General features: G+C 44.5%; 3 protein-coding genes across 3 annotated transcripts; 1 reads left to right on the top strand and 2 right to left on the bottom strand.

Moving 5' to 3' along the window:
* Nucleotides 1-39324: 39324 nt before the first annotated feature.
* LOC109783998 (pentatricopeptide repeat-containing protein CRR2, chloroplastic) lies at nt 39325-41748 on the top strand. The gene has a single exon (XM_020342604.4). The coding sequence runs from the start codon at nt 39473-39475 to the stop codon at nt 41432-41434; it is 1962 nt and encodes a 653-aa protein (XP_020198193.1). The 5' UTR covers nt 39325-39472; the 3' UTR covers nt 41435-41748.
* Nucleotides 41749-42313: 565 nt separating this feature from the next.
* LOC109784000 (delta-1-pyrroline-5-carboxylate synthase 2) lies at nt 42314-48928 on the bottom strand. Its single transcript, XM_020342605.4, has 21 exons — nt 48680-48928; nt 48048-48119; nt 47852-47955; nt 47657-47759; nt 47399-47560; nt 46417-46694; nt 45584-45734; nt 45251-45415; nt 45079-45156; nt 44874-44963; nt 44707-44793; nt 44521-44607; nt 44346-44442; nt 44102-44205; nt 43831-43906; nt 43428-43578; nt 43274-43342; nt 43076-43142; nt 42858-42928; nt 42647-42727; nt 42314-42562 (listed from the first exon to the last, which is right to left on the bottom strand). The coding sequence occupies exons 1-20, from the start codon at nt 48779-48781 to the stop codon at nt 42649-42651; spliced, it is 2193 nt and encodes a 730-aa protein (XP_020198194.1). The 5' UTR covers nt 48782-48928; the 3' UTR covers nt 42314-42562; nt 42647-42648.
* A 2650-nt stretch (nt 48929-51578) lies between these two features.
* Nucleotides 51579-51980, bottom strand: LOC141043037 (uncharacterized). The gene has a single exon (XM_073511955.1). It carries the CDS (start codon nt 51978-51980, stop codon nt 51579-51581), a length of 402 nt encoding a protein of 133 aa, XP_073368056.1.
* Nucleotides 51981-72089: the final 20109 nt, after the last annotated feature.

The raw sequence follows: 72089 nt of genomic DNA, 5'->3' as shown, positions 1-72089 counted from the left end.
GCCGGAGGGGCGGCGCCCGGAGGGAGGAGAGGAGGCGGCGGCCATGGCGCGGCGTCCTCGGGCGGCGCGCGGGCGAGCGCCGGGCGTCGGCGGCTGCGGCCGGGCGGGGCACGGGCGACTGGCGGCGGGGCGAAGGGCGGCGGGGCCGGCCAGGCGGAGGCGCGAGGCGGGCGCCTCGGGGCGGCGGCGGCTCGGGCCCGCGCGGGCCCCGGATGGGCTCCGCGGGCCGCGGCGGCGGGGAGGAGAGAGAGAGGCGGCGCGGGTGACGTGTCGCCTCCGGATTGGCTGGGAGCGGCGGCGGACGGCGTCCGGCCCGGGACGGACATGTCCGGTGGTGCGAGGAGGGGATTTTTAGGGTTTGGACTGCGGGATTTCGGGGAAGAGGCATATTTATAGGTAGAGGGAGCTAGGACAGTCCAAATGAGGAGCGGTTTTCGCCCACGCGATCGTGATCGAATGACCGAGAGCATGGCGGAGACTTAGAGGGGTTTTGGGGCTGTTTGAAAGGGGGTTTTGCTGCAATGCCAAAACGGACTTCGCGGTTACCCGGTTAACCGTTGGAGTACCAAACGACCTCCAAATGGAACGAAACTTGACCGGTGGTCTACCGGTGGTATACCAAGGCCACTTGACAAGACTCGGTCCATTCCGAGAAAGTTTGACACCCGCACACGAAAGACAACAAGAGGGGTGCACCGGAGGAGATAGGAGCGCCGGATTGCAAAATGGACAACGGGGAAAATGCTCGGATGCAAGAGACGAACATGTATGCAAATGCAAAGCACATGATGACATGATATGAAATGCAGATGATGACATGGAAAAATGCAACACGCAAGCAGATGACATGGCAACGGCAGCGAATAACTGGCAGACACCTGGCGCATCGGATCCGGGGCGTTACATGATGCCGCCTGGGGCTCCCGATGCGTCGTCCTCAGGAGCCCGTGATTCTTGTCCTGGCACGGCAGCTGTGGGGGTGATGCAGCGCGCGACTCCTGAGGCCGAAGCTCCTGAGACCTCGGCAGGTCACTGCGAGACAGCGCTCGACGGCTCTCCTCGGCTTGGCGCCCATGAGGATGTCCCTTCAAGCGCTCCTCCTGCTGCACCTCGTACTGGCTGCCATGTCCAACGCTTTGGTCGGCTCTGCGTGGACTTCGAGGAGCTCCGGAAGAGGAAGAGGTCCCCAAGCGGCAGCGGTGGCATCTTCGGGCCGTTGAAGCGGAGGAAGTACATCGCCATTGACGAGTAAGTACCGTATCTTTGTGGCTTCTTGAGTGCTGCTTTCCTCCCTGACGTTGGCTCTTCAGGGTCCCTTCCGCCACAGCCGCTGAGTCTCCCGAGAAGCAGTCTCCTCTCTCCTCGTCTCCTCCACTGACCTTGAGCGCCCCTAGCCTGCACGCCGCCTTTGGCGCGGGGTCGGTTGCAGGGGCGCGCTCACCTCCATGGTGCCTTGAGCTTACGCCCCCGTCATCCCTCCTCCACGGCCTTGCCTGGAGCTCAGCGAGCGTGCCGAGGGCTCCTCCTCTAATCGTGGACGGCGGCTGGATGGCTTCGGTCTCGGGCGCCTCCTCAAGCAGCGGGCCCCGACTCGTCCAGGCCCCTTGCGAGGCATGGCTGGCCTCATGGCGCACGCCAGCCTCCAGCCCCCTGCTGGGAGGGGGCGTGCCGCTTTGGGCCCTGCCTGCGGCCCCCGCGGTGGAGGACGAGATGGGCCATGCGCTTGAGTTCGAGCACGGACATAACATTGTTCGTCAGGAGCTCTTCCAGGAGGCAATGGGCGCGATGAACCGACTCGGTGAACAACTCGCAGGTGTCGACGCGTGCCTCGAGGCCGAGGGTCTTCGGTTGGTGGAGGAGCGGCATCAGTTGAAGGTGGCCATCAACCTCGGGCGTCTCCAGCGCGGGCTTGATAACGCGAAGGCTGGAGCTTCTCTCGCAACCTCGCGTGAAGCCTGCTCCCGAGCTCTGGAAGAGGCCTGAGAAGCTGACCGCCGCCATGAGGCCGCGGACAAGCGCGTGTGGGAACTCCAAGCCTGGAGCGCCTCCTTGGAGCGGCAAGTGGAGGCACGCAGAGCCGCCCTTGCATCGCTGAGGGGGACGCCCGCCGAGGAAGAAGAGATCCGGAGGCGCGAGGAGGCGTTGGCACTGGAAGCCGTGAAGCATAGCCTCGAGCTTGAGCGACTGGAGACGAGGGAGCGTCAAGTTGCCCAAGCGGAAGATGCCGTTGGTGCTCGCGAGGCCAAGGCCCAGGAGGAGGTTGATCGCCGGGTGGCCAAGGTTCGCACGGGTCTTGAGGGTAGGCATGACCTGAAGTTGAAGCTTGCGGAGACGGAGGCTGCGGGTAGGGCCGCTGCCCTTAGGCCCAGGCTAGCTGAGGTGGAGAGGCACGAGGAGGCCACGGCAGCCGCCTTGGTCAAGACGCAGGCGGAATTGGCCACCGCCCGCGCCGAGCTGCTCTCTCTTCAGAAACGGGTTGCTGACGCCGAGTCTGTTGCGCGGCGGAACAGGGAGGAAGTGCTTCAGTGGCGGATGCTGGAGCGTGTGCACGCTCCCATGCTTCAGGACCTTCGGAACAGGGCCAATACTGCCTTGGGCCACATCTGTGATGAGAACGCCCCTCACCCCCACATGAATGACTACGCCAGCCACCTCCGCTTCTTCGCCGATGTGGTGACGCGCCTGGAGAACCGCTCCGAGCGAGCTCGCTTGCTTGTTGAAGAGAGGAGTCGCAGCCTGCTGGGGCGCGCATTCTCCCGTGTCTTCAGCCATCTTCAGAACACCTACCAGGACTTCGACTTTGACGCCGCCATTGCTCCGGTCCCGGAGGCCATCCAGGGCAACCTGGCGCGGTGGATGGAGGATAACGTGGACGCGCTGGTCAGGGCCTTCTCTTCTGACGATGATGTGGTGGTGGTCGCGGTGGACGAAGGCGACGTGGTCGATAATGATGTTGACGGCGCCGGAGGAGGCGATGGTGATGCTGGCGACGGTGGCAGCGATGCCAGCGGCGCGTCTGAAGGTGATGCGGCGAGCGACATGTCCGACTGATCCCCGCGCTTCCCAGATGTTTGTCCTGCACGCAGAGGCTTGGGCGTGGCCCTAGAGGTTGTAAGAGCATTTTGAGAGGGGGAGTCCCTCGTGTAAACAAACCGCTGCCTTTATTCTTTTATGTCAAGTTGAGTGTGCGCCTTTGTGAATCCATGAGTCTGGTGGCAAGTTTGCTGTTGCGGCTTACCTTAGCCGGGGTAAGCCCCGAACTGGATCATGAGGTCGTGAGCTCCCGAGGAACTCCTGAAGGGTCTGCTAATTCGCCCGAGAGGGCCTCGCGAGAATCAGGTGCCGATCATGGCATCGACGCGCGCGGTGCGTATGCTGCACCTAGCCCCGCTCGCGAGGGGCCTGTGAGGGGGAGGCAGCGAGTGCGAGCTTCGGAATAAGGCAAGAACCAGATAGCAAGAAATCGCTCGAATGAGAAAAGGCACCCCCCGGCGCATCAATGAAAATTCAACTTCAACTTAAATCCAAATCCAGAAGGCAAGGCTACAGAAAAGGGATCCAAAGCAAAGGGCCGCGTCCGGCACCTAGTCTAGTCTTCTTGTCTTTGAGTCTTCTCACCAGCGCGGAGCTAAGTGCTGCCACTAGGACATGGGAGGGAGCCCCCGAGGCCCGAGGGCGGCACTCCTGAGACTCCGGGGCATGTACAGCCCCACTCGTTATTACGTGAGAGTGTCACGGACGGAGACCTTCACAGGCGTGAGCCTTACTTCATATCGCCAGACGAGGGCCCCGCCTTGCGCCTCCCTCGGCCACCGTTGGGGGCGACCGGAAACCAGGACGACACCAAAGGGGCAAAGGGGACGCCAGCGGCACCCTCGGCGACCACGGGTCCTCTGCCGGGGGTAGGCTCTGGAGCACCTCCCCGGCAGAGGGCCTACCTCCGGGGACGCCTTGCTCCGCGCGGCACTGGGGTGGGCCTTCGTCCCGGCTTCCTTCCTGCAGTCCCCAGTGTGCCCCTCCTGGCGGGAGGGAGGCCGATGAGCTGGGACCGCCATCTGCTACTGCGACCTGATCCTCCTGTGCACCATGGTTAGCGTAAGCCTGCTCCTGAGGAATTAGTGGTACCCTGTAGTCGTTGTCGCCGGCGCGGTTGGTGAGACTTCCGGATGGCTCCTGAAAGGTGCCGGCTTCTAGCGCCTCCTCCTCCCAGCCCGGCTCGAGGAACAAGCCAGGGTCGTCTTCTAGCATGTACTCCTGGTCCACCATGGGGGGCACATAGGCCTCCGAGGCCGCCGCCTCGAAGACCTCACCATAGTGCCCCACGCTCCATGTCGCCCGTCCTAGCGTGCCGCCTCGAGGATGGTAGGGTTGCATCCTGCCCGGACCGTAGGTGGCGGCACTCATGCCCGCGCCCAGCAGAGGTGGCGCGGGCGCGAGCGGGCGTACAGCTCCGTTGGTTGCGCCGGTGTCGATGAAGCCTGGTGGTGCGCCTGTGGGCACGCGGGCGCGGCATGGTCTGCCATGCGACCCGGCCGCAGCTTGTGGCGTGAGAGGAGTACAGAAGGGTGGTGCTCCTGAAGCCGCGGCGTCCAAGAGCTCGGCGACACGCTCTAGCAAAGCATCCCGACCGCTCTCCATTAACCGCTGTGAGCGCGGCCTTCATGTTTGCCTGCTCCTGCCGAGTGTGCGGCACCGTGGCGGCAGCGTGGCTTGAGGCCCTCACGGCCGCTCGCACTTGTCGTGGAGTAAGAGCAGAGGGTGAGTGACCGCGCCGCCCGCGCCCTGCGGTGTTCGGCGGTGCGCGTGCCGCCTGAGGCACGGGGTTGAGGTCTTCTTGGGCAGACGGCGCCGCCCGGGCCGGCCAGGCCGCCCAGCAGTCGGTATTGGCTCTCGAGTCACCGGACATCGGAGCCGCGGAGTGCCGAAGGATCAACGAGCGGATCGGCTGGTGGAAGAAGAGCTCCAGCGCACCCCTACCTGGCGCGCCAAATGTCGGATCATGGGTTCCGGCAAAACCCTGAAGGTTCAAACACTGGGGTGCGCATGAAGATCTCCCCCTACCGATCCACATTCTAGCTTCGCTGAGATCTCAAGGGCTAATTCAATGAACTCGGAACACAAGGGACACAAGATTTATACTGGTTCGCGCCACCGTTGTGGTGTAACACCCTACTCCAGTGTGGTGGTGGTGGATTGCCTCTTGGGCTGAGGATGAACAGTACAAGGGGAAGAACAGCCTCCTGAGGCGAGGTGTTCTTGTGCTCGGTGAACTTGTGTGGGTGAGGGTTACTCAAGACGAGATGAGATGCCTCTGAATGAGTTACCCCCTACGGTGGTGGCTAGTCCTATTTATATAGGCCCTGGTCCTCTCCCCAAATATTGAGCGGGAAGGGAGCCAACAACGACCAATTTGGAAGGGGACAGCTAGTACAGCTTACCCTGACAAAAGCAGTCTTCGCCTGCAAAAGGCTCTGGTGGTGATGCCGCCTTGGGCTCCATGGTGACCTCCGTCTTGCCGTCCTGCTGGTCTTGGTCTCGTTGCACTGATATGGAAACCTTTGCTTGACGCCTCGGTACTCCGCGCCTGCGCTTGCCTCCTTAGCACCAAAGAGGAAACAAGTACACTGTGCGCGCTGGCGCCCGCCTGGTCTCGATCGTCATGGCTCACGTCACGAGAACCTCGCGAGGTTTGCCTTGCCTTGATCTCTCCGCCCCTCGCGAGCCAACCTGGTGAGACCGCTCCCGAAGGGGTCTTGCACCGTCCGCCTTGCGAGGCTTGGCCCCTCGCGAGGATCTTGAGTGCTTGTTGGTGAAGATGGGCCGTACAGGCCCGCTCGCAAAGCCATGCCGTGGGCCGCAGGCAGGCAAGTCTGGGGACCCCCGTTCCCAGAACGCCGACACTCTTCTTCCTCGTCCTTGTCGCTAAGGACAAAGAGTTCATATATGCCCTCAGGTCCAGTGCTGCTGGCAGGATGCGGGTGGGAGTTCTGGCCCGCTTGGTTGCCGCGAGTGCGGCAGGTTGAGAAGACCCAGCTATGTCGATAGTCGATGCAGTTGCCCGCCTCTGAGAGGTGCGCCGGGCTTTCTATTATTGTGGGGCTTGGCGTCGATATCCTTGTCGTTCGATAGCCTTGGTGACCGGTCCTTTGTCAACTACCTCATCACCCGAAGATGGAGGATGAACTGGCTCTCCGAAGACGACTTTCTGAAGGACACGAGGTTTCCTTGCCGGGGCAGGAGGAACAGGGGGCTCCTCATGCACTTGTTCCTCTGCGTTGTCTTCACCCTGTTCCCCGGAAGGTTCTTCTTGGTCTCCGACAAATTCTTCTGACGACTCATCTACTGGTTCATCCTCAGCTTCTTCATCAACATCAGTTGTCGCGGATCCAGAACCACTGGCAATTTCAGCCATTCGTGCCTCCTCTGCTCTGTTGGTGATGTAGGCTAACTCCTCATCAGTGGTGTCGTGAATGAGATTTGTTTCCTCCGTGACACTCACCCTGTCTTCAGGCGGTTCTTCCCAACTTCCCTCGATGCCACCAGCATTGCAAGCCGACATCATCGCAATGATCGGGTCCTTGGCGGAGTTGTTGCATAAGGGAACCATGTTGCTGGCAACTTGAACTTGCCGGTGGTTCGGAAGAGTTGATGGAAAAGGGTTGTGTGCTACAGGACCGTCAAGTTGCTACCCAATCCGGTGTGCAGCCTCATGATATCAACGACATTTTTGAAATCCTAGGCGGGTCTTCCTTTATTCTGGAGGGGAGCAATTCGTCGGCGGAGGAAATCGATGCCTACCATTTCAATGGTGAGGCCAGTGGCCTTGAGGCGGAGGATGCGAGTAATGGCGATTGTGAGCTTCTTGTCGTGCGTATATAAGAGCTCCAGTCATTGTCGTGCTCCACTTTCTTCTTCCGGGGCATGCAGAAATCCGGGAGGTAGTCTTCCTTGATCCAGCACCAATCTGCTCGCCATTCATTCCACTTCAGGTGCATTTTGCCCTCTGGGTAGATATCCTTGGTGCTAGTCCGAGGAATCCAAGTAACTCTACCAGAGAGTGCATCGCCCTTGATACGTGGGATGAAGTAATGGCGGAAGCGAGCTACACTGCGGAATACTTCGGCAAAATTTTCGCACATATGGGCGAAAACGGACATGCAGTTCATGGCATTTGGTGTGAACTCTAGAAGGCGGAACCCATAGGTGTACATCATCTCAGAGAAGAACTCAGAGAAGGGGGAACAAGCCCGCGGTAGAAGTATGCGGTGAAGAAGGCATATTTATCTTTACTGCCTTTGACGGAGCCAGGAAGTACATGTGGCACAGTGTGAGCTATCGTCTCTTTCCACCACATGTACACATACCGCTCCACCAAATCATTGTGATTCAGCACCAGCACGAAGACGACGCGATTCCTCTGCAGCTCATCCATGGCGTTCTTCCTCGCTTCCGCCTCCCGATCGACTAGCTTCTCCAGCTTGTCTTGGTTCTTTTTTGGGTGCCATGACAGCTTTGGGGAAGGAAGCTGAGGGTAAACGAAGACGTGGATGCGATGGTGGCAGGAGATATGCTCTGTTCTCGCGCGAGGAGGAAGATGAAGGCGGCTTGCTAGATTGGAAAGAAGGGGTTAAATGAGCAGTGCCCCTTGCAGATTCCATTTTATGGGGAAGGCGTGGGGGCTGGCTCTTTATTGTTCGACGTGGCTACGCTTTTCAGGCGCACTACCTCTGCGGCCATTTCAGCCCGCCTCTCCCACGTCCCGCATTTAATGCGCGTCGTGGGGGCCTGATTAAAGAGAAGATTATGGCAGTTATCCTTTGCCACACGTGCATGTGCATTGTTTGGGCCTAGCCCAACGACGCCTCACATGCGTGTGTGGCCCAGGCCCGGGGGCTCCTGTCGGTGTACCAAGACATGGGTGCCTTGGTACTCTGACTTGTGCACACGTAGTTGTAGCCTTCTCGATGGCAGGGCCTGCTGGAGGGCAGCTCCACACAAGACTCAAGAATTGGTTAATAAAACCATGGAGAAGACATCAAGACAGTTGATTGATACGTCCATTTTGCATCATGCTTTTATATTGATATTTATTGCATTATGGGTTGTTATTACACATTATAGCACAATATTTATGCCTTTTCTCTCTTATTTTACAAGGATTACACAAAGAGGGAGAATGCCGGCAGCTGGAATTCTGGACTGGAAAGGAGAAAATCTGAGAGACCTATTCTACACAACTCCAAAAGTCCTAAAAATTTACGTAAAATTATTTTGGAATATATAAAAAATATTGGGCGAAGAAAGTACCAGAGGGGACCCACCAGGTAGCCACAAGGGTGGGGGTGCGCCCTACCCCCTTGGGCGCGCCCCTGGCTTGTGGGCCCCCTGGCAGGCCTCCGGTGCCCATCTTCTGCTATATGATGTGTTTTGACCTGGAAAAATGAAGAGGAAGCTCCCGGGATGAAGCGCCGCTGTCTCGAGGCGGAACCTGGGCAGAAGCAATCTAGGGCTCTGGCAGAGCTGTTCTGCCAGGGAAACTTCCCTCCCAGAGGGGGAAATCGAAGCCATCGTCATCACCAATGATCCTATCATCGAGAGGGGGTCAATCTCCATCAACATATTCACCAGCACCATCTCCTCTCAAACCGTAGTTCATCTCTTGTATCCGATCTTTGTCTCAAAACCTCAGATTGGTACCTGTGGGTTGCTAGTAGTGTTGATTACTCCTTGTAGTTGATGCTAGTTGGTTTATTCGGTGGAAGATCATATGTTCAGATCCTTAATGATAATTATTACTCCTCTGATTATGAACATGAATATGCTTTGTGAGTAGTTACGTTTGTTCTTGAGGACATGGGAGAAGTCTTGTTATAAGTAATCATGTGAATTTGGTATTCGTTCGATATTTTGATGAGATGTATGTTGTCTCTCCTCTAGTGGTGTTATGTGAACGTCGACTACATGACACTTCACCATAATTTGGGCCTAGGGGAAGGCATTGGGAAGTAATAAGTAGATGATGGGTTGCTAGAGTGACAGAAGCTTAAACCCTAGTTTATGCATTGCTTCATAAGGTTCTGATTTGGATCCACAGTGTTTCATGCTATGGTTAGATTTATCTTAATTCTTCTTTCGTAGTTGCGGATGCTTGCAAGAGGGGTTAATCATAAGTGGGAGGTTTGTCCAAGTAAGGACAGCACCCAAGCACCGGTCCATCCACATATCAAATTATCAAAGTAACGGATGCGAATAATGAGCATGATGAAAACTAATTTGACAGTAATTCCTATGTGTCCTCGGGAGCGTTTTGCATTATATACGAGTTTGTCCAGGCTTGTCCTTTGCTACAAAAAGGATTGGGCCACTTTGCTGCACTTTAGTTACACTTGTTACTTGTTACCCGTTACGAATTATCTTATCACAAAACTATTTGTTACCGATAATCTCAGTGCTTGCAGAGAATACCTTGCTGAAAACCGCTTGTCATTTCCTTCTGCTCCTCGTTGGGTTCGACACTCTTACTTATCGAAAGGACTATGATAGATCCCCTATACTTGTGGGTCATCAGTGATCGATAAGGACTAAGTCAAGTACTGAAGATCAAGACACCAGTAAGATCCTTGCCGGCAAGCAAGCGAAGACCCGGTATGCTCCATGGCTGGCGAGCTCCCACTACAACGCCACCACTCCACCTCAGCGACACGCCAGTCGCTTCTCAAGTAGGTGTCAAGTGGGCAGGCAGTTTGGTGAGCTCTGTTTCCGCACGTGTTAGCTCATCGCCAAAGAACCACCTTTAATGACACCCGTCATGGAGGCGTGTCAAGATAATAAGAGGTGGTTGGACGAACGACACAGAAGGAGAGATGATCCTTGCTGGCAAGCTTCACCAGCATGACACCTCACGACACATTCAATGCCCTTGTCCTAACCCGTCATGGTTAGGTTGATAGCACTGTAGCCACTGTTTATAGTGTGTATTTACCATTTTTGCCATTGTGGTGACCCCTTAATCTATAAAAGGAGGCCCATGGCTACCTTTACAAAGATCGACACTCTGCTCATTTGCACGAGTAGCTGCACTTCGCGTGCACCTTGCCGGCAATCTATGCTCCTTGTAACTTGAGCTCAAACACATATAATACACAAAGCAGGAGTAGGGTTTTGCGCTTCGCAACGGCCCGAACCTGGGTAAAAGCTCGTGCATTATGCTACCTCTGCTCTTTGTGCTCGTCGATCTCCCCAGTCAAACAGCAAAGGGGCTGTTGCTAGTCCCATAGATCCTTGTACGCACGACACATGATAACCAAAGGTTCACTCGAATGCCATTCATGTACTCATAGGGATCGATATGGGCGTCCATGGTTCTGCTATTGGTCACTGAACAAAGGGGCTTTTGTTCATGTGTATTTTACCGAACCTATAGGGTCACAAGCTTAAGGTAATCACGATCTGCTAAGTGTAAATAGGACGGGAGCAATGAGATTATATTCGTGAAATTGTTTCATTAATATACATAATAGTTTTGAGAGAACCAGAAGGGTTTTGAAGTTTATCGGGCAATACTGGGTATCTCCGATAAATAATATATAGGTGGAAAATGTTTTCGGAGATGTTAAATTAATAATAAAGGGCTATAATAATAGTTAGGAAGATTTTATATTTAGTTTAATATAAACGGGCCCTAAAAGGCCAAGAGGTGGAAGGCGTGTTGGGCCACAAGGGCCCAATAGGAGTGCCGCCCCCTTTCCCATGGAGAGGAGAGAGGGAAGGCCGAATTGGGGAGGGATTCCCCCTCCCCTAGGCCAGCACAAGGGAGGAGACTCCCCCCCCCCTTGTGTGGCACCCCTCCTCTCCATCCAACCTATATATACTAGCGGCTTTGACACTTTTTCTACACACAAGTTTTGGAGCCTCCTCTAGTTCTCTAGTTCTAGTTCTAGTTGGTCATAGTTCATCAATTAGAGCTATACCTAGATCCTCTAATCCTTGTAATTATAAGCCCGGTGTGGTTCTAATCTCCTCCCTCTAATTCTTCGGCGACGATTTGCTCTGGACGATGAAGCGCTGTCGGATCGTGAAAACCGTACGCTTGTAACTCGTGGGATCGTTCATCTACGGTTCGAGGGATTCCAAGTACAATCTACACCGACTCGTCCTCTTCTGCTGCATCTCAGAGTTGGCAATGATCTGATCCAAACCGTCTACTGCATCTTCATAGTGTTCCTGGGTGATCATAGGGCAATTTTTTTCTACTATCTTTCTCGACAATGTCATCATGAGCGACTCAATGAGTAGATGTAGGTTTTGATCTAGATCACATGTGGATGTGAGGGTTTGATGTTCTTGCTATGCTTCCCTCGAGTGTTTTCTTCAGTTCAGTTCCTTGACGACATGATGCAGCTTTGTAAAAAGTTCTGACAATCGATCGGCTATGGTTGTCGACGATCTGCTAACAGTTCTTTGGGCTTCATCATAGTCAAGAATAGTGAACTGTCGCAAATACGAGAGGGCGATGAAGATGTTCGATCTTCTAGGGGGGTCATGCGTATTGACAAAGTTCAGTGTGGGGCTAGAGATTTTTAATTAAGTCTCTTCCCTCAGACACCCCAAAAGTTAATCTAGCAACAAGAATTATCGCCTTAATGGTGGACGTAGGTAGCTAGTGTTATCCGAAAACCCTAGAAGCCACGTAATTAAAATTTGCCAAACCAATTAGAGGACGTCTAACTTGGTTTTGCAGGTTGCATGTGATGTGGTATAGCCTTCTTCGTGATGATGAGTTTATGTATGAGATGGTTATATGTTGCAATTTTAAGTGGCATGCGCATCATGGTACGGCATGATGGCAGGAGCCACGGGATTGCACTTTAATGTAATAGATGTAGAGGTAGCCTACAGGTTACAGGTGATGGTTATAGCCTTGCATGAAGGACCCCGACGTGAAGAGGTTGTACAAGGTGCGGGGGGGAGGGGCTGAAAGTTTTTCATGCCACGGTAACATTTTTGAAACTCGTGCACGGTAACGTTTTTGAAACATTCGCCACGACAACGATTTCTAAAATTGCTACCATGCCACAACAACAATTTTTCTGCCGCCACGACAATGATTTGACTGAAGGTTCAAGAAGTCGTGGAGACTTCCCGACGCCTAGGGCTATACCGTATCATGCTATTATGAATTGCCTGAGATGTTTATCCCTATGTTGTTTGCACCCTTTGATTTGCGTAGTAGTCAATTATTAGGGTGATATCTCACTGAAAATATCAAGTTAAAAGGTGCTCTTCCCAGTGTTGCAACCATCTAAAACACATAGCAGTTTGAAGTGTGGCATGTCCAAATGAGTACAAACGGGTTGTGAGGTGTAAGGCGGGTATAGGTCAGACCATACGTGCAGATAAACTCGGTTGGCTTGAAGTTCTAGCAGACTCGTTCTTAGCTCAGAGGATGAAACATCGAAAAATGAACAAGAGTCATACGGAGATATGATCAGCAAAAGTTTGCCAACCGGTTGAAACTCATGTCATCAGTGATATCCACATCAATGGTTGTGAATAAGATCAGGGTCTTGAATCACTCACTTTCAATTATGAGAGATATTGATTTGAGTGAGAGTGCACTTTATATTAAAATTTGTTTAAACACTAGTGCAAATTAATTATGAATAACATCTAAATGAATCTTGTGTTTATCGTTGTAGATCAATTGCTCACATTATGTTCAATTTAGCACCTCTATTTGAGATAGTAAAGTTAGCTGCAAATGGTGGGAATTATGAGTATTGGATCCACACTCTGAGATATGTTCTCAGAAGTGCTATGAAAGAAGATTTGATGGATCAACAACTTGGTGATCCTCCGGCACCATGAGCGTCTCAGGATGTTGATACGTCTCCGTTGTATCTATAAATTTTTATTGTTCCATGCCAATATTCTACAACTTTTACATACTTTTGGCAACTTTTTATACTATTTTTGGGACTAACATATTGATCCAGTGCCCAGTGCCAGTTCCTGTTTGTTTCATGTTTTTTGTTTCACAGAAAATCCATATCAAACGGAGTCCAAACGGGATAAAAACTGACAGAGATTTTTTTGAATATATGTGAATTTTGGGAAGTGGAATCAACGCGAGACGATGCCCGAGGGGGCCACGAGGTAGGGGCGCGCCCTGGACCCTCGTGGCCACCCCGTAAGGCGGTTCGTGTCCTTCTTTCGCCGCAAGAAAGCTAATATCCGGATAGAGATCGTGTCCAAAATTCAGCCAAATCGGAGTTACGGATCTCCGGGAATATAAGAAACGATGAAAGGCCAGAATCTGGAGTGCAGAAACGGAGAGAGACAGCGAGACATATACAATCTTAGAGGGGCTCTCGCCCCTCCGCCACCATGGAGGCCATGGACCAGAGGGGAAACCCTTCTCCCATCTAGGGGGGAGGTTAAGGAAGAAGAAGAAGGAGGGGGCTCTCTCCCCCTCTCTCCCGGTGGCGCCGGAACACCGCCGGGGCCATCATCATCACCGCAATCTACATGAACACCTCCGTCATCTTCACCAACATCTTCATCACCTTCCCCCATCTATCTACAGCGGTCCACTCTCTCGCAACCCGTTGTACCCTCTACTTGAACATGGTGCTTTATGCTTCATATTATTATCCAATGATGTGTTGCCATCCTATGATGTTTGAGTAGATTTTCGTTGTCCTATCGGTAATTGGTGAATTTCTATGATTGGTTTAATTTGCTTGTGGTTATGTTGCTGTCCTTTGGTTCCCATCATATGAGCGCGCGTGTGGATCACACCATAGGGTTAGTTGTATGTTGATAGGACTATGTATTGGAGGGCAAGAGTGACAGAAGCTTCAACCTAGCATAGAAATTGATGCATACGGGATTGAAAGGGACCAACATATCTTAATGCTATGGTTGGGTTTTACCTTAATGAATGTTAGTATTTGCGGATGCTTGCTAATAGTTCCAATCATAAGTGCATAGAATTCCAAGTCAGGGATGACATGCTAGCAGTGGCCTCTCCCACATAAAACTTGCTATCGGTCTAGTAATGTAGTCGATTGCTTAGGGACAATTTTGCAACTCCTACCACCACTTTTCCACACTCGCTATACTAACTTTATTGCTTCTTTATCTAAACATCCCCTAGTTTTTATTTACGTGCTCTTTATATTCTTGCAAACCTATCCCACAACACCTACAAAGTACTTCTAGTTTCATACTTGTTATAGGTAAAGCGAAGGCATGCGTAGAGTTGTATCGGTGGTCGATAGAACTTGAGGGAATATTTGTTCTACCTTTAGCTCCTCGTTGGGTTCGACACTCTTACTTATCGAAAGAGGCTACAATTGATCCCCTATACTTGTGGGTTATCAAGACCTTTTTCTGGCGCCGTTGCCGGGGAGTTATAGCATGGGGTGAATATTCTCGTGTGTGCTTGTTTGCTTTACCACTAATAGTTTTTATTTTGTGCTCTTGTTTTCTATCTTTAGTTATGGTTAGGAAACGCAAAATACCAAAAAAATTAGTTGTACCTACTAAACCAATGGTTGAAGAACCACTCAAAATCTATCACACTCCTGAAGCTTTTTACTTGGATCATCTTCGATCCCTATGTGCTCGTGCTGAAACCCCAACTAGCTTAGTTGAGGGCAAATCTTTAGATGAGCATGCTTGTTATGTGCAACACCGCTTATCTCAAAAAGGGAAACTTTTACTGGATCAAATTCATCGTTTGCAATGCTATGCTTGGAATTTGTGTGAAATATATGATTTTACTTGTTGTTCTGAAGACCCTAAGAAACACCTTCCCTACCAATGTTTGTTTAGTGATAATGGAATCGTATCTTCGTATGCTAAGGGTGTTTACAATTACTATGATGTTCAACAAATTGAAGAATTTTTGCTTTTAAGGGTGCTTATGAAATTGCTTCTTTGATTGGAAAGTATGATGCTACTCTTTACAAATCTGAATTTTTTCCATACTTAAATATTTTTATGATAATTATCCTTCTAATGCCTATGTTAAACCATATATTGAGGACTCCTCCGCTGTCCAAGAAGAGACTAATATTTTGCAGGAGTCTATGGAAGAAGGAATTGATGAAACTGTGGGCTCATTGAATAAAAAAGATGATGAGGAGAGCGAAGAACAAAAGGAGGAAGAGCGGATTAGCTACCCATGCCCACCTTCTAATGAGAGTAACTCTCCAACTCATACATTATTTAATTTCCCTTCGAATTTACAGAAGGATGATTGCTATGATAATTGTTATGATCCTGTTGATTCTTTTGAAATATCCCTTTTTGATGATGCTTTCTATGCTTGTGGCCAAGATGCCGATAAAAATTATGCTTATGGAGATGAACTTGTTATAGTTCCTTATGTTAAACATGAAATTATTGCTATTGCACTCACGCATGATAGTCCTATTATCTTTTTCAATTCTCCCGACTACACTATATCGGAGAAGTTTGCCCTTATTAAGGATTATATTGATGGGTTGCTTTTTACTACTACACATGATGATTTTGATAGATATAATATGCATGTGCTTGCTGCTCCTACTTGCAATTATTATGAGAGAGGAACTACATCTCCTCCTCTCCATGTTTCCAATATGATAAAATTGCAAGAAATTATTTATACTATGCATTGGCCTTTACTATGTGTGCATGAATTGTTCTTTTATGACATTCCGATGCATAGGAAGAGAGTTAGACTTCGTTGTTGCATGATATATGTTACTTTGTGCTCACTACTAAATCACAAATCATTGTTAATTAAAATTGGCTTTGACATACCTTGGGATCCGGGTGGATCCATTACTAGAGCACTTTATGCCTAGCTTAATGGCTTTAAAGAAAGCGTTGCCAGGGAGACAACCCGGAAATTTTAGAGAGTCATTTATTTATGTTGTGTGCTTTTATAAAGTTTAAAAACAAAAAAATTAAGAGGGGAACCCAAAACTTTTTCAGAAAAGGAAAGTGAAAGTGAGAAAGACGAGCATTGTTAAAGTGGAAGCTAGCCTTGAACTTTGTTCATGCCCACGGAAATTTTGTGAATCTTGATTACAGAAAATTTTCAACAAAAATAATTATCCCCTTTTACAATTCCATTGTATTATAAAAATAATGTGCCAAGATTTGCCTTTAGGATGTTTACATTGCTTGTTGGTTTGTGCGGTGCAAAACAGAAACTTTGGCTGTAGTGCACGATTTTACATTTTTTACTGGAACGTCAAACGGGTCTGAAACATTTTGCACTGTCTTTATATACATATTTTTTATGTTTCCTAATTTTGGCAGAATTTTTGGAGTACCAGAGGTATGGTGAATGTTCAGATTACTACAGACTGTCATGTTTAAGACAGATTCTGTTTTTGATGCATAGTTTGCTCTATTTTGTTGAAATTATCGATTTCTATCAGTGGATTAAGCCATGGAAAAGTTATATTACAGTAGCTACAATGCAAAAACAAAATATGAATTGGTTTTCAATAGTACTTAGAGTAGTGATTTGCTTTATTATACTAACGGATCTTACCGAGTTTTCCGTTGAGTTTTGTGTGGATGAAGTGTTCGAAGATCGAGGAGGTCTCGATGTGAGGAGAAGGAGGAGAGGCAAGAGCTCAAGCTTGGGGATGCCCAAGGCACCCCAAGTAAATATTCAAGGAGACTCAAGCGTCTAAGCTTGGGAATGCCCCAGAAGGCATCCCATCTTTCTTCAACAAGTATCGGTATGTTTTCGGATTCGTTTCGTTCATGTGATATATGCAAATCTTGGAGCGTCTTTTGCATTTAGTTTTCACTTTTATTTTATGCACCATGCTGGTATGAGAGAGTCCATGGTTGATTTATAGAATGCTCATTGCACTTCACTTATATCTTTTGAGTATGGCTTTATAGAATGCTTCATGTGCTTCACTTATATCATTTGAAGTATGGATTGCCTGTTTCCCTACACATAGAAAACCGCCATTTGGAGAATGCTCTTTTGCTTCACTTATATTTGTTAGAGCGTGGGAATATATTTTGTAGAAAGAATTAAACTCTCTTGCTTCACTTATATCTATTTAGAGAGTTGACAGGAACTGGTCATTCACATGGTTAGTCATAAAATCCTACATAAAACTTGTAGATCACTGAATATGATATGTTTGATTCCTTGCAATAGTTTTGCGATATAAAGATGGTGATATTAGAGTCATGCTAGTGGGTAGTTGTGGATTGTAGAAATACTTGTGTTGAAGTTTGTGATTCCTGTAGCATGCACGTATGGTGAACCGTTATGTGATGAAGTCGGAGCATGATTTATTTATTTATTATCTCCTTATGAGTGGCGGTCGGGGACGAGCGATGGTCTTCTCCTACCAATCTATCCCCCTAGGAGCATGCATGCAGTACTTTGTTTCAAAGACTAATAGATTTTTGCAATAAGTATGTGAGTTCTTTATGACTAATGTTGTGTCCATGGATTATACGCACTCTCACCCTTCCATCATTGCTAGCCTCTTCGGTACCGCGCATTGCCCTTTCTCACCTCGAGAGTTGGTGCAAACTTCGCCGGTGCATCCAAACCCTGTGATACGATATGCTCTATTACACATAAGCCTCCTTAATCTTCCTCAAAACAGCCACCATACCTACCTATTATGGCATTTCCATAGCCATTCCGAGATATATTGCCATGCAACTTCCATCATCATCATATACATGACTTGAGCATTTATTGTCATATTGCTTTACATGATCGTAAGATAGCTAGCATGATGTTTTCATGGCTTGTCCGTTTTTTGATGTCATTGCTATGCTAGATCATTGCACATCCCGGTACACCGCCGGAGGCATTCATATAGAGTCATACTTTGTTCTAGACATCGAGTTGTAATATTGAGTTGTAATTAAATAAAAGTGTGATGACCATCATTATTAGAGCATTGCCCCAGTGAGGAAAAGATGATGGAGACTATGATTCCCCCACAAGTCGGGAGGAGACTCCGGACTTTACAAAAAAATAAAAGAGGCCAAAGAAGCCCAAATAAAAAAAGAGAGGCCAAAGAAGCCCACCAAAACAAAACAAAAAGAGATAAAAAGAGAGAAGGGGCAATGTTACTATCCTTTTACCACACTTGTGCTTCAAAGTAGCACCATGTTCTTCATATAGAGAGTCTCTTGAGATATCACTTTCATATACTAGTGGGAATTTTCATTATAGAACTTGGCTTGTATATTCCGATGATGGGCTTCCTCAAATGCCCGAGGTCTTCATGAGCAAGCAAGTTGGATGCACACCCACTTAGTTTTCAGTTTGAGCTTTCATATGCTTATAGCTCTAGTGCATCCGTTGCATGGCAATCCCTACTCCTCGCATTGACATCAATTGATGGGCATCTCCATAGCTCGTTGATTAGCCGCGTCGATGTGAGACTTTGTCCCTTTTTTGTCTTCTCCACACAACCTCCACCATCATATTCTATTCCACCTATAGTGGTATATCCATGGCTCACGCTCATGTATTGCGTGAAAGTTGAAAAGGTTTGAGAACGTCGAAAGTATGAAACAATTGCTTGGCTTGTCATCGGGGTTGTGCATGATTTGAATATTTTGTGTGGTGAAGATGGAGCATAGCCAGACCATATGATTTTGTAGGGATAACTTTCTTTGGCCATGTTATTTTGAAAAGACATGATTGCTTTATTAGTATGCTTGAAATATTATTGTCTTAATGTCAAATGATAGACTATTGCTTTGAATCACTCGTGTCTTAATATTCATGCCATGATTAGATTACATGATCAAGATTATGCTAGGTAGCATTCCACATAAAAAATTATCTTTTTTATCATTGACCTACTCGAGGACGAGCAGGAATTAAGCTTGGGGATGCTGATACGTCTCCGTCGTATCTATAACTTTTGATTGTTCCATGCCAATATTCTACAACTTTTACATACTTTTGGCAACTTTTTATACCATTTTTGGGACTAACATATTGATCCAGTGCCCAGTGCCACTTCCTGTTTGTTGCAAGTTTTTTGTTTCGCGGAAAATCCATATCAAACGGAGTCCAAATGGGATAAAAACTGACGAAGATTTTTTTGGAATATATGTGAATTTTGGGAAGTGGAAACAACATGAGACGATGCGTGAGGGGGCCACGAGGCAGGGGGCGCGCCCTAGGGGGTCAGGCGCGCCCTGGACCCTCGTGGCCACCCCGTAAGGAGGTTCGTACCCTTCTTTCGCTGCAAGAAAGCTAATATCCAGATAGAGATCGTGTCCAAAATTTAGCCCAATCGGAGTTACGGATCTCCGGGAATATAAGAAATGGTGAAAGGCCAGAATCTGGAGCGCAGAACCAGAGAGAGACAGAGAGACAGATCCAATCTCGGATGGGCTCTCGCCCCTCTGCCACCATGGAGGCCCTGGACCAGAGGGGAAACCCTTCTCCCATCTAGGGGGAAGGTCAAGGAAGAAGAATAAGGAGGGGGGCTCTCTCCCCTCTCTCCCGATGGCGCCGGAACGCCGCCGAGGCCATCATCATCACCGCAATCTATATCAACACCTCCGTCATCTTCACCAACATATTCATCACCTTCCCCCATCTATCTACAACGGTCCACTCTCCCGCAACCCGTTGTACCCTCTACTTGAACATGGTGCTTTATGCTTCATATTATTATCCAATGATGTGTTGCCATCCTATGATGTTTGGGTAGATTTTCGTTGTCCTATCGGTAATTGGTGAATTGCTATGATTGGTTTAATTTGCGTGTGGCTATGTTGCTGTCCTTTGGTGCCCATCATATGAGCGCACGCGTGGATCACACCAAGGGTTAGTTGTATGTTGATAGGACTATGTATTGGAGGGCAAGAGTGACAGAAACTTCAACCTAGCATAGAAATTGATGCATACGGGATTGAAGGGGGGCCAATATATCTTAATGCTATGGTTGGGTTTTACCTTAATGAACGTTAGTAGTTGCGGATTCTTGCTAATAGTTCCAATCATAAGTGCATAGAATTCCAAGTCAGGGATGACATGCTAGAAGTGGCCTCTCCCACATAAAACTTGCTATCGGTCTAGTAACGTAGTCTATTGCTTAGGGACAATTTCGCAACTCCTACCACCACTTTTCCACACTCGCTATACTAACTTTATTGCTTCTTTATCTAAAAAGACCCTAGTTTTTATTTACGTGCTCTTTATATTCTTGCAAACCTATCCCACAACACCTACAAAGTACTTCTAGTTTCATACTTGTTATAGGTAAAGCGAACGTCAAGCGTGCGTAGAGTTGTATCGGTGGTCGATAGAACTTGAGGGAATATTTGTTCTACCTTTAGCTCCTCGTTGGGTTCAACACTCTTACTTATCGAAAGAGGCTACAATTGATCCCCTATACTTATGGGTTATCAGATGTCACCAACGTGTTTATATCTCGCAAGGATGATTTCACTGTTGTCAAAAGTATTATGTTATCTTGCATGGATTCAGTTTATAGAAATGTTTTGAACAACTCAGTACCATCAAAATTTTCGAGGCACTGGAAGCTCTGTATCACAAAAAAAATAGCTAAAGTTCATGAGATGACTGGAGTAATGGAAGAATGCAAAATAACTGAAGAATCTCTAGTGATGAGCATATTGTGAGGCTTGCAGACTATTACGATAGTATTACTGCAACGAGGATTAATTTTCCCAAGACACCAGAAAATGATATGATCCTTACTTCGCTTTATGAAACAATGCTCAAAACCAATGAGATCGGGATGCAAAACCAACAAAAGTTGTTGGTAAACAAAACAGAAAGTTTCAAGAAGATAGGCAACACCAAGAGGAACAAGGGTGGAGCTTCTTGTGAGATTATATGTTTCTACTACAATGAAAAAGGCCACTGCAAGAGAAATTGGTTGAAATATCTAGCCGATAAGAAGAACACATCTTCTTGTAAAGCTATAAAAGTTATACAAGTCAATTTTATTAAGGTTCTACTTGCTGAAAGTTCCTATAAGTCATGAGTATTTGATACCGGATCAGTTGCTCACATTTTCAACATGATGCAGGGACTACGGAATGTTTGTAGGCTGAATGGAAATGAAGTTTGATGTGTGTCGGGAATGGGAATGGGATTGCTTCTCAAGCCATCGGTGTCAGGTCTTTAAGTTTGCCTTCGGGATTTATCTTAGAACTGAATAATTGTTATTTTGTTCTGAAGTTATGTAAGAACATTATCTCTGGATCATGTTTGATAAATGAAGTTATTCTTATAAGTCTGAGAGCAATAGTTGTTCAATATTTTATAAGAATATGTTTTATGGATTTGCACCCATGGTTGGTGACTTTTTCATAATGGATCTTGAATGTGAAAATGATTTATATAACATTAATGTTAAACATCTTAAGAAGACTGATAATACTACTTACATGTAGCACTGCCGTCTTGGTAACATCAAAAAGAAATGTATGCAGAAATTTCATAGAGATGGAGTATTGACATCATTTGATTTTGAATCATTTGATACATGCGAAGATTGTCTGATGGGTAAAATGACTCAAATGCCGTTCACTGGTCATCCTGAACGAGTGCATTAATTGTTGGATATAATACATAGTGAAGTATGTGGTCTGATGAGTATACCGACGCACGGTAGATACTTATAATTCATAACCATCACTGATGATTTGAGTAGATATGGTTATATTTACTTGATGAAACATAAGTTTGAAACACTTGAAAAGTTCAAAGAATTTCAAAACTAAGTTGAGAATCATCATGGAAAAAAGATAAAGTTTCTATGATCAGATCATGGTGGAGAATATCTAGGTCATGAGTTTAGCAAACATCTAAGTGATTGTGGAATTATTTCACAACTTACTCGTCTCGGAACTCCAGAAAGAAACGGAGTATCTGAAAGGCATAAGACTTTTTTAGACATGGTGAGGTCAGTGATGTCATTTACTGATCTACCTTTATCATTTTGGGGATATGCATTTGAAGCAGCTGCACATCCACTAAATAGAGCAGTTTAAATCTGTAGACACGACACCATATGAGTTATGGAATGGGAAGAAATCCAACTTATCACATCTCAAGATTTGGGGGTAATTACAACAAAATAAGCTCGATCCCAAAGCAGCTAAATGTTAGTTCGTAGGATATCCCAAAGAAACAATTGGGTATTCCTTCTACCAAAAGTCCGAAGACAAAGTGTTTGTTGCAAAGAATGGACACTTTCTCGATAAGGAGTTTCTCGCTAAAGAAGTAAGTGGGAGGATAGTCCACTTAACGAGATTACTGAATCTTCAGAAGTGAACAAGACTAACGAAACGGAATCTATTCCAGAAGTTGTTTATACAACTGAACCAGAAGTTGCTACACCAGCTGTAGAAACTCCAGTTAAGACTGTAACTATCGAACCTCCTGAATCATTTCACGATGAAATATTCATCTTAGAGGAAGATGAACCTGCGCACTACAAAGAAGTGGTGGCAGCGCCCAGCTCAAAAGAATTGCTTAAAGCCATGCAATTTGAAATGGAGTCCATGTATGAAAATCAAGTTTGGAACTTGGTTGATCCTGTAGAGGGTGTGAAACCCATACAATGTAAATGGATCTTCAAAAGAAAAACATATGCGAATGGTAATCCTACTATCTATAAAGCAAGCTTAGTTCTGAAAGATTTTTGCAGGTTGAGGGAGTTGAATATGATGAAACTTTATCACTAGTAGCCATGTTAAAGTCTGTGCTGTTCATGATGGCAATTGCTACATATTTCAACTATGAAATATGGCAGATGGATGTCAAAACTACTTTCCCAAATGGAAATCTCAAAGAGGATGTATATATTATATGACCAGAAGGCTCTGTAATTCCTAAGGATATCGGTAAGGTGTGAAAGCTTCAAAGATCTATCCATGGTTTGAAGCAAGCATCAAGGAGCTAGAATCAACATTTTGATGAAGTGGTTAAAGAGTTTGGCTTCATTAAAAATGATGAAGAAGCTTGTGTATACGAGAAGTTTAGTGGGAGCTCTATAGCATTTCTAATCTTATATGTAGATGACATATTGTTGATCGAAAATGATATAAGTTTTCTTAGCATGATAAAAGACTATTTAAAGAGTGTGTTTTCAATGAAAGACTTAGGTGAAGCAGCTTATATATTAGGCATAAAGATCTATAGAGATAGACCGAGACATCTAATTGCGCTAAGACAAAGCACGTACATTGACAAGATTTTAAAGAGGTTTAAAATGGAGAATGCAAAGAAAGGTTTTCTCCCAATGTCACATGGCACAACACTTAGAAGAAATCAATGTCCCAAGATAGTTAATGAGCGAGTGCAAATGAGTGGTGTAAAATATGCATATGCAATTGGATCCGTCATGTATGCTATGATATGTACTAGACCAGATATTTCTTATGCGCTAAGTGTTAGCAGCAGGTACCAAAATGATCCTAGATTGGCTCACTGGACAGCTATTAAACATATTCTTAAGTACCTCAAAAGGACAAAGGACATGCTCTTTGTCTATGGAGGAGATGAAGAACTCATAGTAAATGGTTACATAAATGCTAGCTTCATGACTAATATAGATGACTATAAATCTCAATCAGGATATGGTTATACCCTTAATGGTGGTGCGGGTGCGGTGGTTTGGAAAAGTTTCAAATAGAACACTGTTGCGGATTCTATGACAGAAGCAGAGTATATTGCGGCCCAAGTGCAATGAGCCCAATGGCACTCTATTGTGATAACAGTGGTGTTGTTGCTCAAGCAAAGGAACCAAGATCCCACATGAAGACCAGACACATCGAGTGCAAGTATCACATCGTCCAACGGTATGTCGAGAAGGATTTTGTGAAAGTTCTCAAGGTTCACACGGATTTGAATGTGTTAGACCCGATAATGAAGGCTTTACCACGAGCAAAGCATGAGCAACACCGGATGGCCATAGGTGTTAGAGAAACTATGCAAACTAGATTATTGACATTAGTGCAAGTGGGAGACTGTTGGAAATATGTCCTAGAGGAAATAATATTGTATTATTATATCTTTCATCTTCATAAATAAGAGTTTATATTCTAGGTTATAACCGCTATGATCCTGGAATGTGCGATTAAATGGAAAACACATATGCACATGTGGAATGATAAACGGTAATATTAGGTTCCTAGTCTTGCCTCTAAGACTAGCTCAAGTGTTGTTGGTGATAATGTTTTCCGGATCTTAGGATATCATTAAGTGTAATGATAATCCTAAAACAACATTGAGAGTATGACGTTAGAAGAACGATCATATTGAATCGACCCAAAACTTGTTTGATATACTTTGAGATAATATCGTGTGAAGTCAATTGTTATGATATGGAGTGTTAACATGTGTTCTAGTTCCTTAGACCATGAGAGTATCGTAGTCACTTCTTACCGTATGATGAACTTTGGGGTTGCTCAAACATCATCCGTAACAAGGTGATCATAATGACAACTTACAGGTTCATCAAAAAGTTTGACAAGGGACTAGATAGCTCAAGAGTGGAATTTGCTCCACCGACGATGGAGAGATATTATTAGGGTCCTCTTGGTGTGATGATATCCATCATTGTTTGGCCAGACACAGGTGACTATGTCACAGGGATGCCGGAACATGTCAATGAGAAAGAAGAACAAAACTGGTAACGAGGAGACCGGTATAGTTAGCATGTGTATGACTCAAGAGGATACTGATACATCTCACCTCGGATTTTGTAAAGTATAAAGTAAAGGGAATAGCACATGATAATCAAAAGATTCGCTCGAATGTCATTCGTCTACTCATAGGGATCGATATGGACGTCCACGGTTCCGCTATTGGTCATTGAACAAAGGGGTTTTTGTTCATGTATGTTTTACCAAACCTACAGGGTCATAAGCTTAAGGTAATCATGATCTACTGAGTGTTAGTAGGACGGGAGTAATGGATTGTATTCATGAATTTTTTTCCATTAATATACGACAAAGTTTCGAGAGGAACCATAAGCGTTTGGGGTCACCGGAAGGGTTTCGGAGTTTATTGGGCAATACCGGGTATTACCGATAGATAATATATAGCTGGAAAATGTTTCCAGGGATGTTAAATTGATAATAAAAGGCTCTAATAATAGTTAGGAGACTTTTATATTTAATTTAATATCAACAGGCCTTAAAAGGCGAAGAGGTGGAAGGAGTATTGGGCCACAAGTGGCGCCCCACTTTCCCATGGAAAGGAGAGAGGGGAGGTCGAATTAGGCCGGTGCAAGGGGGAGACTTTCCCCTCTTATGTGGCGTCGTTTCCTCTCCCTCCTACTTATATATACTAGAGGTTTTGGCACTTTTTCTACACACAAGTTTTGGAGCCTCCTCTAGTTCTCTAGTTCTAGTTCTAGTTGGTCCTAGTTGATCAATTAGAGCTAGACCTAGATCCTCTAATCCTCATAATTAGACACTACTGTAGGATGCTGCTAACGCGACACTACGATCAGAAACCCTTCGAGAAACTGTGTGCGATGCCATAATCGCAAACGGTGGTGTATGAAAACCGTCAGAAATGTATAAAACGTTTGCGATGACGGATGCATCAAACACGGTTCAGGTTTTAGTTGTGTGTGCGATGAAGGGCATACGGTTCAGTTCAATTAACTATTTGCGACGAGGAGGAACAAAAGAAATGGGCAGCCAGATGAAGGCGTGTGCGATACACAGCATACGGTTCACTCGGATGAACTGTTTGTGATTAGGCAACACAAAAGAAACAGGCAGCCAGATGAGGGTGTGTGCGATATACATCATACGGTTCACTCGGATGAACTATTTGTGATTAGGCAACACAAAAGAAACACGCAGACAGATGAAGGTGTGCGCGATACACAGCATACGGTTCACTCGGATGAACTGTTTGTGATTAGGCAACAAAAAAGAAACGGTCAGCCAGATCAAGGTGTGTGCGATATACGCATGCGGTTCACTCGGCCCTTGTCGTCAGTGTGTGACCTCTGTGGCAACCATTTGCTCCCCAGGCGCCTCTTCATGTACCGTGGCAACCGTCCACCACCTCTTCGCCTTTCCCTCTCGATTTGGAATTGCTGTCGCACGCTCTTCCTCCCTCCATTTGCCTTCACCCTTGCTTGTGCCATTGTTCGATCATCTTCTCCATGGAGGGAACAGACCGGAAACGACCCCGTTATTCTTGCCCCGATCTGAAAGATGACGTGGTGGAGGAACTCATTGATCGGTGCGACGTCATCACCTCGGCTAGCATGGTAGGTTTGTTCAAGACCATTCTCGACTAAACTAATAACATCATTACAAGGAACCCAAGGGTCCAGGAGCAGTTTGGTCTCCCCTATCTTCTTCACCGTGATCCTGCTGACTGGCGCGGGGACGAGGGAAGCCTCGCCTTGTGCAAGTTGATGCCGCTTGATAATGATACGTATGATGTTAAGATGCCATCGCTTGAGGGCAAGGCTTGGGCAGGCGCAAATGGAGATTGGGTTTTTTATATTGGGTACAATTGCGAGTGGGAACTTGTGAATGTGTACACTCGTCATCGGATTCCACTTCCAAAAATCTCAGGCGACTGCCTAGAGGTTGAGTACACCGGTATTCTACGTGAGTTCAAATACGATCATGGTGACCGTCGTCTACGGAAGATAGCAATTTGTCGCGTTCCCAACCGCTCTTGGGATTACACGAACTATGAAGTTGTTGCTATCTTCGACAAGCTTGTTGCCGTCCTTACTTCCACGCCTCGATGGATATTGCTCAAAAATCAATTTCTGTACACGGATGAGTACTGTGATGCAATTCAATACGAGGGTCTTGTGTTTGCTACCACCACTCGTGGCACTGTTTTTGCATGGAATCCTAATGCTTTCGGTACGTTTGTCTTCCACTGTAATTATAATTGTTTCATCCACATGCATGCGGGTTAGCTAGTTTCCCTTTACTAATTAATTAACCTTCTTGTGTTTCCAAGGTCCTGTGAACATTCCACCACCTATACTTGAAAATTTTTATAACCAAGGGGGAGATGACGATGCTGATGATCACGAGCATGAGGACGAGCAGGACCCATATACTCAGTGGTGCCTGGCAACTTCTTCTGATGGATCACCTCTTCTTGTCTGTATACAGGGCACTGCTGATGTTACTAAGGAAGCAGGTGTTGTCTCGCATGGTCACACTCTCCGGACCTATTCCAACATCCGTTGCAGGGTATTCGGGGTGGATACTGGTGTACTAGCGCCAACACCTTCTCCCTGGTTCAGTATTGAAAGTCTTGGAGGAAACTCGCTCTTCCTTGGACAAAACTATCCAATGATGGTGGAAGGCGATCCAGCTGTTGTTGACACAACGTTACTACCATTTAGGAGAAGCAACTGTATCTATACCTAGGACATTGCTATGCTTCCCTACCGTCCCAATATGGGTCCTGACATAGGCCGCTTCAGCCTGGATGATCAGTCCTGCGTTGGTCTTGAGATTGACAATAGTTGGCCCTTCCCAGAGAATCACTTCTGGTTCAAAGCAAGTGTTTCCAACGCCGACGAGTGGTTGAGCTGAAGTTCATTTCATCACTTTATTAGTTGTTGTGTGAGAAAAACTTTACTAGAATGTTTTGTTGGAAATGATCTATAATCCAATGTGTATCCTAGTTGTCGTTGTGGGCTGATGACTTGTTGTATGTAATCAATGGTACATTTGCATATGCGTCCATCAACTCACGCGTGCTAGTGGTGTCCATATGAACAGTGCCAGTGATTTTAGTTGCAAAAATTAGATAGTGCTAGTGATTTTTAGCTGCATATTTTGACAAATCGCAGTGTTACAAGGTTGACAGATGGCAATGTTACTAGATAAACAAATGTCAATCTTTCCAGTTTGACAAATGGCAACATACCCAAAATGAAAGATATGCAAATCTTACCCAATTGTTTCTACGTGGTTGCACACGGGTCATGCAAAACAACCGTTTGCGTTGAAGGGATGCAAAAATCCTGCTCGGCACATTTTCCCTTGCCTCCTGGGGAAGCTGTTGGTTTGCATACGGGTGTTCTAACTAAAACGTTTGTGATGATTGTTTTATATGTAAAAACCATTGACGTTTTTTTCAAAAGAAAATCGTTTGATAAGTCTGTACATTAAGAGAGAAAAACGCAAGTTTGTTCAAACCATATCTTTCATTCAGTCACACTATGAATTTATATTCATATGATCGAGAATTCGAGATACAGTATTAAACAAAAAAACATTTCCGGCGGCAGCGGAGGCGGCGTGCCACGCCGTCGTTGTCGTTGTCGTCCTACGGGACACCGTTGTTGAAGTCTTCAAGGCAGCACAAAATGTTCTTCACTTGTAAATCAAACATCATGTCATCGCGCGATTGACCGGCGGGGCATGGGAGGACGGCAACTGGCGCCGCTGAGAGGTAGCGGTCGACGGCAGCGTCCCATGCCGCTGAGGGGCGCGCGCGCACGAGCACGGGCACGAGCGTGGCGGGTGCAGCCAAACGCACGGGGGCCGGTGCCATGGTGGATGGAGGGGCGCGCACGGGCACGGGCACGGGCGCTGGCATGTACACGAGCTCGCGCAGGTCCGCGGAGACCTCGCTGACACCTGTGGCTTCCAGCTCTGCGATAGTGCTCGGCGACCAGCCCGTCAATGCTACGGGGATGGTCGCTGGCGCGGGCGCGGGGATGGGAGCTAGGACGGGAGTGGGGGCAGCAACCGCCACGGCCAGCTCGTTCTGGGCCATGTCCATGAGGCCCCATTCCTCCTTATTTTCTATCTCCTCCGGCTCGGAGTCGACTTCACCAAACTTGAAGACTAGTGGCAGATGATCGTTCTGCGCCATGGCGTTGGTGGAGGTTTGCGGGACGGAGGGGAATGGTAGGCGAATAGTAAGGTCGCCCGTATTAAACGGCGGCTCGGGCACCATTAATGGAGAGGAAGGCGGGCGGCCATGGAAGTCAAAGGGCTCGCTTCCCAGTGAGCCTGCACAGCGTACAGCTCGCACGCTTCCCGGTGAGCCTGCGCATTGGAGGACAGCTTGCACGCCTCTCGGTCAGCCTGCGCACCCGACTGCTCGCACGCCTCCCGTTCAATCAAGGTCAAGCAGCTGTCCGCACGGCACCTCCTACAGCCATTAAAACCAAGACACATGGCGTCACGTGAATGGTTAACAGAACACACACGGTTTGAATTCTATAAACGTTTGAGATATTAAAGTGGCAGCTATTTTTTCAAAATGCCTTTGTTGGCTGTCATTATTCGAGTGCGCCTTCTCTCAAAATGGACACAAAAAATGCCACAGCATGTCAGGTGCCATTCCATGATAGCATGCCAAGTTTCATGAATTTCAGACGAGTTTTGGATTTACTAGAATTTAAAAACCAGGCATCTCAATGTTTTGCTGGCAATCAACGGCGTCCTGGTGTTTGAAATTCATTCCCATATCTTGCATGGGACCTAAGCATGCACCCAAGGACACAGATTTGATTTTTAAACCAATTTATATGCACTAGAACATGTGCATGTAGTTCAAATTTGAATTATGCACATAAATGCATGGAAAACTCAGTTAATGCATAAAAATGTCCAAACGAACCCCGAAAAATCCCAAAAATTGACACAACACTCATGTTGGTCTATCTTGACACGAGAAATTTTTTGAAAGCAATAAGAGGCAATGGATATCGTTTCGTCCCCAAAGGTGGGACGTTCCCTACCGAAACCATCATGCTTGTTGTGAGAAGCTCTTGTTTGTCAGAAGAATATACCCGAACCTGCCCCGAATGGGACAATTTTTTTACCACGGCATGTTGGTGCCGCTACATGATAGCATGCCAAGTTTCATGAATTTCAAACGAGTTTTGGGTTTACTAGAATTTAAAAACCAGGCATCTCAACGTTTTGCCGGCAATCAGCAGTGCCTGGTGTTTGAATTTGATTCTCATCTCTTGCATGGGACTTAGAAATTCACCCAAGGACACAGATTAGATTTTTCAACCAACTTTAGTGCATTGGAGCATGTGCTTGTAGTTCAAATTTGAATTATGCACATAAAATGCCTAGAAAACCCAGTTAATGCAAAAAAAATGTCCAAACGAACCCCAAAAAATCACAAAAATTGACACAACACTCCTGTTGTTCTATGTTGACACTAGAAAATTTTGGACAGCAATAAGAGGCAGTGGATATCGTTTCGTCCCCAAAGGTGGGATGTTCCCTATCGAAACCATCATGCTTATTGTGAGAAGCTCTGGTTTGTGAGAAGCTAATACCCGAACCTGCCCCAAATGGGACAAATTTTTTACCACGGCATGTTGATGCCGCTCCATGATAGCATGCCAAGTTTCATGAATTTCAGACGAGTTTTCGATTTACTAGAATTTAAAAACCATGCATTTCAACGTTTTACCGGCAATCAACAGTGCCCTGGTGTTTGAATTTCATTCCCATCTCTTGCATGGGACCTAGAAATTCACCCAAGGACACACATGTGATTTTTCAACCAACTTTGGTGCATTGGAGCATGTGCTTGTAGTTCAAATTTGAATTATGCACATAAAATGCCTAGAAAACACAGCTAATGTATAAAAAAGGCCAAACGAACCCCGAAAAATTCCAAGATTAAACACAACACTCCTGTTGTTCTATGTTGACACTAGAATTTTTTTGAAAGCAATAAGAGGCAACGGGTATCGTCTCGTCCCCAAAGGTGGTACGTCGTTCCCTATCGAAACCATCATGCTTGTGGGAAGCTCTGGTTTGTGAGAAGCTTATACCCAAACCTGTCCCAAATGGGACAAAATTTTCACCACGACATGTTGATGCCGCTCCATGATAGCATGCCAAGTTTCATGAATTTCAGACGAGTTTTGGTTTTACCAGAATTTAAAAACCAGGTATCTCAACATTTTGCAGCCAATCAACATTGCCCTGGTGTTTGAAATTCATTCCCGTCTCTTGCATGGGACCTAAGCATGCACCCAAGGACACACATGTGATTTTTCAACCAATTTATATGCACTTGGGCATGTGCATGTAGTTCAAATTTGAATTATGCACATAAAATGCCTAGAAAACTCAGTTAATGCATAAAAATGTCCAAACGAACCCCGAAAAATCCCAAAAATTGACACAACACTCCTGTTGTTCTATGTTGACACGAGAAAAAATTTGAAAGCAATAGCAGGCAATGGATATCGTTTCGTCCCCAAAGGTGGGACGTACGTTCCCTATCGAAACCATTAGGCTTGTTGTGAGAAGCTCTAGTTTGTGAGAAGCATATACCCAAACCTGCCCCAAATGGGACAATTTTTTTACCATGGCATGTTAATGCCGCTCCATGATAGCATGCCAAGTTTCATGAATTTCAGACAAGTTTTGGATTTACTAGAATTTAAAAACGAGGCATCTCAATGTTTTGCCGGTAATCAACGGTGCCCTGGTGTTTGAAATTCATTCCCATTTCTTGCATGGGACCTAAGCATGCACCCAAGGACACATATTTTATTTTTCAACCAATTTATATGCACTAGAGCATGTGCATCTAGTTCAAATTTGAATTATGCACATAAATGCATTGAAAACTCAGTTAATGCATAAAAATATCCAAACGAACCCCGAAAATCCCAAAAATTGACACAACACTCCTGTTGTTCTATGTTGACACAAGAAAAAATTGAAAGCAATAAGAGGCAATGGATATCGTTTCGTCCCCAAAGGTGGGACGTTCCCTATCGAAACCATCATGCTTGTTGTGAGAAGCTCTGGTTTGTGAGAAGCTTATACCCGAACCTGCCCCAAATGGGACAATTTTTTACCACGACATGTTGATGCCGCTCCATGATAGCATGCCAAGTTTCATGAATTTCAGATGAGTTTTGGATTTACTAGAATTTAAAAACCAGGCATCTCAACGTTTTGCCGGCAATCAACAGCGCCCTGGTGTTTGAATTTCATTCCCATCTCTTGCATGGGACCTAGAAATTCACCCAAGGACACACATGTGATTTTTCAACCTACTTTAGTGCATTGGAGCATGTGCTTGTAGTTCAAATTTGAATTATGCATATAAGATGCTTAGAAAACCCAGTTAATGTATAAAAAAGGCCAAACGAACCCCGAAAAATTCTGAGATTAAACACAACACTCCTGTTGTTCTATGTTGACACTAGAAAAATTTTGAAAGCAATAAGAGGCAACGAATATCGTCCCGTCCCCAAAGATGGTACGTTCCCTATCGAAACCACCATGCTTGTTGTGAGAAGCTCTGGTTTGTGAGAAGCTTATACTCAAACCTGCCCCAAATGAAACAAAATTTTTACCACGGCATATTGATGCCGCTCCATGATAGCACGCCAAGTTTCATGAATTTCATACGAGTTTTGGATTTACTAGAATTTAAAAACCAGGCATCTCAACGTTTTGCCGGCAATCAACAGCGCCCTGGTGTTTGAATTTCATTCCCATCTCTTGCATGGGACCTAGAAATTCACCCAAGGACACACATGTGAGTTTTCAACCAACTTTGGTGCATTGGAGCATGTGCTTGTAGTTCAAATTTGAATTATGCATATAAAATGCCTAGAAAACCCAGTTAATGTTTAAAAAAGGTCAAACGAACCCCAAAAATTCATTCCCATTTCTTGCATGGGACCTAAGCATGCACTAAAGGACACAAATTTGATTTTTCAACCAATTTGTATGCACCGGAGCATGTGCATGTAGTTTAATTTTGAATTGTGCACGTGAAATGGCTACAAAACCAGTTTAATGTATAAAATGTCCAAACGAACCCTGAATAATTCCAATTCTTTTACGACACACATATAGTTGCATGTTCACTGCAGATAAAAGGTCTAGCAATTCAAACAGTGTCCATTGCCGCTGTGACCCCATTTTGTAATACAAATCAAGTACATCCCACACAATTTATTATGACCAACCGTGTGAGATGTAGTACAAAATATCTTGGAGCACCGTCGGTGTATAGTACGCCTATGGCTTACACAAGAAGGTGCGTCGGCTACAGTCCACAACCGGCGTGTCAAGCACACTAGCTCACTCCCCAAAAACTCCCGCCTATGCATCCCTCGCAATCTCGAAAATATCTACCGCCTGGAAGGTTTAATGTTTGATAGCACACGATTAGTATGTGCGGACCGTGTGCGATGTCTGTTACCCCCGCTCTGCTTCAGTCCCTTGATTCAAATTTTCAGTAGCCCCGACATTTTACTCCCGCCTCTGCATCCCTCGCAATCTCAAAAATATCCGCTCGCCCTTGATCCAAATTAATAACGAAACAAAGAAAAAATATTGAAAGACAAGAAACAATAATTGTTGACCATGTATCAAAAAAATGTTAAACTTGTATTTGAAAAGTGTTAAATGTGTATTAAAAATATGCAATACATATATACAAAAAATGTACAATCTATATGAAAAAAGTAGAAATAAAAAAATAATTTTAGAAAAAATTAATCAAGTTTTACAAATTTGTTAAACGTGTATATAAAAAAATCTGATATATGAGAATTTTTTTGAATGTGTATTGAAAACAAATTTAACACATGTTATAAAAAACAAACCAATAAAATTGAAAAAAGCAATGAAAAACCAAGAAAACAAGAACAAAATAATAAAACAGCAAAAACATTGTGAAAAATGAAACTGAGAAAACCAAGAAAAAACAAAGAAACAAAGAAAGAAAAGAAAAAAACAAATGAAACCCGAGAAAGAAGCGAATAAAAACAAAGATAAACAAATTGATGAGAATCGAAAAAAGAAACAAAGAAAGCAAATGAAAAAAAAAGCAAAGATAATAGAAAAGGCAAAGAAAACCATGAAGAAGACACAGAAAACCGATGAGAAATAAAGGGAAAACAAAAGATCGGAGAAGAAAAAATAGAGAAAAAAGAGGAATCGAACCAGTAAAGCGATCGCTCCCGAGCGAGCGTCGCGTGCCAGCTGTCGCCAGCGATCAAAATAAAAAAATAATCGGGCCGACCTAGTTTCTGTGCGAGGGAAGAAATCCTTCAGCGAGAGAGGTGCTTAAGGCTCGTGTAAAGCGAGATATAGTCCTCGCGGTAGATAAGTAGGGCGCACCATCCCACACCGGGTGATGAGGAACAAATCAGCAACCTGCGCCCTTCTGCACATGGGCCACCTTGATGCGCAGGTGATGCAACACACAATCCGGGGTCCTCCTAATCAGCGTTGCAAGCGCCGTTTCGAGGAACTGGCGCACACGCAGCCGCGTAGTTGGCCGGCCCATCTTGTTGGGCAATCGCCGCTTCGATCGATCGCTCCTTGCTTTTTGTCTCGGAAAAAGATCGCTCCATGTTTCCTTCCATCGATCATGTGGCGGTAGGCGCCGGTTTGCAGAAATAGTAGTAACCGGCACCTGCAGCGCTAAATAGGATTCGCCCAGAATCCGGCCGACGATAGGTCTGAAATAAAACAAAATAGTTACTACACGAGAGCTAAAAATAAGCAGCCCACCATTGGCCTTGCCGGAAAACCCTATTTGCCGCTCGATGCCTCGAACTGTCGACGCAAGGCACACACAAAACCCCGCAACGCTAGCAATGGACAACCCATTATACCAAACATAGCCAGCCGTTTTTGGGAACCTTCTAGTAGGTTACATGAATCTTTTTTTTTGTCCTTTTTACCCGTTTACTGTTTCTTCTTGGGTTTTCTCGTTTTTGTTTTTCTTTTTTCCGTTTTCTCTTTCTTTTTCTCATCTTTTTTTCCTTTTTTCTTCCTTTTCAAGTTTATTTTAGAGATAAATACACCATGAGTGCGTTAACTTGTCTTGTGCAGTCAGTTTGGTGTTTAAAGTTGTAAAATACATAAAAAATGGTGCTCGAACTTGTCCGAGCATGCAAATACTGTGCCTCCCGTATCCGGGTGTACGCCTTGCCCATGTGGCACGCCAGCATGGCGACGGTCTGCATGTCAATGAGTGAGAGCATTTTATTTACAGCCAACTCCCTTAGGTTTTATTTAATTACACATAAATGTATGGCATACGGATGCAGACTGATAATGGATCCAACCTGTCATGTTTAGGTCCTGCATATCAACGTGGGCGAGCGGATGAAAAAAAATAGTAGTAAGAAAGAAAAAGGACGAGCCTAGAGGGATTCGATGCCAGGACATCACATGCACAACATTCACATGTTAACAAATACACTACACCCAGCATGGCTGCATGTAATTGTTTTTCTTAATACCGGATATTGTGTGTGTGTGGTATGCATTCGTGTGAAAATTTATTTGTTTGGTGTTACCATGCAAAAACTATATTTGTTTGGTGCACCTAAATTCTTCACTTGTTATCGTATTGAGGGAGACTTAGGGAATATGCTAGTGCATTTGAAAAAAAATGTTCAACATGTTTTTGAAAAATGTTTCACGTGTATTATAAAATTGTAAACGTGTTTTTGAATGATGTTTGTCATGCATTCAAAAAATTGACATGTACTTAAAAAAATGGTCAAAGTTTATTTTATAATTTATTGTGTAAATTGTTCTTACATTTCTGCAAACACCTTTAACATGTTTTAATACACTAACACAATAATTTTTTAAACACATTGAACAATTACGTTGTCAATTTTTTTGTAATTGTCTATTTTAAAAATACAACGAAAATACACAGTATTGTCCGTGCTTGTGGTCCTGCATGAATATACATAAATTTAGACAATAGTTCTTAATATACGTTGAACTGTCTAAATCTACATAAATTTTAGAATTAGTTCATGTTTACCTCTTCAAAGTACACAATAATAAAAATAGAATAAAGAATTAAACTGCACAATAATTGCCTACTGATAATTATTGTATTTTTTATATGACAAATTTTACATATCATGGAAACTAAACAAAAACTTGAAAAAAATGTAGAAAATGTATTAAGGAATTGCACATCTATAGGCGATATTGTTCTACACACATTTCTAGTTACTAATAGAATGCATAACTTATTTTTGGTCAGGTGGCCAGCATGTGCGTGCATTAAGCAGGAGGTCCCACGCTGCCATTTTTTTAGTGATTTCTCACTCTACTGACACGTCGAACTCATATTTCTAATTTGAGGGGCCTTTCTTGGTAATTAAATAAAAATGAGGTGGTTTCTGCAAAAAAAAATCACTTGTCCACGTCCAGCCACTGACATGCGGGCCGCCATCACGCTGGCGTGCCACGCGGGCAGGGCGTACGTCCGGATACGGTAGAAGGCACTGTATTTGCACGGACTGACAAGTTCAAGCACCACTTTCATGTACTCCATCCGAGCGTTTAGATCACTAAAGTAGTGATATAAACACTCTTATATTAGTTTACGGAGGGAGTATTTAAAACTTTAGGCACCAAACTGATCGCATAGGACAAGTTAAGACACCCGTGGTGTATTTAACTCTTATTTTTATATATTTTTAAAAGATCATCTTTCAAAAGTTGTTCGTAAATTTTAAAAATTGTTTGAGTTTTATCAAATGTTTAATTTTCAAGAATGTTTGCATTTAAAAAAGTGTTCATAAATTCAAAAGATGTTTAGAATTTCAAAACATGTTCTTGCTTTCAAAAATTATTCGGAATGTTTTTTTCAAATTTTTCAAAAAATGTTTCTGTTTTCAAAATTTGTTCATGTTTTCATTTTTTTCAGCAGTTTAAAAAAAATCCAGTTTCAAAAAATATTCGTCTTTTCAAATTCTGTTCTGAAATTTCAAAACATATTCGCGTTTCCAATTTTTTTTGGATTTCGGAAAAATGTTCGCGTTTCAAAAAAATATTCATGATTTTTGAAAAATATTATAGTTTTTTTAGTTTGTTCACAAATTTGGAAAATGTTTGCATTTCACTGAACATGTCGTTTTAAAAAAACTTTCAAAATTCCTAAACTAATTTGGATCTGCGCAACATGTTGGTTCTTTTATGTTGATGCTACTATATGATCAGATACGACGGCTATCTTAGCTGTCGCAAAAGGGCGTGGGTTCAAATCCAACAATTGTCACATTTTTTTGATCCTAAGAAAAAAGCTATCTCGGCTAGTTGTAACATTCCTCGATCATGTGTTCGAATCCCGGCAACCGCAAATAATTTTTGAGCATTAGTGCGTGTTTGATGTTGGTCACTTTCTTCATGGGCCGGCCCAGTCGGAGATCCGCCTGTGAGAAACGGTGACTCTTTGCCGCCAGTTAATTGCACGGAGGTACCACAATTGGGGCAGCATGTGCGGATTGGTGTCATTTTTCGTAATTTCTACATGTCAGTATCAAGTCTAGGGCTACTGTTACAAAAAGTTCTGAACCGCGTATAAACGTGTTGACGGCATATCTGACAGGCGGGGCCTGTTTGTCAGGTGCCGACGTGGCATTTTTTTAAAACACCCTTGCTTTATACATAATCACATAAATGCCCATTATTTTAGGAGAAAAAGGCTCCTGTGAGAGACTTTTTTCTTGTCAGACTTGTTTGAAAGTTTCTATTGAGTTGAAAAAATAAATAAAAGAAACAAAAATTCAAGCGCCAGCAGGAATAGAACCTGCGACGGTGCGACCTGCGGTTAACATGCTTCGCGCGTTAGCCACAACGTGACAACGGAGTTCGCGGTACAGTACAGACGAGAACTATTCTATACTAGCTTCAACACGTTGGGCCGGCGGTTGGGCCCAGTGAGGCTGCGCGCTGAGTTACTCATTTTTTTAATCATGATATTAATGCATTTTTGTGATTACATATTAGTATTATTAAGTGTCAAGCACCAGACTAGAACGCACACACGACCCAAATTTTATGTGTCTTCACGTGCACAATTATTGTGTATCCTCATTATATTATTCAAATACGCAACTATTAAAAAATATGGCCAACACATTTTTGTTTAGTTACTCATATATTGATTGTATTTTTTTAAACACACAATTACTTAAACAGTTGACAACATGTATTAAAAATAATTGTGTAATCACAATAAATTTTAGAAATGCATTCAAACTGTTCAAATTTTATTAAAAAAGTGATGTGTTTCTTGAAATGCAAGAATGATTCTACAAAATAAGGTTTTAATACATATGCTGAACATTTTTTGAAATACACATTGTAAAAAAAATCATCATGTATTAGAAAATGTTCACCATAAATTACAAAAGTTCAACGCGCATTATGTAAAATGTTCGTCATATATTAAGAATTTATTTAACATATATTACAAAAAATCAATTTTAAATATGTTCAACGTATATTACCAAAAGATCATTATATTAAAAAAATGTTCACCGTTTGTAAAGAAAACTTCATCGTGCAATGAAAACACTATACGTAGAGAAAGTGCTCGGCATACATTAAAAAAATGTTCATGCGTATTTGATGACATGTTCATCATATACTGAAGCCTATCTTAAGAAATATTCAGTAAGTATGTTAAAAATCCAAAGAGAAAAATGAACCCAATGAATGAAAAAAGATGAAGAAAAAGAAAGGAAGAAAACCCTAAAAATAAGCCAAAACCAGAAACAAAATAAAGCATAAAAGAAATGAAACAAAAAAAAACCTGGGCAACGAACAGCCCGAGCACGTAGGCGAAACGAAAAAAATTGCAAGCCTCGTTGGGCCCAACTGCCGGCACAACGTGTCCGAGCTAGTATTAAGGAGTTCCCGCATGTACTCTAGCCCGAGCGTTGCTGTGGCGTGGTGGCTAGCGCGGGCAGTCTGTGAACGGGAGGTCGCAGGTTTGAATCCAGCTGGCGAGCATCGGCACCTGCCAGACGGGCACCGCTGGTCAGATGCACCGTCAATACACGTTTATATGCGGTTTAGACCATTTTGTAACGGCTAGCCCAGCATGATACTGACATGTGATATGAAAAATGGTACCAATTAGCACGTACTGCCCTAATTGTGATACCTCCGTGTAGTTAACTCTTTTGCCGCAGAGAGCGGCATATAGAAGGCACCGGCCTTGCACGCGGAACCACACGACCCAGTGTGCTCCAATTTTCTCAGGCCGATCACCCGCCAACCCGTTCGGCCATTTGCAGCCCAAACGAACGGTCGAACGTGTAAGATGGACCCGGAGCCCATCGGGCATCGGCCTACCGAAACCACAAAAAATATTCAGGCCGATCACACGCCGACCCATTCGGCCATTTGCAGCCCAAGCGTGGGGGCGGGATGCTGCTACAAAAGGTGTAAGATGAACCCGTAGCCCATCGGGCATCGGCCTACCAAAACCACAAAAAATAGTGCAAAATCCCGACGCTTCTCCGGCTCCGCGCGGCACGGCCATTTTCCTCCGCCTCCACCCGACCCCGAACCCAACCCAAAAAATATCCATCACGCCGGCGCAGCGGCGCGCCCCTCCTCCCCCACGGTGAAGCCCCTACCGAGCCGCCCCCTCCGCCTCCGCCTCCGCCCCCTCCACCTCATGTTCGCCTCCGCCCCCGCGGGTTCGCTCCACCTCTCCCACCCGGCGTTCGGCGCCAGGCGCCCAAGGCTCGCGCGCTGCAGGTCCTCCCTGTCGTCGTCCGGCGCGGCGCCCCCGCCGGCCAACGCCAACCACCTCATCCAGACGCTCTGCGCCAGCGGCCGCCTCTCCCGCGCCGCCGCGCTCCTCCAGGGCCTCCCCGCGCCCACGCAGCGCACCTACGAGTCGCTCCTCCAGGCCGCCGCCAGGGCCGGGGACGCCGCGCTCGCCGCGGCCGTCCACCGCCGGCTCGAGGCCGACCCGGTCTTCCGCTCCGACCCCTTCCTCTCCACCCGCCTCATCGACGCCTACGCCGCGCTCGGCGCGCTCCCGGCCGCGCGCCAGGTGTTCGACGAGGCGCCTGACAAGAACATCTTCGTGTGGAACGCGCTGCTCAAGGCCCTCGCGCTCGCCGACCATGGCGACGAGGCGCTCGCGCGCTTGGCCGACATGGGGCGGCTCGGCGTCCCCGTCGACAGCTACAGCTACACGCTCGGGCTCAAGGCCTGCATCGCCGCGTCGGCGTCGCACGCACCGGCCTCCGCCCGTGTACGCGAGGTACACGCACATGCCATCCGCCGTGGCTACGCATTGCACATGCATGTCGCCACTACTCTTATTGACTGCTATGCAAAGCTTGGGATGGTCGGCTATGCTGAGAATGTGTTTGCTGCAATGCCAGAGAGGAACGTTGTTTCCTGGAGTGCCATGATTGCGTGCTATGCCAAGAATGAGAGACCTGCTGATGCCATTGAGCTGTTCAAGGATATGCTGGCTTCTGATGCAGACCTGGTGCCTAACTCGATCACAATAGTAAGTGTCTTGAATGCGTGCGCAGGAGTAAACGCCCTGGGTCACGGCAAACTATTGCATGCCTATATTCTTCGGAGGGGTTTCGACTCACTTGTTTCTGTACTGAACGCATTGATGGCAATGTACATGAGATGTGGATGCCTTGAAGTTGGCCGGCATATCTTCAATTGGATAGGACGCCGAAGGGATGTTGTGTCATGGAATTCACTTATATCTGGATATGGGATGCATGGCTTTGGCCGTGAGGCGCTTCAGGTGTTTGAGGAAATGATTCAAGTTGGGCTATCACCGAGTATCATAACATTTATCAGTGTCCTTGGGGCTTGTAGCCATGCCGGACTTGTGGATGAGGGGAAGAAATTGTTTGAGTCGATGATGGATTATAGTGTCAAACCCCGTGCAGAGCACTATGCTTGCATGGTAGATCTCCTTGGTCGTGCTGGGCAGTTGGATGAAGCAGTGGAGCTCATACAGAGCATGCACATTGAGCCGAGTCCTCAAGTGTGGGGTGCACTGCTTGGAGCTTGCCGTATTCATGGCCATGTGGAGTACGGAGAGATGGCTTGCTCTCGTCTCTTCGATCTTGAACCCAGAAATGCCGGCAACTATGTACTACTTGCTGATATTTATTCTCGAGCTAAACTGCAAGACCAAGTTGCCGTGCTAAAGGAGCTGCTTGAGGAGCATGGGCTGGAGAAGGTGCCGGGGTGCAGCTGGATGGAGGTGAACAAGAAGATACACTCTTTCACATCTGTGGACAACAAGAACCCGCCGGTTGAGCAGCTTCAAGCTCTGATAGGTGAGTTTGTGGCACAGATGAAAAATGAGGGCTATGTCCCTGACACAGAGATAGTCATGTATGACATTGAAGAAGAAGAGAAGGAAAGGATCTTGCTTGGTCACAGTGAGAAGCTGGCAGTTGCATTTGGGCTTATCAACACTCGAAGCGGTGAAGTAATCAGGATCACCAAGAACCTGAGGCTATGTGAGGACTGTCATTCAGTCACCAAGTTCATCTCCAAATTCACAGAGCGTGAAATCGTTGTGAAGGATGTGAATCGGTTTCACCACTTCAGGGATGGAATTTGTTCGTGTGGCGACTATTGGTGAAGATGCTGCCAAGTCACTGGTGCTTTTTGATCTTTACTGATCATACCAAAATGACGATGAAGTAGGCACTATTGTACAGCCTAACATGATTAGATTAGCCATGATGACCCAGTCTTTCAGGAGAAACAAGAAATTGATTGCCGGTCTTTACTTGGAGACCAGTGGAACTTCTTCAAGGCAATTTTGACACGTTTGTAATGGGTCCCCTTTAATGACATTTTTCGTAGTAATGGTGTCCCTGGCACATTCTGAATTAGTAAGTTCCTTGTAAAATCCCACCTAATCTTCATAATCAAGATTTGAGATTCGTTTAAGATATGCAAGCAAATGGTTTATGATCAGAGGTTTATGGTTCTGTGATTTGACGCATAAATGAGCTTTCGTTGCGTTCCTGAAGTCATGACAATCTGTTGAGATTGCTGTTTTTATTTGTTCGTTTTGGCAAGACTTATTTATCACGAATCCAGAGATTTCTGATAAATGGTTGTTGGCTTGTTGCATTCTGAGAATTCTTGAGACTGCATTTTACTTGTTCGTTTTGGCAAGACTTGTCAAGACTTCAGGAGTTAATTTGCAAATAGTTCTATGCTCACAGAGGCCTGGCTATGTGAACCTATCTGTGTTGACCGGCTGCGGCTGCAAAGTTCACCCGCCTGGTGCCAAAGACATAGCTGGTGCTAGTTTTGTTCACCCCTGCATCCACTCGTTTGTTTGTAACAAGAGGATTCGAGCAGATGTCTCAGCTTGCAAGCTGCGAGGCCAGCGGTTTTACAGCCACTGCCACTATGTCAAGCGCCATTTCAAGAAGGCTGCACACCCATTGCATTCATTTCACGTGCTCTTTGCCATAGAAAGACAACATGACAACGGATTCGAGACTTCATCAGAAACAGTACAGCTACTTCATATATGTAGCATAGATGTACCGATGCAATTCTACAGTTACAACAACTAGTGCCATAACTAGGACATTGTATGGATAAATCATTGTACACGAACAATCACGGAACTAGATAGCGACATAGTAACAACAATGCTCTCTTGTCTTTCTTCATTCCTCGCACAGAGAGAAGGGGGCTTTGAAGAGGATTATTCTACAAAAATTGCTCTACAGCAGGAATCCTCTACCTGCAAACATAGGAGCTGAAGGTCAGTAGATACTCCAGTGAGCATGCATTCTATCGAAGCGAAGCAACGTAAACCATGTCTTACCCTCATTGCAAAGGAAGATCCTTGTGGGTGTACACAACTCCCTTGTCGCCGTTCACTACTTGTCCACTCCCTCGAAGAATGCTATAAAATGAGGAGAGCAATGCATACATATTAAGTGAAGATACTAATGCTTTTGAACCAGGAAGTATCTTGCGTACAGTTCTATTATTTGCTGAAGAATTGCAGAAAAACAACTGGCATAAAGACCTACCACCGAGTGGTTAAAAGACCGTCGACACCAACAGGTCCACGAGCATGTATGCGCCCTGTACTTATGCCAACCTATTCAAGACATTTGAAAATGTTCAGAAATACAGTTAAAAAAATGGTCAGAAAGATAGAACTGAAAGATGATTGCATCAGAGCCAATCGAATCTTAAGTAACATTTGACAACACATATTAGACCGAAGCGAGTCAAAAGGCAATACCTCTGCACCTAGACCGAAGCGAGTCCCATCACAGAACCTTGTGCTTGCATTATGGAACACAGCAGCACTGTCACAGTTTAGACGAAATGTTATTTCAATAGTTGCAGCATGATCTTACATCAAATAAATCATCAAACAATGCTAACATGACCATAATAAGCAACCAGAATAACCATAGAAATGAAGTTAACTAAATACCTGTCAACTTGTTGTAGAAAAGTATCTGCTGACCTCTTATCAGTTGTGATAATACAATCTGTGTGTGCACTGAAACAAAAATATTTAAGACAAATCAAATTTAGTGTAACAGAAGAAAAACATCGAGAGTATGTTTAAATGGAAACCTGCATACCTTCCATAACGATTTATATGGTCAATCGCTGACTGCACATCATCAACAAATTCGAGGGTGCATGCCATTGAGCTATACTCATGATGAAATGAATCCACCTTTGGTACTTTCAATGTGTCATGTGCGACAGGCCCACCATAAATAACAACTCCTGCAATATTACATCACCTTATAAATTAAAACAATGATCATTGTAAAACAATTATATAATATAATGATATTATGATCAACTGATCATGCCCATCAAATGTTCATTAGCATCAATTTCATATTTCAATTCACGGTGTCTAGAACCTCATACAGATTAGCACTTGTGACTAAGTTTGCTAGACTTATTGTTGAAACATAACTACAGTTACTTATTATTGTTGACATATTTGACTTCAAGGGTTTGAGCTGGTACCTTCTTTCGCAAGTTCCATCAATAAATCATCAAGACCCTCTGTCTTGTTCAGATCTTTATGAACAAGTAGTGTTTCCTGCGCAATGACATACATAATACTTAGTCTATTTATGTAGTTATTCATGCCGGAAATAGTGTATCATATATTAAAAAAATATTAAGTTGAAATTAGAATCAGTGTTGTCTTACAATGATATACACAACCTCTAAGAAATCTGGTATGATGGAAAATATTAAAAAGCATATACAAATATCAAACTCAGAGACGCACCATAGCATTGCATGCTGCAGGATAATCAACCTTTGCATCCAATACGATACGTTTTGCCATGTCCATGTCAGCTGATTTATCAATGTAAACATGGCAGATACCATCTGTAGAAGAATGAAAACAATTTAGTTCGTTATATATTCAAATTTCACAGAAAATGTAACCTACTTAATTTCTGTGATATAATATCCTATTTTAAAAAATAAGCTGAATTACAAGAATGCAGTGAGGAAAAATGGATTACCAGCATGACCAAGAACGGGAATCTTGGTTTGTGCTTTGATTTGAGAAACAAGCCTGTTACTGCCTCTTGGAATAACAAGATCAATCACATCGTCAAGCTGCATAGTATGCATCCAGTTTAGACATGTTTATGTAATCAACTTCTCATCAATCGAAGAATCAAATGACATGCTCACCTTTAGAAGATCAGCAATTTCATCTTTGCTTTTCACAAGGCCAATAAGCTTTTTACCAACAGCATCTGGAATCACGCTGGTTATGACCTAATAAAAAGCAATAAATTGATATGTCAGAAGTGTAATTAAGCTAAATAGAGATGATGCATTACTCCAAACACAATCAGCTAACTAAATGGATCATACCTTATGTAATATTGTGTTTGATCTCATAGCTTCTTTTCCTCCTTTCAGAAGAAGGCCATTTCCACTTCGGATTGCTAGAGCTGCAATCTGTACAATAATATGCTGATAATAAATAACAGTTGATGTTCCAGGTAAGTTTTATAATTTGTACTTCCCGAAATCTTTACCTGGACCAGGGCATCAGGACGAGACTCAAAAATAATTAGGAGAACACCCAATGGGCAGTACATCTTCTCGAAAACTAAATCCTTAGCAACCTACAAAATAAGTCCTTGATTGGTTAAATACACGAGGAAATTATAATTTAAATCTTAGTATGACATAATCACAAAATATCTTCCAAATTTAGAAATGTGGTTCGTTTGTTTTCACCTCTGTTTTTTTCAGTGTATGTGAGATAGGGTCCTCCATGTCCGCAATTGCACGGATCGATTCAGCAAGGCTTGTTATCTACAAATATATAATGAGAGCATATGCTATGACCAAACATAATCAAATAGATGAACGGGTACTGCTGAGATGAAGATATATATAAATAACCCACCTTTCCTGCCTTCAGGGTCATCCTAGCCACCAAGGATTTCTCATAACCTGAATCTTGTGCCGCAGCTAGATCAGCTTCATTCTCGGATATAATTAAATCCACATTTGCATCCAGAGCACCGGCGATATCTAGCAAAATCTTCTTACGCTCCTCCGATGACAAATTCTGTTTGGGTGGCAATATGCAACAGAAAAAAATTAGCAATGGCAGCTCGAAAACAAAACACAGAGACAGCTCAACTTTCCACTGATAGCTATTGCTCCATAAGAAATGAAGGGATATCTTAGTATACCTCCAATGGCTGCTTGTTTCTAGAGAAAGAGAAAAAGGTACCTGGAGATGCCGTGAACAATCTTTTGCAGCAACTGCCATCTCACGGGTTGTCACCTCCTTCGAACAATCCCAGACATTTGCTTCATTATGGAAAAGTGTACCAATTTTCTCTCCTCGCATAATCTTAATAATGCTATCTGTTACAAATCCACTGAATGGATATAGGAACAAAAGGTTAGAAGGTGGAAATCATTATATTACAGGTTAACATAAACTCAATTTTGTACAATAGTACAAGGCTACAGCTGGCAGTTGCAGCTAAAACGCACCGCAAGCTTGACTACATGCCGAAGTGAAAGCATAGGCCTCCCTAAATCTTCAGTGAAGTAATCAAGCACTAAATGTGTCAGGTAGCGTTTTGAAGATGTGAAATTTGATATACTACTTTAAAATACTTGACCAACCAGGACTAGCCTTTGGTGGCATGTTTTAGGAAGAAAAGCGAGCACCAAGCCTCGAACGCGGGTCGGCGGGCTGCGGGCATTTCAGCCTGCTCTAGCTAGCCAACTGGTTGGCGCCCCAGTTCTCTGGGATACTCAAGGAAATTAAACTAAATATCAACACAAGCTGGTAACAGTAGTGACTCCAGTGGATTATATAAGGAAAAATTGCATGCATTAGATCTCTAGTATCCATAAATACTTGCACATTGATTTACGAAATGCCAAATTATAATAGCGGTTGTTTAATATGTAACCATGGATTGCTCAAATATAGTAGCTGGCAGTGTGTCCAACCATAGTGGCTTGCAGTATGTTAACCTAATAGGAACATTTGGTAGCTATCATATGGCTAAATCATGCTATAATAACAAGGGAGAAAAGTTGCCTCACCTTGCAATTACAGCAGGTACGCCCTTTGATGCAGCAGTAACAGCAGCTGCCACTTTAGCTTGCATTCCACCTCTTCCCACACGAGACTTCTCCCCAAAATTAATTAGCTTCCCGTGTTTTTCATTGATGTATGTGTGGATAATCTTTGATTGAGGATCGCTCGGTGGACCACTATAGAGTCCCTCCACATCACTAAGCATGATAAGAAGATCAGCATCCAGTTCTTTTGCCAACAGCGTCGCCAAACTGTCGTTATCCCAGAATATACCGGATGAATCCTACACATGAAGTCAAATGTTATAACCAGTGAACAGGAAATGCTAAAGACGGCCCAGTTGTCATTGCTAGTGGGAATCCATAAAGTTGATGCATAGCCATCATTTTTTTTTAAAGCCTGGAGTGATAAACATCGATCACTGAAACTAAAAAGGACACTGCATATTCTGGTACAGCGTAATGAAAGATAAACCAGCTGCTGCATCAGCAAGACAGACAACACAAAATAGCATAGGTTGCTTGTTCTACCAAATAATAACAGAGGTTGCCTGCAGAGGAAAAGCTAAGGCCTCCTTTGGTTCATAGGAATATTGTAGGAATTGTAAAGGATAGGAACTTTGTGGGAAAAATTCCTTTGAAGCCCTTTGGTTTGTAGGAATGGATTCCTATTCCTATATAGGATAGGAATTAATCCCTCACATTTCAAAGGAAAAAAAACATTAGCCTAGACTCAATGGAAAAATTCCTATCCTATGCATCAAATGGCATCTCTTTCTTTATAGGAATTGAGATGCATGTCATCTCACTTCCTATGATTTTCCTATTCCTATAACATTCCTATCCTATGAACCAAAGGAGGCCTAAATGAAGGCCTAAACTACAGACATATTGTCAATTAAGCTCCTACTTGCAGAGATCACATTAGAGAAACACAAAACTCTGAAGCTTGGGTGCGCATGGCAATTGTTCTTAAGAGAAAGCACACCTCGTATGGCGCTCTCCTCGTACTGATAGCATCGTTCTCGTTAAACACCGGTATCACCTTAAGATCTAACAGGGAGACAACAGTCTCACGAAGCTGGTGCCCAAAACTTGGATCCCGGAAATCACGATCCGTAACAAGAAGCTGAGACGATGTTACATCAAGCTGCAGTAAGGTAAGTTTGATGTCAGAAACACGTTAGCGTCAACAACAACAACAACAACAACAGCAAAAGAAAGAACAGCAGTTAGCGGAACCCACTTGGCTAAACAGCGTATCATAGATAGCCATTAGGCCACTCTGGCCGACGGCAGCGCAGGCCTTCCCATCCAGGTCCAGCTGTGGGTTCTGCAGATCGGCGAAACTGCAAGCAAGGAGGATTATCAGCACAAGCAGTGACAATAACCAGGGGCAATGACCGTCAGCAAACTGCTGTGAGAAAAAACTCTCTGCAACCTGCTGTTGATAAGCTTTCGGTACTTGAGCCTCTGCCTCCCGACGCCAACGGCGCCAGAGGTGACCAGAATCACCTCATACCCCTGGAAATTGAGCTCCTTCACCTGAAACATTTCCACATATTTACCGGTCAGCATCTGTCAGAATAACTTTTACAGGTTTATTAGAAAGCTTCTTGGTCAGAAAATTCAGTCACCTGCTCGCAGAGAGCTCCGAGCCTGCCCATGGCCAGTCGGCCATTCTGCCCGGTGACAACAGCGGTGCCGACCTGGATGCCCGAAAAAGTGATTAGATGGACCCGACGAACGAACACCGATTTACTTAGCGACAAAGTAAAAAAATTACTCCCACAAGATACTTTCTCTAATCACAAAATACCAAATACTTTCCAACCAAATTACTCCCTCCGTCCCATAATATAAGAGCGTTTTTGACGCTACATTACAAAATACTTTGCAATTTAGTTTCACAAATCTGGGATAATCTAGAACCCAGCACGTGATTTTTATTATTACGCCATAATAGCAGGAGGCGCAGCGAATCGAAACAAATTTTCGCCGCCTTTGTTGAACAGATACTTTACGGAATCAGCCCGCTGACGTCACCAGATCGGAACCTTTTCGCCCGTGCCAGCCTCGGCGCTTTCTCCGATCACCCGTGCCCGCCGCACTCGGGCCAGGATCACGCCGGAGAAGAAAGGGAAAACAAAAGCGGCAGCAGCGAACAGGCCCGATAAAACGGCGGCGGCGGAGGCGGCATTAGATTCGTATCGGAAAAGCTCGCCATGCATGCATGGGAGCATATTCGTATCGTATCGCGGCCACCCACCTTGACGACGATGCGCTTGACGTCCCTGACGAAGCCGCGGGTGGAGTCGCTGTTCTCGAGGTCCGCCGCCGCGACGGCGCCTCCGATGCCTCCCCTGCCCATTCTCCGCTCCGCCGGGGCGTGGCGACCCGCGGGCGCTCGCTCGCTCCGGATCGAGACGGGCGATGAAAAAAAACGGGTGGGCGAGGCGAGGTCAAGGTGGGTGGGTGGAAGTGGCGGAACAGAACCGTGGGATAACAAGTGGAGCTACCGGGCGCCTCCGATTTAAAGGGGAGGGGAGGCGAGCGAGCCGCAGCGCCCCGTCGCGTCGCGGCCCGGGGAAGGTGGGGCCGGAGCCACACGGGGTACGTGTGCGGCGCGATGGCGGCCACAGGCCCTAGATCGTCTGCGGCGAGGGGAGCCCGTGGCCACCGCCTCGGCCGCCTGTGCGGGGCGCACACGTGTGCGCGCGGCCGGAGGGAAGGGAGGAGGGAAGGCCGTTGCGCAAAATATCCTGGAGCCGCGTTCTGGGCCGAGGAAATATAGGGCGGGATCGATCGCCAGCTGTTGCCCCGCACCTGGACACAGCAGTGGAAGGGTGCGGTGGACGTTTGCGGGGTAGGGCTCTTTTGGGGCTGCCTCCTTCGGTCATGGTAGTACACTCGTACTGGTGGCTCTAGCATCGGTATGGGGTGGATTGTTATGGTCATTTTGATCCACCACCGAATTTGTTTGCATTTACATGTTTCCTTAAAAGAGGTTGCATTCATACACATATATGTACATAGTTTGAGTCCCAAGAAGATGGGAATGTCACCCGCAAAAAAAGGAGATGGGAATGTGGTGCCTGCTAGCCGAATAGCATGTTGATGGATTCGCGTATATGCTGCCGTCGAACATAGACACTTCGGTGGTGTTTTGTCGAGGCCTCGAGGGAACCGAGTAGAGTGGAATGGAGCGGTTTTAGAAGCTATGGAACTCCGGTTCACGGAATGCTCGGCTCACGGAATGTGGTAACGTGGAACGGAAGGAACTCATTCCATTGAATGGAACATTTGGCCAGTAGTGGGACCCGCTGATAACTTCGAAGCCGACAAAAAAATTGATTCCATGCTTGGTTGATATTCATTTGTGTTTCCATGATCAAAAGGAATATAAATCTCGATATAAACAAAAATATGTTCACCAAACAAAGCACATTTTCATCTTATCCCAATGTTGTAGAACCATTCCACTTGATTTCGATTGATTCCCACGATCAAACACATGTTTAGTGGCGATATTTTTTTTTGGTTCTTACATGTATATGTTTGTTTTTGTCATGTATGATAGATAATCAAACTGCTACAGTGCGGTCGGCAAAACTATGGTTGAATCATGCAGTCTATTGAAGGGAAACATTTGGCCAGTAGGATGGAACGGAACGGTTTTAGAAGTTGTGGAACTTTGGTTCATCGAATGCGGCAACGTAGAACATAAGGAACTCGTTCCATTGAAGGGAAACATTTGGCCAGTAGCGGAACCCGCTGATAACTCCGAAACCGACAAAACAATGGTCGTATTGTGAATCATGGTTTTAGAATGTGGTGCTACCCGCTAGTGGAATGGCTTGTCGACATATTCGCGCATATGTCGTGGAACACGTGTTTGGGTGGAACCAAGTAGAATGGAATGGAATAGTTTTAGAAGCTATGGAACTTCGGTTCACGACATGCAGCAACGTACAACGAAACTAACTTGTTCCATTGAATGGAGCATTTGACTAGTAGCAAAACCCGCTGATAACTCCGAAACCGACAAAGCAACTGATTTCATGCTTGGTTTGTTTCCATTTTCATTCCCTCAATCAAACATAATATATATATCTCAATATAAACAAAATATGTTCACCAAGCAAAACACCTTTTCATCTCATACCAATGTTCTAGAACCATTTCTTTAATTCTGGTTTGCTCTCCGATCAAACACATGTTTAGTGCCAATATTTTTTGCGGTTCTCACATGTTTTGGTTTTGTCAAGTAGGAAAGAAATCAAACTGCTAGAGTGTAGTCGGCAAAGTCATAGTGCCGCACACGTGTGGGGGGGGGGGGGGAGTCCGCGGACACGGATGCGGGAGGCTGCCATCCAACGTTGTCTGCATACATCCGACCTCCCTTATTATTATTTCTAAAGTCCGCATGTTCAAATAGCCGCATACATAGAGTACAAACTTCAAATAGCAGCACACATAGAGTACAAACGTTCAAATAGCCGAATGCAACAGTAGTTCAAATTTAAAAAACTTCAAATATTAGATTCCAACATTATTGTCCCCTTTAACTGCCCACTGATGTTCAATCAGATCTTCCTTCTGCTCGTAAGTTGCTCGATGCCGAATTTGTTGATGCATTTGAATAAACTCTTCAAATGTGGTCGGATTCTGGTCTTGAAGTTTGATCACCCATATTCTCAAATTCCGGAGCTGCGGCATCATCCTTACCCTCATCCTCGACGATCATGTTGTTCATGATCACACAACATGTCATCACCTCCCACAAGGTCTTCATACCCCATTGTTTAGCAGGTCCACGAACAACTGCAAAACGGGCCTGCAGAAATCTAGATGCCCTCTCGACATCCTTTCTAGCCGCTTCTTGTCTTTAGGCAAAGTGAGACTTTTTTTGCCCAACTGGGTTAGAGATGGTGCCGACAAAGGTAGCCCACGGAGGATAGATACCGTCAACCAGATAGTAGCCCATGTCGTACTCATGGCCATTGACAGTATAGTGACAAGGACAAGCTTTTTCTTCAATTACCCTCGCAAACAATTATGATTGTTGTAGCACATTGATGTCATTGTGAGACCCGAACAAGCCAAAGAAAGCGTGCCAAATCCAAAGATCATGTGATGCAACAGCTTCAAGAATGACGGTGGGCTTCTTAACATGACCTTGATATTGCCCTTGCAAAGCCTTCAGACAGATCTTCCATTCCAGTGCATGCAGTCAAGAGATCCAAGCAAACCTGGCCACCCCTTGCTTCTAAGAATGCCAAGAGCCTCTTGATGTCTGCCACAATTGGTTCTCTCAGGTACTGAGGTCTGAACACCTCAACCACAACAGTTACAAACCTGACCATGGCATCTCCACATGTGCTCTCATACATCCGTAGGTACTTGTCCAACGAATCGGTGGTCGTGCCATATGCAAGCATCCGTAGTGCGGCCGTGCACTTTTGGTAACCAAAGAACCCAATTGTTCCCTCGACGTCCTTCATCAAGATGAAGTAGTCATCATAGGACCGGACACCAAGGTACAAACGGTCGAAGACAGTCTTGCGCATTCAAAAACGCCAGCGAAAATGGTCAGCAGAGAGTGCATCGGGGGCAAAGTAGTCCATCATTAGTGTCAAATGGCTGTGCGCCCTGTTGCGGTTCAGCACTCAATGACCCTTGATCGATCCCTTGAAATTGAGAACATGCTCCTCCGCATGCTCCGCGTCTTCAAGGACAGTCTCAATTATCGTCGTCTCATCGTTGTAGTCCTTCTCGTCGGACAAGCCGGCGGACGACTCAACACAGTGCTCGTATATGTACTAAAAATCGGAATCTATTGCTTGAAAGAAGAAGGGACACCTTTTTTTGCTCCGGCAATTCATCGGACAAGTGTCGGGGATGGGATCACATTAGGACATATCAGTGTCTTATTGGTTTGGTGTAAATGAAATTAACAAAAAGGGAAACACTCCTTTACTACATAAAGAATAGCTTGACTAACACAACTTATATACTACCTCACTCTGACTTACTCGATGGAGTAGTTGATTTTTCTATCTAAACACACGTACTTTGTGTTCCAATGACATGAAGTATACATCATCATCTTTTTTATAAATGTACGAGCTACCTCACTCCGACTTACTCGCTGGAGTAGTGAAGTACTATGGCTATGGATTGGCATATATGTTGCGGACAATAGACATTTAGGTATTGTTTAGTTAAGAGAACCAAATATGATGGAATGTAGCGGATTTGGATGTTGTGATCCTCTGGCTCATGGAATGCAACAAAGTGTAACAGAATGAACCGGTTCCATCCAAGAGAACATTCGGCAAAAGTTGAACCAGTTGATAACTTCAAAACAACAAAACAATTGATTCCCTACTTGGTCTCTTTCCATTCACATCCCTTGACCACCAATATATGAAACGGTTATGTTCTCCAAATCGTTATTTCCTTTTCATCACATTCAACCATCTCATTGTAGTACACTCGTACTTCTGGCTCTAGCATCGGTCTGGGGTGGATTGTTATGGTCATTTTGATGCACCACACCCAACTTGTTTGCATTTACATGTTTCCTTAAAATAGGTTGCATGTATGTACAAAGTTTGAGTCCCAAGGAGATGGGAATGTGGTGGTGCCTGCTAGTGGAATAGCATGTCGAACGATTCGCGTATATGCCTTGGAACATGGACACTAGGGTAGTGTTTCGTCGAGGCACCGAGGGAACAAAGTAGTAGAGTGGAATGGAGCGGTTTTAGAAGCTATGGAACTCCGTTTCACGGAATGCTCGGCTCACGGAATGTGGTAACGTAGAATGGAAGGAACTCGTTCCATTGAATGGAACATTTGGCCGATAGTGGAACCCGCTGATAACTCCGAAGCCGACAAAAGAAATGATACCATGCTTGGTTGATACTCATTTGCGTTTCCTTGATCAAAAGGAATATAAATCTCAATATAAACAAAAACATGTTCACCAAACAAAACACATTTTCATCTTATCCCAATGTTCTAGAACCATTCCACTTGATTCCCCGATCAAACACATGATTAGTGGTGATATATTTTTTGGTTCTTACATGTATGTGTTTGTTTTTGTCATGTATGATAGATAATCAAACTGCTAGAGTGTGGCTGGCAAAACCGTGGTTGAATCATGTAGTCTAGGATGTAGATGATAAAGATGAATAGTGTTGGTACAAAGGGGTGGATGCGCAAACCAGCATGTGAGGATGAGATCACACTAGCTCATATCGATGTGTTATCAGTTTGGTGAAAATGAAAACGAAAAAGGTGAAGACTCCTTACTCTAAAAAAAATAGCTCGACTAACAAGAAATATATAGTACCCCACTTCGATTTGCTTGGTGTAGTAGTAAATTTGTTTGACAAATACTTACAGTTTGTGTTCCAATAAGATGAGATGTATCATCATCTTTTTAGAAATGTGTGTGCTAGTGAAGTAATATGTCGACGGATTGGCTATGTTGCGAATCATAGACATTTAGGTATTGTTTAGTTAATAGAACCGAATATAATGTAATGTAATTGGTATTGAATGGTATGGTCCTTTGGCTCATGGAATGCATCATAGTGGAACAAAACAAATTGGCTCCATTGAAGAGAACATTCGGACAAGTTGAACCAGCTGATAACTTCAAAACAACAAAAGAATTGATTCCCTAATTGGTCTCTTTCCATTTCCATCACCTCGACCAAACAAAAAATGAAATGGTTATGTTCCCCAATTCGTTGTTTCCTTTTCATCTCATTCGAAGATTCTACAACCACCTTGTTAGATTCCACTTGGTCCCCCAATAAAGCACACTACCAGCGGTCAAATTTACAGTTGTCTAATTCATGTATACATTTTTGTTATGCATCAAACTATTGGAGCATGGTCGACAAAAGATGTTGTACATAAATGAAACTACATTCTTGTAGTTTAGGATGTCGGTAATGGAAATGAATAGAATGGTGTCAGTAGGGCTTGAGGCGCATGCATGGCACGTGGGGATGAGATCAAACTAGTGTTGGGGAACGTAGCATGCAATCTCAAAAAATTTCCTACAATCACACAAGATCTATCTAGGAGATGCATAGAAACGAGACGGGGAGAGTGTGTCCACATACCCTCGTGGACCGAAAGAGGAAGCGTTAGATTAACGCGGTTGATGTAGTCGAACGTCTTCTCGATCCAACCGATCCAAGTACCAAACATACGGCACTGATACGTCTCCAACGTATCTATAATTTGTGAAGTATTCATGCTATTATATTATCTATTTTGGATGTTTAATGGGCTTTAATATACTCTTTTATATTATTTTTGGGACTAACCTATTAACCTAGAGCCCAGTGCCAGATTCTGTTTTTTCCTTGTTTTTGAGTATCGCAGAAAAGGAAAACTAAACGGAGTCCAATTGACCTGAAATTTCACGGAGATTATTTTTGGACCAGAAGAAGCCCACGGAGTATCGGAGATGGACCAGAAGAGTCCCGAGGAACCCACGAGGGTGGGGGCGCGCCCCCTACCTCGTGGCCACCTCGGAGACCCCCCTGACTTGTTCCCGATGCCAACACCTCTTATATATACCCAAACTTCCAGAACATAACCTAGATCGGGAGTTCCGCCGCCGCAAGCCTCTGTAGCCACCAAAAACCAATCGGGACCCTGTTCCGGCACCCTGCCGGAGGGAGGATCCATCACCGGTGGCCATCTTCATCATCCCGGCGCTCTCCATGACGAGGAGGGAGTAGTTCACCCTCGGGGCTGAGGGTATGTACCAGTAGCTATGTGTTTGATCTTTCTCTCTCTCATGTTCTTGATATGGCACGATCTTGATGTATCGCGAGCTTTGCTATTATAGTTGGATCTTATGATGTTTCTCCCCCTCTACTCTCTTGTAATGGATTGAGTTTTCCCTTTGAAGTTATCTTATCGGATTGAGTCTTTAAGGATTTGAGAACACTTGATGTATGTCTTGCGTGGGATACCCGTGGTGAGAATGGGGTATTCTATTGATTCACTTGATGTATGCTTTGGTGATCAACTTGCGGGTTCCGTGACCTTGGGAATCTATGCATAGGGGTTGACACACGTTTTCGTCTTGACTCTCCGGTAGAAACTTTGGGGCACTCTTTGAAGTTCTTTGTGTTGGTTGAATAGATGAATCTGAGATTGTGTGATGCATATCATATAATCATACCCACGGATACTTGAGGTGACATTGGAGTATCTAGGTGACATTAGGGTTTTGGTTGATTTGTGTCTTAAGGTGTTATTCTAGTACGAACTCTATGATAGATCGAGCGGAAAGAATAGCTTCGTGTTATTTTACTACGGACTCTTGAATAGATTGATCAGAAAGGATGACTTTGAGGTGGTTTCGTACCCTACAATAATCTCTTCGTTTGTTCTCCGCTATTAGTGACTTTGGAGTGAATCTTTGTTGCATGTTGAGGGATAGTTATATGATCCAGTTATGTTATTATTGTTGAGAGAACTTGCACTAGTGAAAGTATGAACCTTAGGCCTTGTTTCCTAGCATTGCAATACCGTTTTCGCTCACTTTTATCATTAGTTACCTTACTGTTTTTATATTTTCAGATTACAAAAACTATATCTACCATCCATATTGCACTTGTATCACCATCTCTTCGCCGAACTAGTGCACCTATACAAATTACCATTGTATTGGGTGTGTTGGGGACACAAGAGACTCTTTGTTATTTGGTTGCAGGGTTGTTTGAGAGAGACCATCTTCATCCTACACCTCCCACGGATTGATAAACCTTAGGTCGTCCACTTGAGGGAAATTTGCTACTGTCCTACAAACCTATGCACTTGGAGGCCCAACAACGTCTACAAGGAGAAGGTTGCATAGTAGACATCAAGCTCTTTTCTGGCGCCGTTGCCGGGGAGGTGAGTGCTTGAAGGTATATCTTTAGATCTTGCAATCGAATCTTTTTGTTCCTTGTTTTATCACTAGTTTAGTCTATAAAAGAAAATTACAAAAAAATGGAATTGAGGGCGCCTCATATGCTTCATCTTTTTAATGTCTTCCGTGAAAATAAGGATTCCGATAATTGTGCTCAATTGCTAGAGGAAGAATGCATTAAAATGTTTGGCACTAAATCTTTGAATGATGAGCATGATTGCAATGTTGTTAGTATGAATTCTTTGAATACCCATGATGCTAATGATATGCAAAGCCACAAGCTTGGGGATGCTATGTTTGATGAAGATGATATGTTTAGTCCCCCAAGTTTTGATGAGCAAATTTATTATGATGAAAGCATGCCTCCTATTTATGATGATTATTGTGATGACATGTATGCTATAAAGAATAAAGATAACCATGAAACTTGTCATCGTGATTTTAATTTTCAATTGGATTATGCTTCACATGATAGTTATTTTGTTGAGTTTGCTCCCATACTATTGATGAGAATAAATTTGCTTATGTGGAGAGTAATAAAATTTCTATGCTTGTGCGTCATGAAAATAATGCTTTGTGTGATGGTTATATTGTTGAATTCATTCATGATGCTACTGAAAATATTATGAGGGAGGAATATATGCTTGTAGGAATTGCAATAATATCAAGTTTCCTCTCTATGTGTTAAAAATCTTGAAGTTATGCTTGTTTTGCTTTCCTATGCTAGTTGATTCTTGTTCCCATAAGTTGTTTGCTCACAAAATCCCTATGCATAGGAAGTGGTTTAGGCTTAAATGTGCTAGTCATATGCTTCATGATGCTCCCGTTATGTTTCAATTCTTATCTTTTATGTGAGCATCATTGTCATCATCTTGCCTAGCTAGAAAGGCAATAAAGAAAAGCGCTTGTTGGGAGACAACCCAACATTTATACCTACTGTTTTGGTGTGTCCACATGATTAAGCTACTGCAGTAATCATGTTTTATAGCTTTTCTTTCAATAAAGTGCCAAGTAAGACCTTTAGGATGGCTTACGGTGATAGTTGTTTTGATCTTGCTGAGAAACAGAAACTTTTGCGCGCACGAAAATAGTTTTCATAATTCACAGAAGCGTGTTATTGATCTGATTCTTTTTGCATATGATTGGTACACAAATTTCTCAGGTTTTCCTAATTTTGTAGAATTTTTGGAGTTACAGAAGTATTCGAGAGTTACAGATTACTACAGACTGTTCTGTTTTTGGCAGATTCTGTTTTCTATGTGTTGTTTGCTTATTTTGATGAATTTATGAGTAGTATCGGAGGGTATGAACCATAGAGAAGTTGGAATACAGTAGATATTACACCAATATGAATTTAGAATGAGTTCACAACAGTACCTAAGTGGTGATTTATTTTCTTATACTAACGGAGCTTACAAGTTTTCTGTTGAGTTTTGTGTTGTGAAGTTCAAGTTTTGGGTAAATATCACTATGGAATAAGGAGTGGCAAGAGCCTAAGCTTGGGGATGCCCAAGGCACCCCAAGGTAATATTCAAGGACAACCAAGATCCTAAGCTTGGGGATGCCCCGGATGACATCCCCTCTTTCGTCTTCGTTCATCGCTAACTTTACTTGGAGCTATATTTTTATTCACCACATGATATGTGTTTTACTTGGAGTGTCAATTTATTTTGTTAGGATTTTCTTATTTAGAATAATGTTTTGCATCTTTCTTTTCAATAAAAATGTCAAGGATAGCCTTCACCATGCTTATTTTGCAAGTATACATGTTGCTGTTTCAAAACAGAAAGTTTAGCATTGTTGCAAAAATTCCCTAGAAAAGTTAGAATATGATAAAATGTTGAAACTTTTTGCATATTGAGCTCTGATAAATTTTCTACAGTGTGGTAGAATTTCATAATGTTTGGAGTTAGGGAAGTATTGATACTCTTGCATTCTTTACAGACTGTACTGTTTTGGCAGATTGCTGTTATGTTTGCGTTGTTTGCATATGTTTGCTTGTTTAATGATTCTATTTGAGGATAGGAGTATTAAATATGCAGAGGCATTTAGTATGTAATGTTTAATAATAATTTTTTTGATTTGCTACAGTAGAGAATGATAAGGTTCTTGCATTGGTTTATACTACACGAGTTCTTGTTGAGTTTTGTGTGGATGAAGTTTTTGAAGATTTAGGGAAACCATGATATGAGAGGAATTAAGGAGACACAAAAGCTCAAGCTTGGGGATGCCCAAGGCATCCTAAGATAATATTTCAAGAAGTCTCAAGCATCTAAGCTTGGGGATGCCCCGGTAGGCATCCCACCTTTCTTCTTCAATAATTATCGGTTAGTATCGGTTGAACCTAAGTTTTTGCTTCTTCACATGATGTGTGCTATCCTTGAAATGTCATTTTGTTTTGCTTTGCTTGCTGCTTGAATAAAATACATTAGATCTAAAATTCTTAAATGAGAGAGAGTCTTCACATAGCTACATAATTATTTAACTACTCATTGATCTTCACTTATATCTTTTTGGAGTAGTTTGTCATTTACTCGTGTGCTTCACTTATATCCTATGAGTAAATGGTTGAATGATTTGAATATCATAAATCTGAAATTATAGGTTTCGTATGCTTATCCCATGGGGAATAATGACTTCACATAGAAGAAGTAGAGGTGGTAAATTTATTAAAGGTTAGCAAACATTGTATTGGTCACTTGAACAATTCATGAAAGAATATTGAAGGAAGAGAGATCTCACATATAAATATACTATCTTGGACATCTTCTATGATTGTGAGCCCCATTAATTATTTTCAAACCTGAGCAAATTAGTTGAAGTTGGACAAGGAAGATAACATAATGAGTTATGCTTGGGTATATTTGTATATAAGTTATATTGTTATAGATCCTCCAACATGTGGTGCTTGCTATTTAGAATCCTTTGCTAGCCAAAATTTATGTACTAAGCAGGAATACTGCTTGTGCATCCAAAATCCTTGAACCAAGTTTCTGCCATGAGTGTCCACCATATCTACCTATATGCAGTATTTACCTGCCGTTCCAAGTAAATTTGCATGTGCCAAATTCTAAACCTTCAAATAATAATCTGTTTTGTATGCCCGAATCACTCATCTAGCGACTAGGGGCTGTCAGTATCTTCCATGCTAGGTGGGTTATTCTCATGATGAATGGACTCCGCTCATCATTCACGAGAAAGTGGCTGGTAACTGGGATGCCCAGTCCTATGATCAAAAGATCAAAAACAAAATCGCAAATAATTTAAACAAAACTCCCCCAGGATTGTTGATAGTTGGACGGCACCCGTTGTTTCGGACAAGCCGTGGAGTGTGATTGTTGGTGGAGGGGGAGTAAAAACTTTACCATTCTGTTTTGGAACCGCCTATAATGTATCTAGTATGGAAGATATTGGGAACTCTTGGTCGTTATGTTGACAATGAAAACATACCTCTCAAAATTATTTTCATCTCTGTTTTAAAGCTTCGAGCTCTGGCACCTCTGCAAATCCCTGCTTCCCTCTGCGAAGGGCCTATCTTTTACTTTTATGCAAGAGTCAGTAGTATTCCTTCTCATTCCAACCTACTCTTTAGTTGGCAAGCATCATGTGATGGGGAAAGTGTTGGGGATCGTAGCAGAATTTTAAAAAAATTCCTACGCATCACCAAGATCCATCTATGGAGTATACTAGCAACGAGGGGAAAGGAGTGCATCTACATACCCTTGTAGATCGCGAGCGGAAGCGTTCTGATGAACGGGGTTGATGGAGTCGTACTCGCCATGATCCAAATCACCGATGACCGAGTGCCGAACGGACGGCACCTCCGCGTTCAACACACGTACGGAGCAGCGACGTCTCCTCCTTCTTGATCCAGCAAGGGGGAAGGAGAGGTTGATGGAGATCCAGCAGCACGACGGCGTGGTGGTGGAAGTAGCGGGGATCTCGGCAGGGCTTCGCCAAGCTTCTGCGAGAGGGAGAGGTGTTGCAGGGGGAGAGGGAGGCGCCAGGGGCTGTGGTGCTGCTGCCCTCCCTCCCCCCCACTATATATAGGCCTCCTGGGGGGCAGCCCTGGATCCCATCTACAAGGGGGGGCAGCGGCCAGGGGGGAAACTTGCCCCCCAACTCAGGTGGGGCGCCCCCCACCCCTGGGGTTTCCAACCCTAGGCGCAGGGGGAGGCCCATGGGGGGCGCCCCAGCCCACTAGGGGCTGGTTCCCTTCCCACTTCAGCCCATGGGGCCCTCCGGGATAGGTGGCCCCACCCGGTGGGCCCCCGGGACCCTTCCGGTGGTCCCGGTACAATACCGGTGACCCCTGAAACTTTCCCGGTGGCCGAAACTTGACTTCCTATATATAATTCTTCACCTCCGGACCATTCCGGAACTCCTCGTGACGTCCGGGATCTCATCCGGGACTCCGAACAACTTTCGGGTTTCCGCATACTAATATCTCTACAACCCTAGCGTCACCGAACCTTAAGTGTGTCGACCCTACAGGTTCGGGAGACATGCAGACATGACCGAGACGCCTCTCCGGTCAATAACCAACAGCGGGATCTGGATACCCATGTTGGGTCCCACATGTTCCATGATGATCTCATCGGATGAACCACGATGTCGAGGATTCAATCAATCCCGTATACAATTCCCTTTGTCAATCGGTACGTTACTTGCCCGAGATTCGATCGTCGGTATCCCAATACCTTGTTCAATCTCGTTACCGGCAAGTCACTTTACTCGTACCGTAATGCATGATCCCGTGGCTAACTCCTTAGTCACATTGAGCTCATTATGATGATGCATTACCGAGTGGGCCCAGAGATACCTCTCCGTCATACGGAGTGACAAATCCCAGTCTTGATCCGTGTCAACCCAACAGACACTTTCAGAGATACCCGTAGTGTACCTTTATAGTCACCCAGTTACGTTGTGACGTTGGGTACACCCAAAGCACTCCTACGGCATCCGGGAGTTACACGATCTCATGGTCTAAGGAAAAGAAACTTGACATTGGAAAAGCTCTAGCAAACGAACTACACGATCTTTTATGCTATGCTTAGGATTGGGTCTTGTCATTCTCCTAATGATGTGATCCCGTTATCAATGACATCAAATGTTGTAGCGACCAGACCTCAAATAGTCTGTGCTGCTGTGCACCAGTGTCATCCCTGGATCAGTAATGCTGACACGCACAGTACAAATGGAGGATTTATAACAGAGTAGCAATCACACACTTATTACATCGAATATCTCCAAAGAGATTAAGTATGATAAATATGGCTTAAGGCCATCTAAAAACGATAACAGCGGAAGACTTGGAAGATAAGTGAGTCCATCAACTCCAGCGGCATCACTGAGTATAAGACCACGACCTAAGGCACCTTACTCGTCGTCTGAAAAGTCTGCAACATGAAACGTTGCAGCCCGAAAATAGGTCAGCACATGGAATATGCTGGCAATGTAACACATAGAGAATAATGAACAATAATAAGGCTATACTACATGCATATATGGCTGGTGGAAAGCTCTATGGTTACAGTTTTGCGAAAAGCCAATTTTTCCCTACTTCAAAGGAATAAAATTTATTTAACTATCATGGTGGTTGTGAAACATTGAGATGGTTGACAGCATCTCAATCCCAATTAAGTGTCATCAATAACCCAGCAAAATTAATTAAAAGTAACATGGTGATGAGATTCACATGATAATCCAAGTACTAGATACTCAAGTTGTCCATAACCGGGGACACGGCTAACCATGATTAGTTTGTACACTCTGCAGAGGTTTGTGCACTTTTCCCCACAAGACTCGATCGCCTCCGTTGGATTACTCGCACTACATGGTGTTTGAGTAACGGATGACCGAGACACAGTCTTTCAGAAGTGTTTGCACCTTACATATGGGTAGACAGTTACACCTACTTTCCCCTACATCTGCTAGTCTACCACTGTAAGAGTTCACACAACTTAGTCAACTATGCTAGAGCCCATAATAGCTTGCGGCTGCACACGGAAGTTTCTAGCATGAATAATCTTATGATCCCTTTGAGCCTGGGTGGCGGTCCAAAAGAAAAACAGGCAACCCTGGAATACCCAGGTACCTCAATCCACCCAGATGTGAGTTTTAGTTGCCACCTTAGGTAAACCATTAATTAACAATCTCACATCTGTCATGGAAAATCTCTCAAACCCAATCCACGTCTACGAGCATAGCATGGCAATATAATAGCAAACGTAGAAGTAAGTCCCAAGGGTTTGATAAAAGAACAGGTAATAGGTACTACCTCAACTACTTCCCAATACCCACAATTTAATTAGATCCTAATCATGCAATGTTTGAGGAATAGCTCTAATGCAATAAAAACTGGGTATGGAAGGTATATGATCAAAGTGTTACTTGCCTTGCTGATGATCCGCGAAACCTAGCGATTCGAAGTAACAAGCGGCACACTCCGGGTACTCTATCGCAAACAAACAAGCAAACAATAAGTACTCATCTAATGCACAGGTAAAACTCGAATGAAAGATCCAACCAGAAAGTTCAACTTAAGAACTCCGGTTTGCAAAAAGAATCAACTCGAACGAAGCAACGAAAGTCAAACTGCGAAAGAAACAAGCTTCGTTTACTAATCTGGATCTAGGTCAAATTTTACAGTAGCAAAAACTTGTTTGAGTAGGTTAAACGGAAAGAGAATTTCGAGACAAAACTCTAGGCGCTTGAATCGCCTGATTCCGATAAACGAGCGAAAAGTTAAACAGAAACGAAGATTCGATCAGAAATCGAGATCTGAGATAATCAGGAAAAATCCGACGAAAAAGAAAAACGGACGAACGGTTAAAGAACGGACGTTCGTTAACAGAGAAAATCCGACGAACGCGTTCGTTAAAACGAACGAGTCGGTGAACGTTCACAAAATAACAAAACCGAAAAAAAAACGATCTAGGGTTTTTTTAAACGAACGGCTTTTTTTTTAAAACAAAACCGGCAAAACGGCGGTGAGGTATACCTCGTCGGGGGAGGGCTCCGGCGGGGCTCCGGCTGCTCCGGCGAGGGCGGCGGGGTGCGGCGGGACTCGGGGTGCTCGGGGGTGGCGAGGGGGCGGCGAACGGCGAGCGGTGGCGGCCTCGAGCTTCGGCTCCGGCGGCGGGGTGCGGGGCAGGTGCGGGGCGGCGACGGGGAGAGAAGATGGGGGCGGCGGCGGCTATATATGGAGGGGGGGACTTGGAGGAGGGGGCAAGGCGGCGGGGTGCTCCCATGCTCGAGCCGGACTCGGCGAGCGGCGGCGCTGGCGTACGCGGGGAGGACGATGCGGGGTGGGCCGGCGGCTCGGCTGGGCTTCGGCCCGGTCGGGCGTGGCGATTTTTTTTAAAAACGTTCCGCGGAAAAAAAAATCGTAGAAAAATAAATGAAAGTCCAAAAAAGATAAAATAAATTTTCCCCGTCTAGTTAGAATATTTAGAACAGGGTGAACATTTTTTTCTTGACACAAAAATAATTTTTGAAAACATGCAATATTTTTTTAATGCAATTAAAATTGCAAATAAAATCCAAATAAATTCCAATAAATGATTTGAACATTTTTCCTCCAGTATTTCAATTGTTTTGGAGAAGTCATATTTTCTCCTCTCGTTTATTTTTAAATGAAATATTTTTCCGGAGAGAAAATAATTAAAACCAAAATGCTCGTTTTATAATTTGATGAAAATCAAATATGAAAATTTGAGAAAATCCCCAACTCTCTCTGAGGGTCCTTGAGTTGCTTAGGATTTATCGAGGATTTGTCAAAATGCAATAAAATATGATATGCAATGATGATCTATGTATAACATACCAAATTGAAAATTTGGGATGTTACAAATGTCCATAGTCAGGAAACCATGACTATCTGTTGATCAACGAGCTAGTCAACTAGAGGCTTACTAGGGACACGTTGTGGTCTATATATTCACACATGTATTACGATTTCCGGATAACACAATTATAGCATGAACAATAGACAATTATCATGAACAAAGAAATATAATAATAACCATTTATTATTGCCTCTAGGGCATATTTCCAATAGTCTCCCACTTGCACTAGAGTCAATAATCTAGTTACATTGTGATGAATCGAACACCCATAGCGTTCTGGTGTTGATCATGTTTTGCTCTAGGGAGAGGTTTAGTCAAAGGATCTGCTACATTCAGGTCCGTATGTACTTTACAAATATCTATGTCTCCATTTTGAACACGTTCACGAATGGAGTTGAAGTGACGCTTGATATGCCTGGTCTTCCTGTGAAACCTGGGCTCCTTGGCAAGGGCAATAGCTCCAGTGTTGTCACAGAAGAGAGTCATCGGGCCCGACGCATTGGGAATCATCCCTAGGTCGGTAATGAACTCCTTCATCCAGATTGCTTCTTGCGCTGCCTCTGAGGCTGCCATGTACTCCGCTTCACATGTAGATCCCGCCACGACGCTTTGCTTGCAACTGCACCAGCTTACTGCTCCTCCATTCAAAATATACACGTATCCGGTTTGTGACTTCGAGTCATCCAGATCTGTGTCGAAGCTAGCGTCGACGTAACCCTTTACGACGAGCTCTTCGTCACCTCCATAAACGAGAAACATATCCTTAGTCCTCTTCAGGTACTTCAGGATATTCTTGACCGCTGTCCAGTGTTCCATGCCGGGATTACTTTGGTACCTTCCTACCAAACTTACGGCAAGGTTTACATCAGGTCTGGTACACAGCATGGCATACATAATAGACCCTATGGCCGAGGCATAGGGGATGACACTCATCTTTTCTCTATCTTCTGCCGTGGTCGGGCATTGAGCCGTGCTCAATTGCACACCTTGCAATACAGGCAAGAACCCCTTCTTGGACTGATCCATATTGAACTTCTTCAATATCTTGTCAATGTACGTACTCTGTGAAAGACCAATGAGGCGTCTTGATCTATCTCTATAGATCTTGATGCCTAATATATAAGCAGCTTCTCCAAGGTCCTTCATTGAAAAACACTTATTCAAATAGGCCTTTATACTTTCCAAGAATTCTATATCATTTCCCATCAATAGTATGTCATCCACATATAATAAGAGAAATGCTACAGAGCTCCCACTCACTTTCTTGTAAACACAGGCTTCTCCATAAGTCTGTGTAAACCCAAACGCTTTGATCATCTCATCAAAACAAATGTTCCAACTCCGAGATGCTTGCACCAGTCCATAGATGGAGCGCTGGAGCTTGCATACCTTGTTAGCATTCTTAGCATCGACAAAACCTTCCGGCTGCATCATATACAATTCTTCCTTAAGAAAACCGTTAAGGAATGCCGTTTTGACGTCCATTTGCCATATCTCATAATCATAGAATGCGGCAATTGCTAACATGATTCGGACGGACTTCAGCTTCGCTACGGGTGAGAAAGTCTCATCGTAGTCAACCCCTTGAACTTGTCGATAACCCTTAGCGACAAGTCGAGCCTTATAGATGGTCACATTACCATCCGCGTCTGTCTTCTTCTTAAAGATCCATTTATTTTCTATGGCTCGCCGATCATCGGGCAAGTCAGTCAAAGTCCATACTTCGTTTTCATACATGGATCCTATCTCGGATTTCATGGCTTCTAGCCATTTGTCGGAATCCGGGCCCGCCATTGCTTCTTCATAGTTCGAAGGTTCACCGTTGTCTAACAACATGATTTCCAGGACAGGGTTGCCGTACCACTCTAGTGCGGAACGTGTCCTTGTGGACCTACGAAGTTCAGCAGTAACTTGATCCGAAGCTTCATGATCATCATCATTAACTTCCTCCCCAGTCGGTGTAGGCACCACAGGAACATTTTCCCGCGCTGTGCTACTTTCCGGTTTGGAAGGGGTGACTATCACCTCATCAAGTTCCACTTTCCTCCCGCTTAATTCTTTCGAGAGAAACTCTTTCTCCAGAAAGGACCCATTCTTGGCAACAAAGATCTTGCTGTCGGATCTGAGGTAGAAGGTATACCCAATAGTTTCCTTAGGGTATCCTATGAAGACGCATTTTTCCGACTTGGGTTCGAGCTTTTCAGGTTGAAGTTTCTTGACATAAGCATCACATCCCCAAACTTTTAGAAACGACAGCTTAGGTTTCTTCCCAAACCATAATTCATACGGTGTCGTCTCAACGGGTTTCGACGGAGCCCTATTTAAAGTGAATGCGGCAGTCTCTAAAGCATAGCCCCAAAATGAGAGCGGTAGATCGGTAAGAGACATCATAGATCGCACCATATCCAATAGAGTGCGATTACGACGTTCGGACACACCGTTTCACTGAGGTGTTCCAGGCGGCGTGAGTTGTGAAACGATTCCACATTTCCTTAAGTGCGTACCAAATTCGTGACTTAAATATTCTCCACCACGATCTGATCGTAAGAACTTTATTTTCCTGTCACGTTGATTCTCAACCTCACTCTGAAATTCCTTGAACTTTTCAAAGGTTTCAGACTTGTGTTTCATTAGGTAGACATACCCATATCTACTTAAGTCATCAGTGAGAGTGAGAACATAACGATATCCTCCGCGAGCCTCAACACTCATTGGACCGCACACATCGGTATGTATGATTTCCAATAAGTTGGTTGCTCGCTCCATTGTTCCGGAGAACGGAGTCTTGGTCATCTTACCCATGAGGCATGGTTCGCACGTGTCAAATGATTCGTAATCAAGAGGCTCCAAAAGTCCATCTGCATGGAGCTTCTTCATGCGCTTGACACCAATGTGACCAAGGCGGCAGTGCCACAAGTATGTGGGACTATCGTTATCAACTTTACATCTTTTGGTATTCACACTATGAATTTGTGTAACATCACGTTTGAGATTCATCAAGAATAAACCATTGACCAGCGGGGCATGACCATAAAACATATCTCTCATATAAATAGAACAACCATTATTCTCGGATTTAAATGAGTAGCCATCTCGAATTAAACGAGATCCAGATACAATGTTCATGCTCAAAGCTGGCACTAAATAACAATTATTGAGGTTTAAAACTAATCCCGTAGGTAAATGTAGAGGCAGCGTGCCGACGGCGATCACATCGACCTTGGAACCATTCCCGACGCGCATCGTCACCTCGTCCTTTGCCAGTCTCCGCTTATTCCGCAGTTCCTGTTTTGAGTTACAAATATGAGTAACCGCACCGGTATCAAATACCCAGGAGCTACTACGAGTACTGGTAAGGTACACATCAATTACATGTATATCACATATACCTTTGGTGTTGCCAGCCTTCTTGTCCGCTAAGTATTTGGGGCAGTTCCGCTTCCAGTGACCACTTCCCTTGCAATAAAAGCACTCAGTCTCAGGCTTGGGTCCATTCTTTGGCTTCTTCCCGGCAACTGGCTTACCGGGCGCGGCAACTCCCTTGCCGTCCTTCTTGAAGTTCTTCTTACCTTTGCCTTTCGCGAACTTAGTGGTTTTATTCAGCATCAACACTTGATGTTCCTTTCTGATCTCCACCTCCGCTGATTTCAGCATTGAATATACCTCAGGAATGGTCTTTTCCATCCCCTGCATATTGAAGTTCATCACAAAGCTCTTGTAGCTCGGTGGAAGCGATTGAAGGATTCTGTCAATGACCGCGTCATCCGGGAGATTAACTCCCAGCTGAGACAAGCGGTTGTGTAACCCAGACATTCTGAGTATGTGCTCACTAACAGAACTATTTTCCTCCATTTTACAGCTGAAGAACTTGTCGGAGACTTCATATCTCTCGACCCGGGCATGAGCTTGGAAAACCATTTTCAGCTCTTCGAACATCTCATATGCTCCATGTTTCTCAAAACGCTTTTGGAGACCCAGTTCTAAGATGTAAAGCATGCCGCACTGAACGAGGGAGTAATCATCAGCACGTGATTGCCAAGCGTTCATAACGTCTTGGTTCTCTGGGATTGGTGCTTCACCTAGCGGTGCTTCTAGGACATAATCTTTCTTGGCAGCTATGAGGATGATCCTCAGGTTCCGGACCCAGTCCGTATAGTTGCTGCCATCATCTTTCAGCTTGGTTTTCTCTAGGAACGCGTTGAAGTTGAGGACAACGTGGGCCATTTGATCTACAAGACATATTGTAAAGATTTTAGACTAAGTTCATGATAATTAAGTTCATCTAATCAAATTACTCAATGAACTCCCACTCAGATAGACATCCCTCTAGTCATCTAAGTGAAACATGATCCGAGTTAACTAGGCCGTGTCCGATCATCACGTGAGACGGACTAGTCAAGATCGGTGAACATCTCCATGTTGATCGTATCTTCTATACGACTCATGCTCGACCTTTCGGTCTTCCGTGTTCCGAGGCCATGTCTGTACATGCTAGGCTCGTCAAGTCAACCTAAGTGTATTGCGTGTGTTCCGAGGCCATGTCTGTACATGCTAGGCTCGTCAACACCCGTTGTATGCGAACGTTAGAATCTATCACACCCGATCATCACGTGGTGCTTCGAAACAACGAACCTTCGCAACAGTGCACAGTTAGGGGGAACACTTTCTTGAAATTATTATAAGGGATCATCTTACTTACTACCGTCGTTCTAAGCAAATAAGATGCAAAACATGATAAACATCACATGCAATCAAATAGTGACATGATATGGCCAATATCATTCTGCTCCTTTGATCTCCATCTTCGGGGCGTCATGATCATCTTCGTCACCAGCATGACACCATGATCTCCATCATTGTGTCTTCATGAAGTTGTCACGCCAACGATTACTTCTACTTCTATGGCTAACGCGTTTAGCAATAAAGTAAAGTAATTTACATGGCGTTCTTCAATGACACGCAGGTCATACAAAAAAATAAAGACAACTCCTATGGCTCCTGCCGGTTGTCATACTCATCGACATGCAAGTCGTGATTCCTATTACAAGAATATGATCAATCTCATACATCACATATATCATTCATCACATCTTCTGGCCATATCACATCACAAGGCACATGCTACAAAAACAAGTTAGACGTCCTCTAATTGTTGTTGCAAGTTTTTACGTGGCTTGTATAGGTTTCTAGCAAGAACGTTTCTTACCTACGTAAAACCACAACGTGATATGCCAATTTCTATTTACCCTTCATAAGGACCCTTTTCATCGAATCCGTTCCGACTAAAGTGGGAGAGACAGACACCCGCTAGCCACCTTATGCAACTAGTGCATGTCAGTCGGTGGAACCTGTCTCACGTAAGCGTACGTGTAAGGTCGGTCCGGGCCGCTTCATCCCACAATACCGCCGAAACAAGATAAGACTAGTAGTGGCAAGAAAAATTGACAACATCTACGCCCACAACTGCTTTGTGTTCTACTCATGCATAGTAACTACGCATAGGCCTGGCTCATGATGCCACTGTTGGGGATCGTAGCAGAATTTTTAAAAATTTCCTACCCATCACCAAGATCCATCTATGGAGTATACTGGCAACGAGGGGAAAGGAGTGCATCTACATACATTTGTAGATCGCGAGCGGAAGCGTTCTAATGAACGGGGTTGATGGAGTCGTACTCGTCGTGATCCAAATCACTGATGACCGAGTGCCGAACGGACGGCACCTCCGCGTTCAACACACGTACGGAGCAGCGACGTCTCCTCCTTCTTGATCCAGCAAGGGGGAAGGAGAGGTTGATGGAGATCCAGCAGCACGACGGCGTGGTGGTGGAAGTAGCGGGGATCTCGGCAGGGCTTCGCCAAGCTTCTCCGAGAGGGAGAGGTATTGCAGGGGGAGAGGGAGGCGCCAGGGGCCGTGGTGCTGCTGCCCTCCCTCCCCCCACTATATATAGGCCCCCTGGGGGGCGCCGGACCTGGATCCCATCTACAAGGGGGCGGCTGCCAGGGGGGAAACTTGCCCCCCAAGTCAGGTGGGGCGCCCCCCACCCCTAGGGTTTCCAACCCTAGGCGCAGGGGGGAGGCCCATGGGGGGCGCCCCAGCCCACTAGGGGCTGGTTCCCTTCCCACTTCAGCCCATGGGGCCCTCCGGGATAGGTGGCCCCACCCGGTGGGCCCCCGGGACCCTTCCGGTGGTCCCGGTACAATACCGGTGACCCCTGAAACTTTCCCGGTGGCCGAAACTTGACTTCCTATATATAATTCTTCACCTCCGGACCATTCCGGAGCTCCTCGTGACGTCCGGGATCTCATCCAGGACTCCGAACAACTTTCGGGTTTCCGCATACTAATATCTCTGCAACCCTAGCGTCACCGAACCTTAAGTGTGTCGACCCTACGGGTTCGGGAGACATGCAGACATGACCGAGACGCCTCTCCGGTCAATAACCAACAGCGGGATCTGGATACCCATGTTGGGTCCCACATGTTCCACGATGATCTCATCGGATGAACCACGATGTCGAGGATTCAATCAATCCCGTATACAATTCCCTTTGTCAATCGGTACGTTACTTGCCCGAGATTCGATCGTCGGTATCCCAATACCTTGTTCAATCTCGTTACCGGCAAGTCACTTTACTCGTACCGTAATGCATGATCCCGTGGCTAACTCCTTAGTCACATTGAGCTCATTATGATGATGCATTACCGAGTGGGCCCAGAGATACCTCTCCGTCATACGGAGTGACAAATCCCAGTCTCGATCCGTGTCAACCCAACAGACACTTTCAGAGATACCCGTAGTGTACCTTTATAGTCACCCAGTTACGTTGTGACGTTGGGTACACCCAAAGCACTCCTACGGCATCCGGGAGTTACACGATCTCATGGTCTAAGGAAAAGAAACTTGACATTGGAAAAGCTCTAGCAAACGAACTACACGATCTTTTATGCTATGCTTAGGATTGGGTCTTGTCCATCACATCATTCTCCTAATGATGTGATCCCGTTATCAATGACATCCAATGTCCATAGTCAGGAAACCATGACTATCTGTTGATCAACGAGCTAGTCAACTAGAGGCTTACTAGGGACACATTGTGGTCTATATATTCACACATGTATTACGATTTCCGGATAACACAATTATAGCATGAACAATAGACAATTATCATGAACAAAGAAATATAATAATAACCATTTATTATTGCCTCTAGGGCATATTTCCAACAGAAAGATCTAAGCATATATGGCCATTCAAATATATTTGATCATGAATTATTATTGTTGACAATTATCTACTCCCTCCGTCCCATCATGTAAGACGTTTTTTGTCACTAGTGACAAAAAACGTCTTACATTATGGGACGGAGGGAGTATATGGTAAGTAAGTTGGGAGGCGAAACATTAAGCCCCTATCTTTTTCTGTGTTCGAATGGATGCTATTTGTTCTAAAATTATGCTTTGAGTGGTAGCAATCATGGAAGACTATATGATAGTTGAGTATGTGGGATTTGCTAAATCAAAGCTCTTACATAGACCCTTCCTGAAAATAAGATGAATTGCAATCGTTTGATGACTGAGAACATAGTTTGTTAGTTTTCAAGAAAGTTTATGGTATATGCTTTAACATGTGAATAGCTTGTTACTTGATCATGAGAAGTTTTATGAGATGAGCTACTGTTATGACATATAATGATGCTGGAAAAGGTGATTGAAATTATCATTGATCAAACTTGTGCACCTGCTAGCATTCACACTTCATAAATTATTTCTTTTATCATTTACCTACTCGAGGACGAGCAGGAATTAAGCTTGGGGATGCTGATACGTCTCCAACGTATCTATAATTTATGAAGTATTCATGCTATCATATTATC

This window comes from Aegilops tauschii, chromosome 3, assembly GCF_002575655.3.
Source record: "Aegilops tauschii subsp. strangulata cultivar AL8/78 chromosome 3, Aet v6.0, whole genome shotgun sequence".
Taxonomy (NCBI): Eukaryota; Viridiplantae; Streptophyta; class Magnoliopsida; order Poales; family Poaceae; genus Aegilops; species Aegilops tauschii.
This window is presented reverse-complemented; position numbering and strand designations above follow the sequence as displayed.

Excerpts from the sequence above, each read along its gene's own strand:
- LOC109783998 (XM_020342604.4), top strand. The coding sequence starts at position 39,473 with ATGTTCGCCTCCGCCCCCGCGGGTTCGCTCCACCTCTCCCACCCGGCG.
- LOC109784000 (XM_020342605.4), bottom strand. The coding sequence starts at position 48,781 with ATGGGCAGGGGAGGCATCGGAGGCGCCGTCGCGGCGGCGGACCTCGAG. Across the intron at positions 44,794-44,873 it reads GTCCTGATGCCCTGGTCCAG|ATTGCAGCTCTAGCAATCCG; the intron begins GTAAAGATTTCG and ends ATTATTGTACAG. Across the intron at positions 44,443-44,520 it reads AAATTGCTGATCTTCTAAAG|CTTGACGATGTGATTGATCT; the intron begins GTGAGCATGTCA and ends CATACTATGCAG.
- LOC141043037 (XM_073511955.1), bottom strand. The coding sequence starts at position 51,980 with ATGCGCAAGACTGTCTTCGACCGTTTGTACCTTGGTGTCCGGTCCTAT.